Source organism: Raphanus sativus, unplaced genomic scaffold (genome assembly GCF_000801105.2).
Source record: "Raphanus sativus cultivar WK10039 unplaced genomic scaffold, ASM80110v3 Scaffold0008, whole genome shotgun sequence".
Taxonomy (NCBI): Eukaryota; Viridiplantae; Streptophyta; class Magnoliopsida; order Brassicales; family Brassicaceae; genus Raphanus; species Raphanus sativus.
The window spans coordinates 7103-79191 of record NW_026615334.1 but is presented as its reverse complement, the minus strand read 5'-3'; the positions used below and the strand labels follow the sequence as shown (position 1 = coordinate 79191).

The following is a 72089-nucleotide window of genomic DNA, read 5'->3' as shown; positions in this document are numbered from 1 at the left end:
CAGGCTTTACCTTGGGAGTATCGATCAAAGGACACATGGATTCAACTCAAACAAGTATCTGAACACACAGGTAGTCTTCTCTGATCCCATTCTTTTTTTTTTTTTGAATGAATGTAAAATTTTATTCAATCAAAACTTTTTTACAACTAGTGCAACATATTTGAAAACTACTAGAAAAAAACAAACTCAATAGAAAGAAACCTAACTCTTCCATAGACAAAACTTTTAAACTTCAAATTCCCCCTCAAACTTGACCATGTGACACAAGTCAAGTTTGGAAATGCTATAAAATCCTCCTCATTATAACCCTCATTAGAGAAAACCCAATTGGGACAAAACTCTAATGGGGGAAAAAGAGTAAGAATTTTATAGCTAGGGTACTAATATATCTGTCTACAAGAAACAGATTCTTCAAGCTCTTGTTCAAAGCCATGACAACCCTACTTCGAAATCGCCTCCCTTACTTTTAACTGACTGAAGCTTCTGTCGAAACCAAGCTATATAGCCATCTGTGCAGAAGATTTCCTTCTTAAAAAGCATAAACCAACAAGTACTACAAACTTTATATTAGTTTCTTGTTTCAAACCAAACTCTCATTCCTCCATCCATCTTATGGTCTCCTTGTCTCCTAATTGTGGAGAGTCTATTTCTGACAGTCTTGTCAATAATCTTTAACAAGAGAGTGTGGGGAAGTTGCTTTTCACCATGCCTGCGTCTATTTCTTTCTCTCCAAATCACATGCGCAGCTGCTTGGAAAGTGTATCTGAGTAAGAACAACTTAACTCTTTCCATTCTGTTATCCAGAAGTAAGCTAACAATATCCTCCCACACTTCAGTATAGTTAGCTTGGAGCAAGCCTCTCATGAGTTTCTGCCATATCTGACTTGAGTATGAGCAAGAATAGAACCAGATGGTTTCTAGTCTCCACTTGTTGCTGGCAGAGAACGCAATTAGGGTTGATGTTTGTGCTCCATTTCAGTATTCTATCATACGTTGTTAGTCTGTCTTTCATTGCTGCCCATATATGAAAGGAATATTTAGGTGTAGCATGTTTAAACCATATACCTGTACTCCAAACATGGACTGTATACTCCTTCCTTATCTCAAGCCAAGTGTTTCTGGATGAGAATGTTGGTTTGTAGACCCCTGAACTATTCTTCCACAGCGCAATGTCATTTTGGTGATGGTTCTCAAGCTTCTTTTTCTCAATCTCATCTTCTATCTTGTTTATTATCTCAACACGATGACGTCTTCATATATGGTTCTGCATAGCTTCAGCCACTGTTGCAGTTACTGGAATACCCAAATCAATCACTCTTCTAGTACCCAACAGCTCCAGTACAGTACCCAAAGGATTCCAATGATCATACCAGAAGGAAGTAGCTTCACCATTCTTGACGTCAACTCTATGAAATCTTTTTGCAACATCTCTAATTTTGAGAATTTTTCTCCTTATCCAGGAACCAAGTGTTGAGTTTTCTCTTACAGCCCAGAAGGATCCTTGGCGAATCAGATAAGCTTGTATCCATTTTACCCAAAGTGTGTCTTGCCCAGAAAGAATTCGCCAGGCTAGCTTCAGAGTAGAAACTTCATTAACTTCTGAGAGAGGCCTTAAATCCAACCCTCCCTCTGCTTTCATCTTACAAACTTCTTCCCAACTAACTTTCGATTTCTTTGTACTCATCTCTGGTCCAGACCACAGGAAGGCTGCACTCATTTTTTCAATCTCCCGTAAGCATTTTCTTGGCATTCTGAAGGCTGCAAGCCAGAAATTTGTCAAACTCATTATCACTGATTTTATGAATTGCAGTCTACCTGCATAAGAAAGAAATCTCCCATTCCAATTACACATCTTTGTTCTGACTTTCTCCATCAAAGGTAAATAGTCTGAAACTGTCATCTTCCTTGTGAGAAGAGGTAAACCAAGGTATCTTACAGGGAGCTGCCCTGCTGCAAAAGGGAAGTTCGTGAGAATGGCCTCTTGATTTTCCCGAGTAACTCCAGCCATGTACAAAGTAGATTTTTCCAAGCTTATATTCAATCCTGACATTTTTGCAAATTCCTCAAACACAGACAATATTCCTTCTACAGATCTCTTCTGACCATCAGCAAACACCATTATATCATCTGCGAAGCATAAATGTGTCAGAGAGACATTTTTACACTTCGGATGATAACCAATTCTTCTTTCTGATGCTGCTTTATCTAAAAGTTTAGAAAGCACATTCATACAGATCACGAAGAGAGAAGGGGATAGAGCGCACCCTTGCCTTAGTCCTCTGTTGCTATAGAAATAACCAGCTAATTCTCCATTCACTTGGATGGAGAAAGATGCAGTTGAAACACACAATCTTATCCAATGAATATATTTTGCAGGAAACCCTAAAGCTTCTAGTGTCGCTAACAAAAAAGGCCATTGTACTGAATCAAATGCCTTTGAGATATCTATTTTCATAACCCTCCTCGAAGATATCTCAGTTTTGTGATAATCCTTAACTAATTCAGTTGCTAAAAGGAGGTTCTCCATCAACAACCTATCCTTAACAAAAGCAGACTGATTATCAGCTATGAATTTTGGCATAATTCCTTTCAGGCGATTTGCAAGCAACTTAGAGATCACCTTATAGAGCACATTACAGCAAGATATTGGCCTATAATCCTTCATTTCCTTAGCAGTGTCCTTCTTAGGAATCAGAGCTAGAATTGTAGAATTAATACCTTTTGGAAGAAATCCTTTGATGAAGAAAGACTGAACTGCAACCACTACATCTTCACCAATTATTGACCATGCTGACTTAAAGAACTCTGTTGTGTAACCATCTGGACCAGGAGACTTATTTGATGGCATCTTAAATACCACTGCTTTTATTTCTTCCGGTGTAACCACTCTAGTCAGAGCCTCACAGTCTGCTTCTCTGATCCTATTCTCCCCTCATCTCTCTTCTCTGGATCTCTTATTAGTTTCAATTTCAATAGGTTTTGATGCCAACAAAGGTCATCTAGTCTATCTCATTGACATTGCAATTGTAACTCATACACTTTGACAAAGTGTAGCGAATAATGAGGTCACAGGTAATTTACCTATCCCCCGTTTCTACAATGTGTGATCATCTCTGAGATTTAGAATAATGGGGCCGCAGGTAGTTTACCTATCCCTCTGCCTCTCAAGAAATCATTTAAATATTTATAACATAAACTTAGATCTTTGAGATGCCGAAGAGAGAGAAGGAAGGGAACCAGAAATACACAGACTTTTTACCTTCCAGACTTGTAAGAGGATTCTGATCCAGTGATTACCAAACCCAAGACATGCAAATAAAGTCAGTATTAGTGTTAGAGGTCAGCTTCGGTTCCTTCAAACAATCTCAGCAAGTGTATATAGGTAACATGTTGATCCACTTTAACATCTTTAGTACTATCTGCAATCAGTAAATCTAGAATGGTGCTAAAGAGTGGTTAGATAATCAAATATAAATCAATATCAATGTCTCCATTTTAGTACTTATGCGAAAAATAATTTTGAAAACATTTTTAAATAAAAACCAAAATAAAAACACATATTAGTAAACCTCCGCCCAGACTTAATTACACTGTCCCAGTGTAACACAGCCGGAGTGAAGTGAAAAAATAAATCATAAGTACTTAATGTAACAAGATAGAACGACTAAACCTGACCGCGATGGCATCGATCGATACATATAGAGATACGTCGATCTTTATTAATGGTCATGTGGTGTCGAGCGATGCGACTTGATTGTGTTGGTCGACGGAATTATCATTCTACTTTGGTCTTAAAAATCTGCGAAAACCAATGCGAAAATAAAAGTAAAAATGTAACAAGCTCAGACACTAGCGACCGAGCCACGATGGTGGTGGTTATCGGAAGACTTTGGACGTTTCGGAAAATGGTTAGTGTATGTATGTGATATTCCATGGATTTTACCTATTTTTAGACCTTTAGTGTTTTATCTATGTTAGGTTACAGGAGAAGATTCATGGAAGAAGCATTGATATACTGATACACTAAAAATGAATCCTTGCTACTGCCAAGTTAACAGTTGCAATTGTAGTACTTGAGATTCAAATCCAGAGGACCAGTCTACACTCTAGTTCTATAAGTTTCAGAATCAAGCTAAGAAGAAGATATGATTTGGTTGAAATAGGCGATAGTAAACAAGCAAAATAAACACGAGATTGATTCAATTAAACAAGAGCTAGCCTAGGGTATTTCATTGGGTGTTGAATTGGAGCCAAACAATTATTCAAGCGCGATGAAGTGCTTTCTAGAACTCGGATCACTAAGCTGGAACACTCCACTGTCGTGGCAGTGATCGCTTTGCAGGTCGATCTCACCACCTAACTGTCGTTGGGATGAGGATCGATTGCAAGCTTTAGAGAACAGGTCCGATCAGTTCACTTACCACCCTAATATCTACTTTCGCTGATTAGGGATACTAAGCTCATTCAATACATGTCAAGTTATCATCCTAAGCGGTTAACTAGGTGATGAACTAGTGATCTAACATCAAGTGATCAGTTTAATGAAAGCAGTAAGAACAGTATGAATGAAGAACAGTTATGGATCGCTTATCTATGTTTAGCTCATGTCTCAACACCCTAAAAACCCTAGGCGAGCAAGGTCACTACTCGATCATGATGCACATAGACAAAGACATAAATACTGAATAAAATTGCATAAGGACAGAGTATGAAACAATAGGGTTCAGATGATCTTCTCTATGAGAGGATTGGTTCTTCTCCCTTACAAGTTGCAGATCGCAAATACTCAGTGTTCTCTTGTAAAAACTAGCGTAAAAAAAAATAGAAAATAGATAGGTGGCGTTTTATATGGAGGCGCCAATCAGAAGGAAAGAGATTAGGGCAACAGGGCTTCAATTCCCGAAATAGGAGTTTCCATATTTGTCTGGAACAATCACCGGATCACTCCGTCTGCTTGTTCCGCTTGAGAGAGATCAGTCTCGGGACTGTTCTCTTGAGTGTTCTCCGCAGGAATGCTCCAAAAGGACTTCTTTTCATCAGGCACCTTCTCTTCTTTCTTCTGCTAACTCCAGACCTGTAAAAGGTCAAAAAGGACTAGACTGACACGAATTAGTGACTTGAAACAAATGAAAACGTATGTACAATGATGTGAAAAACACCATATATCAATTCCCCCAGACTTAGATCCTTGTTTGTCCTCGAACAAGGCAAGTACCAAGAACAGGGAGAAAGGTTTGAAAGCGTGGGAACTCGCTTATTCTCAGCAACCATACTCTTACCACAAATCTCTGAACCATACAAGCTGTAGATTAGGACCACACACACTTACTGAGAACCCCCTGATCGCTGTTCAAAGATCAGCTCCTTACTCTACATCTTAACCTGAAAAGGCAACACTTTCGAGACAAAACTCCTTATGTTCAATTAAGATCAGCGTGAGCTTCTTGTCACAGGCTCTACTCAGAGAGAACGGGCTAGGTATAGAACAGGCTAACTTTTATGGTGGAGTTCAAGAGTGTTTAGGGTTTACCAAGAGCTGGTGCAGGATATCGCACAAAATGGTCGTGAGAGGACGGCTCCATTGAGGTCCACAGTCCTTACTCATCTCTGCTGATCGGACTGCTCTCCGATAGATCGATCATAAGACTGCTCTGCGCGATTCAACTTCCCCTTCAGATCACTTCACTGAAACCACCGTTACTTTCTCAACTTCCCCAGTGGCATGCATCATAAATTCTTCCCCTTCTCGTCACCAATAAATCAAAGCAAGAAATTTTTTTTTTTTTTTTTTTTTTTTTTTTTTTTTTTTTTTTTTTAATCCTGAATTACAAAATGCTGGGGTGACGAACAAGGAGGTAACAAGTGATGTACATGATGCCACTGGTGATTCATTCTGATCTGTTCTAGCCACTTACTTCTCGTTGTTCTCCATGGTATCGGAATAGGCACCTCGGTTGTTCCCTTACGTATCGGAACAAGCACTCCGGTTGTTCTGCCTGGTTCCACTGTGTGAGCATTGATGAGTAAGAACTGCGTCGATCCTTTCCTCTCCGACCTTTTTGCACATATCTGCACATAAAGTACTAAAAAGCAATTGCATGAGGGTGGAATTAAAGGTCAGGGTTCAAGGTGGGAACTAGCTAAAGATGAGCTAGCCACTCAGGAACAGCAAGATGGATATAAAAATTGGATAAGAAGTCCTGAGTGTAGTTCTCATTCTACCCTGATCTAGTGCCCATGTCAAGAAGAATTAGAGTCCAGATTAGGTTCAGATAAAGTGGAGTTAAGTCTGTCCAATGTAACCTGATCGGTATAGAACTTCTGGAGTGTCAAATGAGATAAGTCAGGGTGTTCCAGGTCCATGTGTGGGTCTTTCATCACTGCTAAGGTCACTGAATAAGAAGGTTAAAGCACGAGGTGGTTAAAGAGCATCACAAATAAGGTCCTGATTCCCACAATAGTTTTTGACTGACTCGATCCTAAAAAGAAAACTGACTCGATAAAAACATAAAAATGACACAAGGACTGACTCGAAAAAGCACACAAGCGAATATAGTACATCGCTCCCCCAGACTTAGTTCACACCATCCCTGGTTGTGAAAATAAATCAGAAGAAGCTGAAACAAACCAAACAGAAGCAAATAACAAGGAAAAAAAATAAATAGTTCAGATGGATAAGACAAGGGATAGAAATAGTCCTTTCGGACTCAGTCTGAATCGCCGCTACCGGAGTGACCAGCTGTCCTCCTGTTCCTTGGCAGTCTCACTCCCCCAGTCGATGTGCCTGCTGGTTCCTTGCCTGGGCGCCTTGTTCTCTGCGGTGTACGCTCCTCCTGCGCTCCAATGCAGCCGCCTGTGATTGCCCTGAGTATCCTCTTCATGAGGCTGTTGTTCTTCTTCTGGGACTCAACCATCCAGCGTCTGTAGGCGTGATCATCAGTCACATCGGTGAAGTCCTCCAGGTCATACTCACCATCAGCCGGTGGAGTCACATGCTCCACATCATCCATGTCTTCATCATCGTGCTGAGCCGGTGCCTTTGGATCATCGCAGAGGTGCTCTTCATCGAGTGAGAACACAATGTTCTCCAAGGATAAGAAGTCTGTGAACCCAGGCATAGGGAGCTTGCAGTACAGAGGGTTCCCTTCTTTATCCTGGAACTTGTAGGTGGTCTCGTCGCGCAGGATGTGGCATGCGATCAGGTAAGGAGTATCGATGTACTCCATCTCAGAGACGACCGTGTACGAGCTGAGGTTAATGTTGAAGTGCTGGAACAATGGTGTGAGCAGACTGCCGCAACGATCCTTCTTATCATCAGTCCGAACAAGTGTGTCCTTGCGGTCAGCGATCATGGAGATGAGATGAAACCCCGGGTTGGTCTTGACTTCCTGGATCGGGGTGATGTTCTCTCTGCGCATCTCGTCCTCAAGTCCAGTGTAGAGGACCTGGAGCTCTCCATTTGTGATCTTGGACGTGTACTCCTTCGCGAACAGCACATTGGACACAATTTTGGCGATGATCCGGATAGCAGGATTCCGGATCTGTGACTGATAGGCCTTGCGAGAAGTGAACTTGCCGGCTGCAATGAGATCCCAAAAGGTGTCTGCCGGTTTGAACTTCCTTTCCACTGAAACCCCCTTTGGCGTGTCTGCAATCTCGAATAGCGAGTTCAGGTCGTCGAGAGAGATGGTGCAGAACTTGCCATCAGCCATGAAGGAGAAGAAGCAGTTCTCGTACGTAGGCGCATTGGGGTTCTGGTAAGTGATCTTGCATGTCGCGAGCACTTGCCTGACCAAGTCGGGGTAGAGAACCTGAGCTTGGTAGCAGAGAGGCATGATTCCCATAGCCTGCATTGTGTCGAACACCTCAGTGTCAAGGCCTAGATCGCCTAGTGTTTGCTGGTTCACGAACCGCGTGGGCAAGATCTCTGCTAGGAGGAGCTTGTTGTATATCGCTGCCGACTCCTTGTCCCATCCCTCGACGTTGAAGTCAAGGAGCATCGGATCATTAAGGTCTATGGGCGCTCCCTCAGTCTTGTTCGGCCACGGGTACCCAGGTGGAGCACTCGCGGCTGGAGAAGACGTGCTCTTGGTGGCTCTTGCGTTCCGCATCTTTGGAGGCATCTGCAAGACAAAAACGAAATCCCAATATCAGCACAGTTCGTTGGTTGTTCTAGAAACGATGGAACAATCCAATCTTCTTTTTCTACTCAAGTCCATCGATTACTAGACAACCTACACAAGCCTCAATCTCAACAACAGGAATCGCAAAGGCCAATAAGTACAAGCAACAATCGGTTCTCATTCCATTCAAAATCAACCATGAATTCAATCCTAGTAGCAAATATGCTATCAAGAGCTACAATCTAGGAAGAAATCGCAAGCATAAGGGAAAAAGAGGATTCAAGAAATCACTCCCAATTCGCGATTTGCATGCGCAAAGAGGGGGAGAGTTCTTGTCCGATTACCTTGAGTGGAGAGGTGAATCCTGCAGAACAACCCAATCTCAAGAAAATTCCAAGAGGTTAGAACCAAAATCGAAGAGAAAGAGAGATAGATGAGTTCGCGATTTTAGGGTTCTAAGGGGGGGTTGTGCGGCGAGAGAGATGAAGTGGGGAAGTGGAATGTTTGGGCTTTAAAAACCAATTAAAACCGCTTCCCCTTCTTTTTTTTTTATTTTTTTTTTTTATTATTATTTTTTTGTTCGAGAACTTACCTGGAGCAATCGGCGGAACAACCGCTGGAGTGCTCTCCTGGAGTGCTCTCGAATTTTCTTGATTTTTCAACCTGCAAGTTAGTTCCTAGAAAGAAAAAGACAAAGAGAAAACAATATTTACACTCACCAGTGGGTTGCCTCCCACCAAGCGCTTGTTTTCTGTCACTAGCTTGACTTCAATGAGCCGATTAGGCTCGAGGGGGATCGCTCAAGGGTATCTCTACACCTTCAGCGATTGTTGTGTCAGCAAGATATGGCTTGAGACGCTGACCATTGACAACAAATTCTCCTCCTCTTGTGTCCAGCAACACAACAGCTCCATAGGGACGAACCTCCTTAATGGTGAAAGGTCCCGACCATCTAGATTTAAGCTTTCCAGGGAACAGCTTAACCCGTGAATTGAAGAGTAAGACCTGGTCGTTCGGAGCAAAGCTTCTGCTGATGATCCGCTTGTCGTGGAACGCCTTGGTCTTTTCCTTGTAGATCTTGGAACTCTCATAGGCCAGATGCCTGATCTCCTCCAGCTCGTGGATCTGAATGGTTCGCCTCTCCTTGGCAGGTTTGATGTCGAAGTTGAGTAGTTTGACAGCCCAAGCTGCCTTGTACTCTAGCTCAACAGGTAGGTGGCACGCCTTGCCATAGACCAGATGATAGGGAGTAGTCCCTAAAGGGGTCTTGTAGGCTGTTCTGTATGCCCAGAGAGCATCGTCAAGCTTAAGGGACCAATCCTTGCGGGTGGTGTTGACAGTTTTCTGGAGGATGTTCTTGATCTCTCTGTTGGAAACTTCCACTTGACCACTTGTTTGAGGATGATAGGCGGTTGCAACCTTGTGTTTCACACCATTCTTGCTCAACAATCCTTGGAACAACTTGTTGATAAAGTGAGTTCCACCATCGCTTATAACAACTCTAGGCACTCCAAATCTTGGAAAGATGATGGAGGTGAACATCTTGGTCACAACTCGTGCATCATTGGTTGGACTAGCAATTGCTTCCACCCACTTGGAGACATAGTCCACAGCAACTAGGATGTACTCATTCTTGTGAGAGACTGGGAAAGGTCCCATGAAATCGATCCCCCAACAATCGAACACTTCAACCTCCAAGATATAGTTCTGAGGCATCTCGTTTCTCTTGCTTATACTCCCCATCCTTTGGCATGAATTGCATCGAGATATGAAGGCGTGAGCATCTCTGAACATGGTGGGCCACCAGAAACCGGCTTGGAGGATCTTGGAAACAGTCTTGAAGGTGGCAAAGTGACCAGCATAAGAGGAACCATGGCAGTGGTGAAGGATCCCTGGAATATCAGCCTCTGGAACACATCTCCTGAAGATTCCATCCTTGCCTTGCCGATAGAGATACGGCTCATCCCAGAAGTAGTGCCTTGCCTCCCTCAGAAATTTCTTCTTCTCATTCCCAGTGAACCTCAAGGGCTCTTTATCAGCTGCCAAGAAGTTGGCAATCTCAGCAAACCATGGGAGGGTCGGGTACTCCTTCTGGATTACTGCTACGAATGCTCCTTCTACGCGGGAGCAGTCCTTAATGGCAGGGAACGACTGCTCCATGTTGCGCAGACCAATCGCATTGACGTACTCCATCGGTTGTTCCACATCAAGAACTGTCTCATCCGACACTTTCATCCTGGAGAGATGATCTGCCACTCCGTTATCAACCCCCTTCTTGTCTCTTATCTCTAGATCGAACTCTTGGAGCAATAGAATCCATCTTAAGAGCCGTGGTTTAGCATCCTTCTTCGTGAGCAGGTACTTGAGAGCCGCGTGGTCTGTGTGCACAATCACCTTTGATCCAACAAGATAGGATCTGAACTTCTCAAAAGCGAACACGATGGCAAGGAGCTCCTTCTCTGTGGTTGCGTATCGGCATTGAGCTTCATCCAAAGTTCTGCTTGCATAGTAGATCACGTGAAGCTTCTTGTCTTTACGCTGTCCAAGGACTGCTCCCACTGCAAAATCACTTGCATCTGTCATGATCTCAAAAGGGAGATCCCAGTCTGGAGGTTGGACAACTGGTGCACTGACTAGAGCTCCCTTGATTGTGTGGAATGCGGCTAAGCAGTCACTGTCAAAGGCAAACTGAGCTTCCTTGCAGAGCAACCGAGTGAGTGGTCTCGCGATCTTAGAGAAGTCTTGGATGAACCTCCTGTAGAAACCAGCGTGTCCCAAGAAACTCCTGATTCCCTTCACTGAAGTTGGTGGTTGCAGACTCATCATGACCTCGATCTTTGCCTTGTCCACCTCAATGCCTTTCTCGGATATCTTGTGTCCCAGAACAATCCCATCTCTCACCATGAAGTGGCATTTCTCCCAGTTCAGCACCAAATGCTTCTCCTCGCATCGCTTCAGTACCCTGCACAAATTTGACAAACAGACATGAAAGGAGCTTCCATAGACGCTGAAATCGTCCATGAAAACCTCCATTATGTCTTCGATCAGATCAGTAAAAATTGACATCATGCATCGCTGGAAGGTCGCTGGAGCATTGCACAAGCCGAATGGCATCCTCCTGTATGCATATGTTCCATAAGGGCATGTGAACGTCGTCTTCTCCTGATCATCTGGGTGGATGGGAATCTGAAAGAAACCTGAATAACCATCTAAAAAGCAATAGTAAGGGTGGTTAGCCAATCTCTCAAGCATTTGATCAATAAAAGGAAGCGGGAAGTGATCCTTACGAGTCGCAGCATTCAATTTACGAAAATCAATGCACATGCGATGACCAGTAACTGTTCTAGTGGGGATCAATTCATTCTTTTCATTGGTTACAACAGTGATCCCACCTTTCTTAGGTACTACATGCACGGGACTAACCCACTTACTGTCAGAGATCGCATAGATCACACCTGCTTCTAGAAGTTTCATTATCTCTTTCTTTACAACATCTTTTAGATTCGGGTTTAACCTCCTCTGATGTTCTACAGAAGTCATCGATTCATCTTCCAGGTGTATTCTATGCATGCACAGATCAGGTGAAATGCCAGGTATGTCAGCTAGAGAGTAACCTAAAGCCTTACGATATTTCCTCAGCTCACACAAAAGCAGAGCAGTCTCTGCATTGTTCAGGTCAGCATTCACAATGACAGGATATGTGGAGTTGGGTCCAAGAAATGCATACCTGAGTCCCTTGGGAAGGGATTTGAGCTCTACCTTTGGAGCTTTCAGCTCGCTCCATGAGTCATCGGGCTGAGCTGCCGGAACAGTCGGGTTCTGAGGCGTGGTTGTTCCAGTTGATGTGCTGGAGTCACTGTTCTCCCCTAGACTTAGATTCGCCACCATCCTCTCCATACTCCTGGCTGAATCCAGGATCTTGGCATAGGCATCAGCATCAACACTCTCCAAGCTTTGCTCGGCTTCAGCTCTGACTAAGGCGAGTTCAAGTGGATCCTCGGTGAGAATCTCCTCGATCATACCTTCATGCGGCTCTAGGGGATCACCATCTTCTTGGACAGTGAAGGTTTGTCCATCCAGCATCGGCTTCTTGAGCATCTGATCCATCTCAAACTTCATCACAATATCTCCAAGGTGGAGATCGATCTTCCCTTGTCGGACATCAATGATAGCTCCAACGGTGCAGAGGAATGGTCTGCCTAGGATCAGGGGATCATTGGAATCTTCCTCAACTTCCAGAACAACGAAATCGGCAGGAACAAGGGTGTTTCCGACCAGAACTTGAAGATCCTCTAGGATCCCAACTGGAGACTTGACAGATCGATCAGCAAACACTAGGGACATCTTGGTAGGCTTGAAGTCCGAGTATCCAAGGCGCTTAGCCACAGTGTATGGCATGAGGTTTATGCTCGACCCTAGATCGACCAATGAGCATGAGAAAAGTGTTCTCCCAATCTGAACCGAGAGAACAAACTTTCCCGGATCACCCATCTTCTTGATCCTTCTGTTCTGGAGCACCGCGCTGCACTCCTTAGAGACAATCATGAACTCATTGTCATCAGATATCTTCCCAGAGATCAGTCCTTTGACAAAGCTGCGCATGGATGGTATCATCTGGATCGCACTCATCAGAGGGAGCTTGACAGTTAGGTCTTCTAACATCTTCCTGCACTTCATCTCTTCCTTATCCTTGCGTGTAGCCTTAGCTGGAACAGGGTAAGGAACTTTTGGCACATACTGACGAGCAGGAGAAGGCGCTGCAGTCGGTGGAACAACCCCAGCGGGTCGCTCTGCTTCCGTCGGAACAGTCTCAGTAGGTTGTTCTGCATCATCCTCACCTGTGGGTACAGCTTTAGATGGCTGATCCGACTCCTTCTGCTTTCCTTTCTCAGCCGATGTGAATCTCCTGGGGTCTAGATCAGGCAGTTGCTTTCCACTCCTCAACCCTACTGCATTGCACTCCTTGGGGTTCTTGTCTGTTTTCCCAGGGAGAGTTCCTTGCTGTCTCTTCACGTTCTCAGCAGTCTGAGCAATCTGAATATCCATCTGTCTCATATGGCTTGAGACATTGTCATACTTCACACTCAGGTCATTGAACATATGATTCATCCTGGTGTTGATGTCGTTTGTGACCTGGTTCAGTGCTTTCCCTTGGATCTGCTGTCCTTGGAGCAGCTGGCTCATCATATTGGCGAGACTCTTCATGTCATCATGCGGAGCAGTCTGAGTCGGTTGTGCAGCTTGCTGATTAACCGGCTGTTTCTGGCTGTGGAACTGAGCATTCTGAGCTGGGTTAAGGACAAAGGTTCTTCCCTGATTGCCATAAGGCCTTTGATATCCACTGTTCTGACCTTGGTTCCCTTGAGCTTTATCGTCTGGTTTAGGGGCATTGAACAGGTGGGGATTGTTCCTCACGTTAGGGTTCGGGTGATAGTTCTTGAACTGCCATCCTTGCCCATTCACATAACTCACTTCATGCTGATCCTCAGCCGACTGATCTGCCTCTGATGTGCCTTCTGCGGTAGCTTTATCCTGTGGGGATTCTTCCATGATGAAGACTTGGTTCTGGTTACTCTTAATCAGCTGGTCGACTTTGGCAGAGAGCTCATCAATCTTGCTGTTGTCGATGCTCTTCACCTTCTGAGTGCGATCAGTCTCGCGGTTATTGTCAGCTGAGCTTGAGGCCATGTTCTCAATCAACTCGAATGCACCTTGAGTGGACTGAGTCATGAAATCTCCTTTACTGGCTGAGTTCAAAGCGTTCCTGTACTCCCAGCCTACTCCATCGTAGAACACTCCCAGCAGATAGTCTTCCTCAAAACCGTGATGTGGGCATTCTCTGCGGTAGACATTGAATCGCTCCCAAGCATCACAGAACGGCTCGTCTACCAGCTGTTTGAAGGTCACGATCTTCTGTCTCAGAGCTGCTGTCTTCGATTTCGTGTAGAAGTGGCTTAAGAAAGCTTCTCGGACTTGTTCCCAAGTGGTGAGTGATCCGGTGGGTAGTGAATCAAGCCAGCGAGCAGCTTTCCCATCAAGAGAGAAAGGGAACAGAGTACACTTGATGTAATCGGGTGGTACTCCATTCGCTTTAGTGAAACCACACATCTTCTCAAAGTGCTCGATGTGGTCCATCGGTATCTCAGCAGGAAGCCCATTGAAGATCTTCCTTTGCACTAGACTTATCAAGGCTGGCTTGATCTCGAAGTCTTGCCTTGTGCACGGTGGAGGGGTTATGGCAGATCGCGTAGCGGGCAGATTACGCAGTAAGTTTCTCTGGCCGATCTGGACCACTCCCTCCTGTTGGTTCGCAGCATTCAGAGCAGCTTGCTCGGCAGCAGCTTGCTGCGCTTGGATCGTCTGCTGCATCTGCTGCATCTGCTGTTGCATGAGTGCAAACGCAGCAGTGAGATCATCTGGATGATCACCCATGTTGGTGTTCGTTGATCTCGGCTGTTGACGGTTCTGTCGTTCCAATCTCGCTAGTTCCTCGTTAGAAAGCTGATGTAATGGTCCTTGTGCGTTGCTCCGAGTATGTCTACTGGTCATGCACCTGGATCATCAGCTGAAACAAAGAAAATAACACGAGTTAGATATCTTAGACTAGATATGAAACCGAAAATTAGAGGTAAAAAATCTGGTCCCCGTCGCAACGGCGCCAAAACTTGATACACTAAAAATGAATCCTTGCTACTGCCAAGTTAACAGTTGCAATTGTAGTACTTGAGATTCAAATCCAGAGGACCAGTCTACACTCTAGTTCTATAAGTTTCAGAATCAAGCTAAGAAGAAGATATGATTTGGTTGAAATAGGCGATAGTAAACAAGCAAAATAAACACGAGATTGATTCAATTAAACAAGAGCTAGCCTAGGGTATTTCATTGGGTGTTGAATTGGAGCCAAACAATTATTCAAGCGCGATGAAGTGCTTTCTAGAACTCGGATCACTAAGCTGGAACACTCCACTGTCGTGGCAGTGATCGCTTTGCAGATCGATCTCACCACCTAACTGTCGTTGGGATGAGGATCGATTGCAAGCTTTAGAGAACAGGTCCGATCAGTTCACTTACCACCCTAATATCTACTTTCGCTGATTAGGGATACTAAGCTCATTCAATACATGTCAAGTTATCATCCTAAGCGGTTAACTAGGTGATGAACTAGTGATCTAACATCAAGTGATCAGTTTAATGAAAGCAGTAAGAACAGTATGAATGAAGAACAGTTATGGATCGCTTATCTATGTTTAGCTCATGTCTCAACACCCTAAAAACCCTAGGCGAGCAAGGTCACTACTCGATCATGATGCACATAGACAAAGACATAAATCCTGAATAAAATTGCATAAGAACAGAGTATGAAACAATAGGGTTCAGATGATCTTCTCTATGAGAGGATTGGTTCTTCTCCCTTACAAGTTGCAGATCGCAAATACTCAGTGTTCTCTTGTAAAAACTAGCGTAAAAAAAAATAGAAAATAGATAGGTGGCGTTTTATATGGAGGCGCCAATCAGAAGGAAAGAGATTAGGGCAACAGGGCTTCAATTCCCGAAATAGGAGTTTCCATATTTGTCTGGAACAATCACCGGATCACTCCGTCTGCTTGTTCCGCTTGAGAGAGATCAGTCTCGGGACTGTTCTCTTGAGTGTTCTCCGCAGGAATGCTCCAAAAGGACTTCTTTTCATCAGGCACCTTCTCTTCTTTCTTCTGCTAACTCCAGACCTGTAAAAGGTCAAAAAGGACTAGACTGACACGAATTAGTGACTTGAAACAAATGAAAACGTATGTACAATGATGTGAAAAACACCATATATCATATACCAATATCGACCGATGGTTGCAAACATTGGTCGACAGAGCATTAATAGCATCGATCGATCTCCACTTAATTGTGTTGATCGATAGAGCATCAAGAGTATTGATCGCCACTTAACTGTGTTGGTCAATATTCACATCAAAGTTAGGTATATTGTTTTTCCTTGTTAATTATTGTCCTTATGATTTATTCTTCCACCAAACTTAGATTGTATAACACTGGTAACAGTGTTGTTTAAGTCTAGGGGAGGTCGTACTAATATTATAATTTAGATTAGCTATTTAGAATAGGGACCCGAGTAAACGATTGTCATAATATTGACCGACGAGAAGAAATCGATATCGATCGACATAACCAAATTTGCCACGACCGATGACAACACATTTAAATTGATCAACATCTATTCCGGCCAGATCCAAGTGTTGACGATTGCTCACCACATCAACTAATGAGACCAGCTCGATATCGATCGACAACACTTCATCAACAATGATCGACGATCAATTCATTGTATCGATCGACACTGAGCAGGTTATCGTTCTTACTTGTTTACATTTCGTACTTATGCTTTATTATTTTCACCTTACCACCGACTGTGTTTACACTGGGGACAGTGTAGTTTAAATCTGGGGGGATTACTAACGATTATCTACTTTATGAGTCTTATTTAAAACGCTTTCAAAAAAGTTTTTACTGATTCAAGAAGGGGATGATGATCTATTTCGATTTACTACTTGTCATCTAACCACTCTTTAGACCAGTCTTAGATTTACTAACTGCAGAAGTACTAGAGATACTAAAGTGGATCAACATGTCAACTGTTGGGGTCAAAAACCGTCGCGACGAAGTTAATATCGAAACATTCGATAAAATAAGATTTCAATTATTTTTACGAGAAGAAATCGTAAAAATCGTATCCTTGCAAAAGTTTCTCGCGATTAAACAAAGTTCTCGTTAAAACATGATCATCAGAGATAACAAAAGATCGTTAAACCACGAGGATGCGGCTTGGTAATCGCGGAACAACTAAGGGATCATACAAAGCTCGGTCGCAAGCTCGGAGCGACCGAGCTCAGACACAAGCTTGGTCGCTATAGTGACCGAGCTCCATACGAAGCTCGGTCACTATAGCAACCGAGCTCCATACAAAGCTCGGTCACTATAGCGACCGAGCACTCGTACATCGATCATTTTCCGAAACGTCCAAAGTCTTCTATAATGACTATATGATGTAAGACTATGCACTCTCGACTATCCATATAACAGTCCTCCGCAAGCCACGGCTAACCATTTCTTGATCTCTCGATCAAATGGGATCATCCGTTCGGTTTACAATGAAACCGCAGACACTTAACCTTATCTGAGAAATCGTAATAAACGTCTCAAATCAAAAAGACGGCCCAAAGGGTCCTAAACTTGATTCGAGGCCCACTTACGATTTCTTAAAATCCCATGACGGTTTATGCTTGGAGGATAAGCATCAGTTTCCGCGGAAAAATAGTAAATTTCCGCAGATAATCATGAAGATCGGAAAAATGGAATATTTCCATTTTTCGGACTATGACGGCTTAAGGGAAAAAGGGGGAAGCGTAAACCGACCTAGGAGGGAGTATATAAGGAGCTCAAGGCAAGAGGCATAGAGAGGGACGTTTTTCAGAGTAAACTTAGACTTTAGAGCGATTTAGAAATTTTTCCGTTTTTGTTATTCGAGCTGCGACTCAATTAGGTTTAGCCACCTTCGGGTATTAGACTAGGGATCTCGCCGACAGCTCTCGTAGCCGAAGCACGTTACCTTGTTGTTACGCTCATACGCAGATTCAGAATAAAATCCCTTCATGCTCTCTTTTTACGATTTCTTATTTTATTTCTCATTTATTTTTGTGTTCTGATTGCTTGGCGTTTGGTTTCTCAGAAATCCGGGACCTCTGGTAAATTAGGGTTTTACTACTTTCCTAAAATATATGAAACATTGACGGTGTGAATTTCGGTTCCCACATCAACTATGTTTGCACTTGCTGAAATTGTTTGAAGGAACCAAAGCTGACCTCCAACCTAATACTGACTTTATTTGCTTTTTTTGGAGGCTTGGTATACATTGGATCGGAATCCTCCTGCAAATCTGGAAGGTAAAAAGTCTGTGTGTTTCTGTATCCCTTCCTTCTCTCTCTTCGGCATCTCAAGATATAAGTTTATAAAGAAAAGATTGATATGATTTCTTGAGAGGCAGATGGATAGGTAAATTACCTGCGACCCCATTATTCTAAATCTCAAGGAAGATCACACATTGTGGAAACGAGGGATAGGTAAATTACCTGTGACCCTATTATTCGCTACACTTTGTCAAAATGTATGATTTACAAATGCAATGTCAATGAGATAGACTAGATGACATGTGTTGGCATCGAAACCTGTTGAAATTAAAACTAATTAGAGATTCAAAGAAGAGAGATGAGGGGAGAAAGGGATCAGAGAAGACTACCTGTGTGTTCAGAAACTTGCTGGAGTTGAGTCCATGTGTTCTTTGATTGACACTCCGAAGGTAAAGCTACACTTTTATTTTTATGCAAGAAATGAGGTTAGTAGAGGGGATTGTCAGACATGATCTGTTAGGTTGTGGAACTAGTGGAATTTGGTTGCTATACTAGGATATGGTACAATGTGTTTCTATGGTTAGGATGTTTATGATTTGGCTTGCACTACTAGAGAGATGGTGACTAAGTTTTTAAAATCATGTGAGTCCCTGCTGTTTTCAAACCTCTTTCAGAGAGACTGCATGTTTGTTTTGCTTGAGGACAAGCAAAATGATAAGTCTGGGGAGTTGATATACCATGGATTTTACCTATTTTTACATATGGTATATAAGTGTTATATATATACTATTTATTATGTATTGGAGTCTATTTAGAGTATTTACAGGTTCAGGAACGATTTGGAGATATAAGGTGATTTTGGTACCTTTTGGAGTCTATCGCAGTGCAGAACTGCACAGACGCTTCAGATGTTTCGCTCTCAATGGAGACCTTCCCACCGTTGGATTTAGCTCATCATTTGATACAGGATATAGATTTTAGTTAGATTTCCAATGTCACCGGTCTGAGGTCAATCTGCATCCTGTAGTAGAAGTTATGCCCGTTTTACTGAAGAATGGTCTGTCTGCCTCGCGAGAGGAAGTTGTCGAGAAGAGGATTGTATGTCGATCGATGCAACACACTACATGTAGATCGACAGTGAGATCAGAATATGGGCCAAGTATATCTCATGACCGACTGAAGCCCAGGAGTCACCACAAAGTTACCAAAATACTCTTGACGACCATAAACCCTATTTATGTTATTTCTAAGCCATTGTTGGCGGGTACGCTTTAGACGCTCTTTACGCTTTCTTTTTTTCAATTGCTATTAGTTAGGAGAGAAGGGAGGGAACTCCTTCAGAGTCCTCCTGGAACTCCTTTGCTTTTGGTTTATTTATCTATTGCATTTTCATCTATTCATCTATGATTTATGTGACAACTATCATGTCTGAATAGATCCACCTGTTAGATCTATGGTTCAGATAGGTTTGTGGGATTAGTCCCAAACTATATTTGCTAAGTTGTGATATTAATCAAACGGATTGTACCATATGCTTGTTCTAGATTAGCTAACTAGAATATAGATCACTAGGATCCTTATATCTTTAATTATCTATTTGAACTAGCTTGTCTCCTGTTGAGAAGAGCGAGAGCCCTCCTTGAGACCTAGGGTTCATTATCGGCTCGCGCCTAGGCATATCTAGAAGCCGTTGATCGATATCCCGACAGGTGAATCGATCGGCGCTGCGAAAGCTGTATCGCTCGATATCTCTAAAGGATATCGATCGACTCTTTTTCTAGTCAACAGACGACAGTTGAGATCAGAGATCTAGTTATTTAACCAGTGAGACATCACTAATTGTTAAGCGGCTGAGTTCTATAATATCATGCAAGCAACTTGTTAGGCATCTATAGATATTATAATCCCCAATACATGAATAGAAGCCCTAGATCTAGCTACCATCCTTCCATCAAACAACTCCTTGCCAAGTTGAACAATTATATTGTTCATCTTGTTTACTATTCTATTTTATTTACTGCTTTACTATATTTATTTACTGCTTTATAAACTATTAGCCTAGCTTAATTTCATAACTATTAGATCTAGTGTGTGCCTTAACTCCTTGTTGATTCGATCCCTAAGTACTATAACTTGACCTCTTTTGATGAGAGTAATTCACTCTTTAGAGTAATTTGAGTGATATTAGTATGCTCGGTCGCTATAGCGACCGAGCTTTGTCCGCAGCCCGGTCGCTATAGCGACCAAGCTTTACACTAGTGACCGAGCTGCAATCGAGGCTCGGTCGCTATAGCGACCGAGCGTGATTCCGTGATTCGATCGCTATAGCAATCGAGCTCTTGTTCGTGACTCGGTCGCCATTGCGACCGAGTTTGTGCCGTGGACTGAAATCCATCGTCCAAGCGTCCAAAACCATTTCGATGCTACGACGCTTTTAGGATGTTTGTTTGCGGATGTTTGGACCTTCGATAATATCGTATTGTTGATTTAAGAAATCGTTGATTTAAGAAGTCGTTATTTTAGGAAATCGTTGTTTTAAGAAATCGTTGTTTTAAGAAATCGTTGTTTTAAAACAAGATTTTCCCACAAGTTTTCTTCGTATAAGTTTTTCGTATAGGTTTTCCTTTCCTGAAAACGTAGAAATTCTTAAGATAATAATTTTTACGGATATTTGGATGCCAACTTTGCCGTGTCCGATTTCGACCCCAACAATCAACATTTTCCTTTCCATTTCTTTCACATTCTAAACATTGAACCAACTATTACAGAGACAGATTCACTAACGGTTGCGCTAAGCCAGACCAAGGATAACCTCGTCGTCCTACTCTAAACGGAATAAACTCTTAATCTGCACCATTTTTCTCAAACTTTTTTTGGTTTGAATTTTGTGGCTATTCTCATATATGTGGATCTCTGTTTGTGGCCCATATGTTCACCAAAATTATTATGGCATATGAAACATTGTATCATTCGACAATGCAAGCCTCTCAATTACTTTTATCTTTCACAAATAAAGTTATTGTGCAATCTATACATTAAAATTAACATACTAAGAGCATCATTATTGCAAGGTTCTTACTCAAAAGTTCTTAAAAAACATATATATGTATGTATATATTATATATGCGTATATAATAAAGGGTTCTTAGCTTTACGGAGAACCCAACCGAAAAGTTCTTAAATAAGAAACTTTCGGTTGTGTTTTTCCATAAAGCTAAGAACCATACATTATATACGCATATATAATATATACATACACATATATGTTTTTCAGTTTTCTGATTATTAACCACAACTTTTAATAGATACTGATAACTCAATGTCTTTGTATCGTGCTTCACACTTCATTGCAGCTTCTAAGAAACTGGCCTTCCCCAAAAGCAACATGAACCAACGGGTCAGTCTTCATTTCCACAGGCTTATCAAGAAACCCATTCTTTTTCCAGTTCATAAAAACTACAGTACCCTCGAACGCAGCTACGCTCAAGTCGACGACAATTGTTACAGTCACAAGATCAATTTTCACATGTCTCTTCCCTATCTCAAAGAGTAACAGTTCAATGCTCTTAAAATCCCCCATCTTCAAGTAAGCTAAAAGAACAATATTAGCAAAAGTTGTACTCCAAGGAATTATTGCTTCCTCGAACTTACCATTGTCAGCGTAACCGTGGATGATAGACTTGTAGATTCTTAAAGACGGGTTAAATCTCATAATCATTAATCATTGATGGTAAAGCTAAAACCTCTTCGTTCATCGATCTTTCCGCACATAGAAGCCTTAAGATCTTCTCGTAGTTAGTCTCGTTGATTCGTGAAGGGTCTAGCCTTTCCACGCATCGATCACCTTAGATTGCATTAGAAAAGAGAGGTTCTTGATTTTCTTGAATATATATAGGAAGATAAAGTTTTTAAAAATTTTACAGGAAGAATCTCGTGGAGTCTTAAGGAGCGACGGAGGAACCGAATCATGGCGAAGAATTTCTCTTTTCTCCAGTATCCATCCTCTTGAAGCAGCTCTAGAATACAAGAACAAGGATGGCTGAGTCTTCGCGGTAGTGAATTGAGAACCGGTGGTGGTGGTTGTCGGAGAGAAGAAAGGTGGGTTGTGTCGTGTCTTCTTCGGTGGAATAGTCGAGATACAGTGGCGACATGCAGCGGAGGGAAATGATATTAGGTTTAGAGGTAAAGGATGTGAGAAACCTTGCGTTCGAGTTCCCTAGCGGAGGAGGTAGCTTGTGGAGAAACTGCATTAATAAACATATGTTGAGATATATTAAAACTACTAGTTCTACTTGTTGGAATTACGATATTGTCCATTTTAAATTTAAAAGGAAAATTCCGCATAGATTTAACTTTTGTTTTCTTTTCAGAAAGCTTTATCCTAATTAGAATTAGACTTCTTTTTATATATTAGACTTTCTTTTGTTTAGTTTTTGATGTGTGACTTAAATTGATCTTTCACTAGTGATAAAACTTTAAGGATGGAGATATCATATGAGTTTCAGCAGCTGCGGGTAGATGATTGTTTTTAGGAAGTAGTGTCCAATCACATACAAGATTTTATCTCTTGGTTAGCCTTTTCTCGTCTATTTTACCCACTTGAAGTTTAAGAATGCCTCTAATTACCTAAATAATAGATATGTGTTTCATTTTTTGTGGTTAAACTTCATTGCAAGATGAAAAGTAAAAGACTAAACTAGCCATCATGTCAGTATAAATAGAAAATCATCTTAGACTCAGTTCCTCATACAATACGCATAACATACCTTCAAATTTAAAAAAAAAATGTAAAAAGTAAAACATAGCATGGCTAAGTTTGCTTCCATCATCACCTTCCTCTTCGTTGTTCTAATTATCTTTTCTGCTTTTGGTAAGTATTGACATTATTACAAAATAAAAAAGTATTGACATTATTATATACATGGCAAATTATATTATTTTTTAAATTTCAGATTATTTGATAATCAACCCTGACATATTTATGCATATATATATAAAGAAGAACAAACGATGGTGGAAGGGCAGAAGACATGCAAGAGGACGCCTAGCTCAGAGGCAAGAGCTTGTATGAAGGATGTGCGTCATAGTCGAGAAAGCAATACGTGGTACTTGCGATTATAAATTCCCTAGGCGTCAGTGTTTCTGCCACTTTCCATGTTAATCAACAGAGCCGTGAAAAGACATTTTTATGCCCTATGCCAAATAAGTATTATATAACAATATTTTATTAAATTGTTTTTGATAAATAATATTAAATAATTTTAAAAAAAACTTGTATAGAATTAAAATAAATGTTGACTATTTATGTTTTAAGCATAAATATAAAGCTATACATACAAAATAGTTTTTTTAATATAAACTATTTTATATATAGCTGTAAAGTAGGCTTTAATGAATAAATAAAGAGAAAGAGATAGTTAAAAAGAAAAAATAAGGGTAAAAAAGAAAATGACACTGTATAAAATTACATATACAGTCAAACAAGGCAGAAAAAAAATCAATGTGAATATGCTTATAATTAATTTACTTTTAAAATTTTTTTAGTTATAACTATGCCCAATTGATATAGCTAGGCTGTGGGAACCGAAATTCGCACTGTCGATTTTGATTAAGTAAAACGGAGGAAAGCTAAGTAAACCTAACTTTCCCTGAAGGTCCGGATTCTCTGCGACAACCAACGACAAGTGATCAAATAAATGCGGAAAGGTTTTATTGAGATTTGGGACTGGACCTTAAGGAAGGCTGCCTACGTACCCCTTTCGAGGATCAAGTCGGACGTAGTTCAGTTGGAAGGGTTTGAACAAGAGATCGAACTGCCTGGCGGAGTTCGTCTAGTACAAGCGTTAGTCATAGAAACGGGCATGTCGAGAATAATGCCTAGGGTTTCTATGTGCGGAACTCTAAGTAAAAGGATTGTTAGATCCTTCCGAGAGAGACAGGAGCCTGCGGACAAGATGAAAATATAACGAGAGGCGGCCGGACGTTCTAGGTCCTACCTTGCTAGTCTACCGCCTGAATTCTAAGTTCTTAACCTAACAGGAGCTCTCTAGGTCTCCAATCTCGGATTTCTCTCTCTCTTAATGATTTTTGCTCTGCCTTTCCTCCTCTCCCAAAGCTCCTTTATATACTCCTTCTTATGACGGTCTATTCTCCTTTTGGGCCGCGAAGCGGGATTTTTCCATTTTCGTCGGCCTTCATGTTTATCGGGAAACTTGACATTTATCTTCGGGAAACTTGACATTTATCCTTCTGGAAATTTAACATTTATCTTGTTATGTGAAGATAAACGTAAATCGTCGTATCTATCTCAGACAATCGTAAGCGGACTGTCCGATCGCGTTTGGTCCCTTTCGGGCCGTTTCTAGGACTTCCGTTGTTTTCTACGATTTCTTCGGAAGATCTTCAATCCTTCGTAGAGTTGAGATGAGTGGTGTCTTAAGATAACCATCACTGTATCGCACGAAGAATTTAAGATCTTCCTTCCCGTTGATATCTTACGAGTTTCCGAAGTGTTTCCGACGATCTTAGTTTGGAGTAAGAGCGGGAGTTTTGTACGCGGAATCTCAACGATTCGTTTCGCGAAAACTTGGGAAAGACGCAAAGTACAGACTTCTGACGGCCGGGGCCTAGAACTTATGCACGAAAGCTTGTCATCCGACGACCCGAGCCAGCACGGAGCTAGCCGCCTGGCGGCCATGGCCAGCACGGGCGCTAGCCGCCGGTGGCCACGGCCAGCACGGGGCTAGCCGCCCGGCGGCCACGGCCAGCACGGGCGTTAGCCGCCGGCGGCCACGGCCAGCACGGGGCTAGCCGCCCGGCGGCCACGGCCAGCACGGGGCTAGCCGCCCGGCGGCCACGGCCAGCACGGGCGTTAGCCGCCGGCGGCCACGGCCAGCACGGGGCTAGCTGCCCGGCGGCCACGGCCAGCACGGGGCTAGCCGCCCGGCGGCCACGGCCAGCACGGGCGCTAGCCACGGCCAGCACGGGCGCTAGCCACGGCCAGCACGGGGCTAGCCGCCCGGCGGCCACGACCAGCACGGGCGCTAGCCGCCGCCGGCCACGGTCAGCACGGGGCTAGCCGCCCGGCGGCAATGGCCAGCACGGGCGCTAGCCACCGGCGGCCACGGCCAGCGCGGGGCTAGCTGCCCGGCGGCCACTGCCAGCACGGGCGCTAGCCGCCGGCGGCCACGGCCAGCACGGGGGCTAGCCGCCGGCGGCTACGGACCAGCATGTGCGTCTCGACGAGGGCTTCGATTTGATATGTTGATCGTTTTCTGGGTCCTCACGGTTTGAGAGAACGGGCTCTTTGAAGTTTCCCGGCGGCCAGGACCAACACGGGGGCTAGCCGCCCGGCGGCCAGGAGCAGCACGGGGGCTAGCCGGCGGCGGCCAGGACCGGCACGTGCGTCTTGACGAGGGCTTCGATTTGATATCTTGATCGTTCTCTGGGTCCTCACGGTTTGAGAGAACGGGCTCTTTGAAGTTTCAAGGCGGATTCCTTGTCGTTCGGCCTATCCAAACTTAGATCACTTCCCCTTTCTTCCGTATACTTTCGTATGGTCGTGTCATCTCAGCTATGGACCTAATGTCTCTCGGTTCTTCTTGATTGTATCATCGAAGTTTTACGACTAAATCTGAGTTGGTTTTCTCGTAAAGTTTATCGTGTAAAACAAGAACGATCGACTTTAACATAGGTTTTTTAAGCTGTACGACTTGTTTTGCTTTCGACGCTTGTTTTATGGAAAGTCCGCGCATGATAAATATTTTTAGCCGTTGATTTCGAGATAACCGTTTTTGACACCAACATAGGCTCAAATAAAAATGCTTATCAAAGAAGTTTATCTTCAGATAAACCAAACTTGCAAAATGTGTGTAATTATTGCCTGCAAATTTTCTAATATTTTTTATTTTGACATAAACGAATGTTCATATCTGCCTTACTATCCACGGCAATGTTAATCAACCCAAAATTTTTGATTTGGTGTTAATGCATTTATGTTAACTTTTATGTACGATATAAAATTATTTCATCATGACAATGGGACGAGCACTACACGTGGCATCTGATGCATCAATATTACTGGGTGCATCATGCTTCTTTCTTTCATATCAACATTTTTCTTTCCATTTCTTTCCCATTCTAAACTTTGAACCAACTATTACAGAGACAGATTCACTAACGGTTGTGCTAAGCCAGACCAAGGACAACATCGTCGTCCTACTCTAAACAGAATAAACTCTTAATCCGCACCATTTTTCTCGAACTCTTTTTGGTTTGAATTTTGTGGCGCTTCTCATATATGTGGATCTCTGTTTATGGCCAATATGTTCACCAACATTATTGAGGCATATGAAACATTGTATCATGCGACAATGCAAGCCTCTCAATTACTTTTATCTTTCACAAATAAAGTTATTGTGCAATCTATACATTGAAATTAACATACTAAGAGCATCATTATTCCAAGGTTCTTACTCAAAAGTTCTTAAAAGCATATATATGTATGTATATATTATATATGCGTATATAATGCAGGGTTCTTAGCTTTACCAAAATTCCAACCGAAAAGTTCTTAAATAAGAAACTTTCGGTTGGATTTTTCCATAAAGCTAAGAACCGTACATTATATACGCATATATAATATATACATACACATATATGTTTTTTAAGTTTCAGTTTTCTGATTCTTAACCACAACTTCTAATAGATACTGATAACTCCATGTCTTTGTATCATGCTTCATCACTTCATTGCAGTTTCTAAGAAACTGGCCTTCCCCAAAAGCAGCATGAACCAAAGGGTCAGTCTTCATTTCCACAGGCTTATCAAGAAACCCATTCTTTTTCCAGTTCATAAAAACTGCAGTACCCTCGAACCCAGCTACGCTCAAGTCGACGACAATTGTTACAGTCACAAGATCAATTTTCACACGTCTCTTCCCTATCTCAAAGAGTAACAGTTCAATGCTCTTAAAATCCCCCATCTTCAAGTAAGCTAAAAGAACAATATTAGCAAAAGTTGTACTCCAAGGAATTCTCGCTTCGTTCATCTCTTTTTCAAGGTAATCCAAAACATTCCGACTCACAAGATATACTTGACATAGACCCCTCAGACACCAAGCCAGATCGCTCCTCCGAATGCCACATCACAAATCATCGAACCTCGAGAACATGAGTTTATCAATGTAATCACACGTTAACCAACTAACTCCTCATCCAAACAAATCCCAAACATCAGAATCTTGTCATACGTCTCCTCCATCTTCTCCAACACCCCAAACTCTGCATAAGCTCCAAGCATCGACACCAAAGTAACAAGGTCCAGAGTCATCTTCCTCGACATCAAGCTCTGATACATCCTCTCCAACCTCTTAAGCAACCCTCCTCGAGCGAACTCGCACACGAGTAGATTATAAGTAACGTGGTCACGAGCACAACCCTCGGCTTCCATTCTCTTGACGCACGAAACAATCTCACCGTACAGTTGCCACTTACTGTACCCTTCAATCAGCCTGTCGTATGTCTCGGTTTCCGGTAACACACCGTTCTCTTTCATCTGATTCAAGTATAACATTGCTTCCTCGAACTTGCCATTGTCAGCGTAACCGTGGATGATAGACTTGTAGATTCTTAAAGACGGGTTTATCTCATAAACATTAATCATTGATGGTAAAGCTAAAACCTCTTCGTTCATCGATCTTTCCGCACATAGAAGCCTTAAGATCTTCTCGTAGTTAGTCTCGTTGATTCGTGAAGGGTCTAGCCTTTCCACGCATCGATCACCTTAGATTACATTAGAAAATAGAGGTTCTTGATTTTCTTGAATATATATAGGAAGATAAAGTTTTCAAAAATTTTACAGGAAGAATCTCGTGGAGTCTTGAGGAGCGACGGAGGAACCGAATCATGGCGAAGAATTGGTCTTTTCTCCAGTATCCATCCTCTTGAAGCAGCTCTAGAAGCCAAGAAAAAGGATGGCTGAGTCTTCGCGGTAGTGAATTGAGAACCGGTGGTGGTGGTTGTCGGAGAGAAGAAAGGTGGGTTGTGTCGAGTCTTCTTCGGTGGAACAATCGAGAGACAGCAGCGACAAGCAGCGGAGGGAAATGATATTAGGTTTAGAGGTAAAGGAAGTGAGAAACCTTGCGTTCGAGTTCCCTAGCGGAGGAGGTAGCTTGTGGAGAAACTGCATTAATAAACATATGTTGAGATATATTAGAACTATTAGTTCTACTTGTTGGAATTATGATATTGTCCATTTTAAGTTTAAAAGGAAAATTCCGCATAGATTTACTTTTTGTTTTCTTTTCAGAAAGTTTTATCCTAATTAGAGTTAGACTTCTTTTTATATATTAGACTTTATTTTGTTTAATTTTCGATGTGTGACTTAAATTGATCTTCCACTAGTGATAAAACTTTTTATCTTAAGGATGGAGATACCATGTGAGTTTCAGCAGCTGCGGGTAGATGATTGTTTTTAGGAAGTAGTGTCCAATCACAAACAAGATTTTATCTTTTGGTTAGCATTTTCTCGTCTATTTTACCCACTTGAAGTTTAAGAATGCCTCTAATTACCTAAATCATAGATATGTGTTTCAATTCTTGTGGTTAAACTTTATTGTAGGATGAAAAGTAAAAGACTAAACTAGCCATCATGTTGTTATAAATAGAAAATCATCTTAGGCTCAGTTCCTCATACAATACGCATAACATACCTTCAAATTAAAAAAAAAAAGTAAAAAGTAAAAAGTAAAACATAGCATGGCTAAGTTTGTTTCCATCATCACCTTCCTCTTCGTTGTTCTAATTATCTTTTCTGTTTTTGGTAAGTATTGACATTATTAAAAAAAAAAGTATTGACATTATTATATACATAGCAAATTATATTATTTATTAAATTTCAGATTATTTGATAATCAACCCTGACATATTTATGCATCTATCTATTTATATATAATTGGGTTTGCTTCTCTCCTATGGTGTCCACCTAGGACGCCATGTCACAAACAGGAGCTCTGCGACGTCGACACGTGTCCCCCTGCGCTAAACGCACCGTATCATTTATTCATCGCCATTGTGGGCTTCGTTCGCTGTCTGAGTCTGGGCCGTCCTCTAACCCTAATCCTCTCTTTCACCGGCATTCTCGAAATCCCCTCCGCCTCCACTTCCCTTCCTCATCCCGATTCCTCCTCCTCCGACGCCGTATCATCGGATCCGTTCGGAGACGCCCTGGTGGCGTTTATAAAATGGGACTTGGAAGTGGTTGTCCTCGGTTCAGGGAGAATCATCACAAGGGTTCGATCCGAGGCAATGTTAGTTCGGGTTCTCTGCAAGAATCCAGCGGCTCGGGTTTGCGGTGAGATGAAGATGGATGACGATAGGGTTTTGGTGAAAGGTTGGACTTGGGTTCCATAATTTGGAGAATTTTCTTACATGTTGACTTTTGAGTTATGCAAACATCTAAAGGATTCTTCTACTTCTCCTGTCTCTCAGTGTGCTGCTTCCATGAACGTTGGTGTTGGTTCGTTCTCAGACCCGGAAGGCATGGACGGGCTAGCTCAATTCCTTGGTACTTCTTCCATTAATTATTTTTTCTCAAAAGATATCTCCATCAATGATACATCATTGAGGTGCCTATGAACCCTTTGCTTGATTGTGCAGAGCATATGTAGAGCCCATCAGCCTCTCTTCTTTTTTAAAAAATGAAGAAATTACCGCTTAAGCTAGATTCTGTTTTATTGTTCAGTAATGCAAGTGATTCAAATCTATATAAAACACAATTGATATAAGTTTTCGATTAAGTCACTAAGACTCCGTTACAGGTTGCTTCTGGTCTTTTTGTTTGGCGAAAGTTACTTGCTTGATGGTTCTTTTTGTTACTTATATGCTGTTTCGGATGTCTTAAAAATAAATGTTTTCTTTTCTATGCAGATGCAAAAAACCATCAGATTCTCATATATTACAAAGCCTCAGAGGTAATAAACATACATCAACTCCTTATTGCCTTTCATATTCTATTTTTACAAGTTATTAAAGGACAGTTTTTGGTGGTTTTTATATGATTAGTTATTTGAAAGACATGGTTTGATGCTTTGATGATTATGGTGAACTCAATATGACTGCAGCATAGGACAAGACCTTGGTGGGGTGTTTAAGAAAAGTTCAGAGCTCATTAGTCCGTATCACAACTTGCTTAAATGTATGTTCTTTTCTCGAAAGCAAACTTCTCTGTTCATCATCATTAAAGTGTATTAACATTTGAAAATTTCTCTTTAAGGTGGGATTGTTATAGAGATGGTTGTTGGAGGTGAGTAACCGTATGTTGGATGGGAGAAGAAGCGAATAAGCAAGTTAGAGTTGGATGGGAGAAGAATCTTTCTGCTACATATGTTGGTTTTGTCTTTAATTTACTTTTTATTGATGGATATGTGAACAACTTAGGAAACTCACAAAAAGTCATGAGGCTGTCATTCAATTGGCTGCAAAAGGAAAAGTAAGAATACTTTTGTACTAAGCTTAGCCATACCTAATATCTTTAGACCGATTTGTCTTATATTTATCTGATATCGTTACTGTCCTACAGGTTCAAGTACATGAGACGATGTGGGAGTATCTGTAACTTTTTTACTAAATACGTTGGTTAAACACTTAAACCTGAGAGGTGACTGTAATATAAAGTTATTTTTCTTTGATAGCCGTGTGATCGTGTACTATTACCGCAAACCATGGAATTGGTTTAACCAAATTGGGTTCTACATGAGTTATAATGAGAATATTATAATGTAAATAGATACAATCATACAAATCCGAATTATTGTAACTAACCAGCAAGAGCATATGAACATACATATACAAACTATAGATATTATATTTAGATAAATGAATTAAAACAAAAAATGCTATGACCGAAATGATGTGTCCTAAAACTAACGTTGGCAAATTAATTGGAATGGAACAACTTTCGTGGAGAAACTGAATATTAAAATATTTTCCTAATTAAGAGTATCAAATTTAAAAACCTGCCGGTCGACTACGTCAAAAGCATGCAAGAGTAAAACAACAACATAAACTTAAGGTTCCAAAATCTGCAAGCAACAATGGTTGGTTCATACGACAATAACATTTACCTATATGTCATAAAAATATTATGCAAATGCAAGCCCAAGATCAGTAAAGCATGCTCTGGTATGCTTGGATGGAAACTAATTAAAACGAAAGTTGACCAATAGTGGAGAGACGCATCAAAGAATCGTTTCACAGAGTTGAAGTAAACAAACTACCATGCTATTTGAAACTTTTAGGAATACAAAAACAATGATTATATACCACCCCAACAATATTAAAAAGCATATGCGACACCTACTAATATGATATATACATATAAAAAATGTTTACCTAATTTAAGGAGTAGATGTCAAGTATTATGACCAGATATGTGTCGAAATTAAAGAAAAAATGAATTCAAAGTAAAAGAAAAAAGTCTAGCATAATCCCATAATCTAAATAAATATAGATTAAATATTTGTATAGTGTTTTCAGAAAAAAATTTTATAGTGCAAAAGAACACCACACTATACAACAATCATACAAGGAACACATAAAGATCTGACATGATAATAGATGACTTAACATAAGACAAACAAACTAAAATAATCACTCCGCTAAAATAAAAAATGAACAATGCTCCATTCAAACAATCATAACTATTGTATATGAAATTTATTCAACAACGACTTTTATGCTCAATCTTCTAATAATTAGCAAAAACTCACGGATGTAGGATAATAACAAAGAACATACAATGAACCTTCTATAAATTAATAATGTTGCGACCAAAACTATATTTTTTATTAATTTATAGAGATTATTAATTTTTCGATATATTAATTGAATTAAAAACTCAATTTAGAACTACAAAATTATATTAATTTGTAGAGATTTTAGTGTATATTAATTTATCGAGTATTAATTTAAAGAGGTTATACTGTATATATAACCAAACTACCGAACCTGAAAATAAATATAAAACAATATCATTTAACAAATATAAAAGACGCTCAGTGAAAATATACAGTAATATAATTATATACATCACATAGCCCCATAAAATATAATCAATATAGTATTAATTATTCTAACATAATTAGATATACATAAATATAATAGTGATAGTTAAAAAAAAATAACAAAATTTTACATCCAAAATATTGTTAGGTTAAAATGTATTCTTCACATATTGTGATGTAAAGAAATGTATATTAATTTATACTCATTATTAAGATTTAATACATGGTATATACAGAAAAAATATAAAAATGAGTAAGAAACTCCTAAGATTTTTTTCCTGCGATCTACTCATTGATTCAAATTAATACATGACTCTACGCAAACAGTAATAATATATATGTATAACATGGTTTATTTAGTCACCGCATACAATGTATGTAAAGTTTCATATATAAGAATATATATTAAACCTATAATATAATTATTTAAAATTTACATCCCGCCCGTAGGGCGGGTCGGCCCTAGTATATATATATAAAGAAGAACAAACGATGGTGGAAGGGCAGAAGACATGCAAGAGGACGCCTAGCTCAGGGGCAAGAGCTTGTATGAAGGATGATAATTGCCGGTTTTGCGTCGTAGTCTAGAAAGCAATACGTGGTACTTGCGATTATAAATTCCCTAGGCGCCAGTGTTTCTGCCACTTTCCATGTTAATCAACAGCGCCGTGCAAAGACATTTTTATGCCCTATGCCAAATAAGTATTATATAACAATATTTTATTAAATTGTTTTTGATAAATAATATTAAATAATTTTTAAAAAAACTTGTATAGAATTAAAATAAATGTTGACTATTTATGTTTTAAGCATAAATATAAAGCTATACATACAAAATAGTTTTTTAATATAAACTATTTTATATATAGCTGTAAAGTAGGCTTTAATGAACAAATAAAGAGAAAGAGATAGTTAAAAAGAAAAAATAAGGGTAAAAAAGAAAATGACACTGTATAAAATTACATATACATTCAAACAAGGCAGAAAAAAAATCAATGTGAATATGCTTATAATTAATTTACTTTTAAAATTATTTTTAGTTATAACTATGCCCAATTGATATAGCTAGGCTCAAATAAAAATGCTTATCAAAGAAGTTTATTTTCAGATAAACCAAACTTGTAAAATAATTTATGTGTAATTATTGCCTGTAAATTTTCTAATATTTTTTATTTTGACATAAACGAATGTTCATATCTGCCTTACTATCCACGGCAATGTTAATCAACCCAAAATTTTTGATTTGGTGTTAATGCATTTATGTTAACTTTTATGTACGATATAAAATTATTTCATCATGACAATGGGACGAGCACTACACGTGGCATCTGATGCATCAATATTACTGGGTGCATCATGCTTCTTTCTTTCATATCAACATTTTTCTTTCCATTTCTTTCCCATTCTAAACTTTGAACCAACTATTACAGAGACAGATTCACTAACGGTTGTGCTAAGCCAGACAATGGACAGCCTCGTCGTCCTACTCTAAACAGAATAAACTCTTAATCTGCACCATTTTTCTCGAACTCTTTTTGGTTTGAATTTTGTGGCTCTTCTCATATATGTGGATCTCTGTTTATGGCCAATATGTTCACCAACATTATTGAGGCATATGAAACATTGTATCATGCGACAATGCAAGCCTCTCAATTACTTTTATCTTTCACAAATAAATTTATTGTGCAATCTATACATTGAAATTAACATACTAAGAGCATCATTATTCCAAGGTTCTTACTCAAAAGTTCTTAAAAACATATATATGTATGTATATATTATATATGCGTATATAATGCAGGGTTCTTAGCTTTTCCAAAATTCCAACCGAAAGGTTCTTAAATAAGAAACTTTCGGTTGGGTTTTTCCATAAAGCTAAGAACCGTACATTATATACGCATATATAATATATACATACACATATATGTTTTTTAAGTTTCAGTTTTCTGATTCTTAACCACAACTTCTAATAGATACTGATAACTCCATGTCTTTGTATCGTGCTACATCACTTCATTGCAGTTTCTAAGAAACTGGCCTTCCCCAAAAGCAGCATGAACCAAAGGGTCAGTCTTCATTTCTACAGGCTTATCAAGAAACCCATTCTTTTTCCAGTTCATAAAAACTGCAGTACCCTCGAACCCAGCTACGCTCAAGTCGACGACAATTGTTACAGTCACAAGATCAATTTTCACACGTCTCTTCCCTATCTCAAATAGTAACAGTTCAATGCTCTTAAAATCCCCCATCTTCAAGTAAGCTAAAAGAACAATATTAGCAAAAGTTGTACTCCAAGGAACTCTCGCTTCGTTCATCTCTTTTTCAAGGTAATCCAAAACATTCCGACTCACAAGATATGCTTGACATAGACCCCTCAGACACCAAGCCAGATCGCTCCTTCGAATGCCACATCACAAATCATCGAACCTCGAGAACATGAGTTTATCAATGTAATCACACATTAACCTCCTAACTAACTCCTCATCCAAACAAATCCCAAACATCAGAATCTTGTCATACATTTCCTCCATCTTCTCCAACACCCCAAACTCTGCATAAGCTCCAAGCATCGACACCAAAGTAACAAGGTCCAGAGTCATCTTCCTCGACATCAAGCTCTGATACATCCTCTACAACCTCTTAAGAACCCTCCTCGAGCGAACTCGCACACGAGTAGATTATAAGTAATGTGGTCACGAGCACAACCCTCGGCTTCCATTCTCTTGACGCACGAAACAATCTCACCTTACCGTTGCCACTTACCGTACCCTTCAATCAGCCTGTCGTATGTCTCGGTTTCCGGTAACACACCGTTCTCTTTCATCTGATTCAAGTATAACATTGCTTCCTCGAACTTGCCATTGTCAGCGTAACCGTGGATGATAGACTTGTAGATTCTTAAAGACGGGTTTATCTCATTATCATTAATCATTGATGGTAAAGCTAAAACCTCTTCGTTCATCGATCTTTCCGCACATAGAAGCCTTAAGATCTTCTCGTAGTTAGTCTCGTTGATTCGTGAAGGGTCTAGCCTTTCCACGCATCGATCACCTTAGATTACATTAGAAAATAGAGGTTCTTGATTTTCTTGAATATATATAGGAAGATAAAGTTTTCAAAAATTTTACAGGAAGAATCTCGTGGAGTCTTGAGGAGCGACGGAGGAACCGAATCATGGCGAAGAATTGGTCTTTTCTCCAGTATCCATCCTCTTGAAGCAGCTCTAGAAGCCAAGAACAAGGATGGCTGAGTCTTCGCGGTAGTGAATTGAGAACCGGTGGTGGTGGTTGTCGGAGAGAAGAAAGGTGGGTTGTGTCGAGTCTTCTTCGGTGGAACAATCGAGAGACAGCAGCGACAAGCAGCGGAGGGAAATGATATAAGGTTTAGAGGTAAAGGAAGTGAGAAACCTTGCGTTCGAGTTCCCTAGCGGAGGAGGTAGCTTGTGGAGAAACTGCATTAATAAACATATGTTGAGATATATTAGAACTACTAGTTCTACTTGTTGGAATTACGATATTGTCCATTTTAAGTTTAAAAGGAAAATTCCGCATAGATTTACTTTTTCTCCCTTTTCAGAAAGTTTTATCCTAATTAGAGTTAGACTTCCTTTTATATATTAGACTTTATTTTGTTTAATTTTCGATGTGTGACTTAAATTGATCTTTCACTAGTGATAAAACTTTCTTTCTTAAGGATGGAGATACCATGTGAGTTTCAGCAGCTGCGGGTAGATGATTGTTTTTAGGAAGTAGTGTCCAATCAAAAACAAGATTTTATCTCTTGGTTTGCCTTTTCTAGTCTATTTTACCCACTTGAAGTTTAAGAATGCCTCTAATTACCTAAATCATAGATATGTGTTTCAATTCTTGTGGTTAAACTTTATTGTAGGATGAAAAATAAAAGACTAAACTAGCCATCATGTTATTATAAATAGAAAATAATCTTAGGCTCAGTTCCTCATACAATACGCATAACATACTTTCAAATTAAAAAAAAAAGTAAAAAGTAAAAAGTAAAACATAGCATGGCTAAGTTTGCTTCCATCATCACCCTCCTCTTCGTTGTTCTAATTATCTTTTCTGCTTTTGGTAAGTATTGACATTATTAAAAAAAAAGTATTGACATTATTATATACATAGCAAATTATATTATTTATTAAATTTCAGATTTTTTGATAATCAACCCTGACATATTTATGCATATATATATATAAAGAAGAACAAACGATGGTGGAAGGGCAGAAGACATGCAAGAGGACGCCTAGATCAGGGGCAAGAGCTTGTATGAGGGATTTTAATTGCCGGTTTTGCATCGAAGTCGAGAAAGCAATACGTGGTACTTGCGATTATAAATTCCCTAGGCGCCAGTGTTTCTGCCACTTTCCATGTTAATCAACAGCGCCGTGCAAAGACATTTTTATGCCCTATGACAAATAAGTATTATATAACAATACTTTATTAAATTGTTTTTGATAAAGAATATTAAATAATTTTTTCAAAAACTTGTATAGAATTAAAATAAATGTTGACTATTTATGTTTTAAGCATAAATATAAAGCTATACATACAAAATAGTTTTTTTTAATATAAACTATTTTATATATAGCTGTAAAGTAGGATTTAATGAATAAATAAGGAGAAAGAGATAGTTAAAAAGAAAAAAATAAGGGTAAAAAAGAAAATGACACTGTATAAAATTACATATACATTCAAACAAGGCAGAAAAAAAATCAATGTGAATATGCTTATAATTAATTTACTTTTAAAATTATTTTTAGTTATAACTATGCCCAATTGATATAGCTAGGCTCAAATAAAAATGCTTATCAAAGAAGTTTATTTTCAGATAAACCAAACTTGTAAAATAATTTATGTGTAATTATTGCCTGCAAATTTTCTAATATTTTTTATTTTGACATAAACGAATGTTCATATCTGCCTTACTATCCACGGCAATGTTAATCAACCCAAAATTTTTGATTTGGTGTTAATGCATTTATGTTAACTTTTATGTACGATATAAAATTATTTCATCATGACAATGGGACGAGCACTACACGTGGCATCTGATGCATCAATATTACTGGGTGCATCATGCTTCTTTCTTTCATATCAACATTTTTCTTTCCATTTCTTTCCCATTCTAAACTTTGAACCAACTATTACAGAGACAGATTCACTAACGGTTGTGCTAAGCCAGACCAAGGACAACATCGTCGTCCTACTCTAAACAGAATAAACTCTTAATCCGCACCATTTTTCTCGAACTCTTTTTGGTTTGAATTTTGTGGCGCTTCTCATATATGTGGATCTCTGTTTATGGCCAATATGTTCACCAACATTATTGAGGCATATGAAACATTGTATCATGCGACAATGCAAGCCTCTCAATTACTTTTATCTTTCACAAATAAAGTTATTGTGCAATCTATACATTGAAATTAACATACTAAGAGCATCATTATTCCAAGGTTCTTACTCAAAAGTTCTTAAAAACATATATATGTATGTATATATTATATATGCGTATATAATGCAGGGTTCTTAGCTTTTCCAAAATTCCAACCGAAAAGTTCTTAAATAAGAAACTTTCAGTTGGGTTTTTCCATAAAGCTAAGAACCGTACATTATATACGCATATATAATATATACATACACATATATGTTTTTTAAGTTTCAGTTTTCTGATTCTTAACCACAACTTCTAATAGATACTGATAACTCCATGTCTTTGTATCGTGCTACATCACTTCATTGCAGTTTCTAAGAAACTGGCCTTCCCCAAAAGCAGCATGAACCAAAGGGTCAGTCTTCATTTCTACAGGCTTATCAAGAAACCCATTCTTTTTCCAGTTCATAAAAACTGCAGTACCCTCGAACCCAGCTACGCTCAAGTCGACGACAATTGTTACAGTCACAAGATCATTTTTCACACGTCTCTTCCCTATCTAAAATAGTAACAGTTCAATGCTCTTAAAATCCCCCATCTTCAAGTAAGCTAAAAGAACAATATTAGCAAAAGTTGTACTCAAGGAATTCTCGCTTCGTTCATCTCTTTTTCAAGGTAATCCAAAACATTCCGACTCACAAGATATACTTGACATAGACCCCTCAGACACCAAGCCAAATCGCTCCTCCGAATGCCACATCACAAATCATCGAACCTCGAGAACATGAGTTTATCAATGTAATCACACGTTAACCTCCTAACTAACTCCTCATCCAAACAAATCCCAAACATCAGAATCTTGTCATACGTCTAGGAATGGCAAAAGAACCTGCGGCCCGCGGGCCGAGCCCAAAACAACTTGTGGCGGGGCGGGTTTGGGCCGTGATTTTCTCAACCCGCATTGTGGCGGGCCTCGCGGTACAAGACTTTTGCGGTATGGGCTCTTCGCGGTTTGGGCCCAAGAAGACCGCGGGTTAACCTAATGGTCCCGCAGCTTCTTCTCTCCTCATTTCGCTGCCGCCTGAAAAAGAAAAGAGAGAGATAGCGTGAGAGACTGAGAGAGACGAGTCGGCACCGAGTGAAAGGGAGCTCCGGCGACGGCGAGAAGCTCCGATACTCTTATCTCGGGTTGTCAACTTCACAGATCAAGCTTGCATGTTCCGGAGAGAAGTTCTTGTTTCAAACTGTCAAAGAACTCCGTTTCCACCGTAAATCAAGATCCATCTCCGGCGAAGGCTTTTTCTGCGACGGTGACGACATGCATCTCACTGGTAAGTTTCTTGTTCTTGGCGTTGAGATCATATTTTTTTCTCGGATTGTACTCTAACAGTTTTATTTGTTTGCACTTTTCAGGTGGTGAAACGCGGATGGTGTGGTTGTCTATGATGCTCCGGTGACCGTGTATGGTTGTCTATGATGCTTCCGGCGATCCATTCGCCTTCTATCTCCTCCGGTTTAAGCTTCTTCGAGTCAACCATCCGTCGTTGCGATTCTTGCGACATGGTTCCACCGAAGACGAAGTTGCAACTCCGGCCATGGTTTCTTCATCGACGGTGTTCCTGGGCTCTCCTGCGGTCCATGCATGTCAAAGGTAAGGGAAGATTCTTGTTGTTTACTTAATATAGCTCTGTACCTAAAAAAAAAAACATATGAAAATTTGGTGTTTGATATATGAAAATTTGGTGTTTGATTAATATAGCTCTGTACTTAATATAGCTCTGTAGCTCAAAAAAAAACATATGAAAATTTGGTGTTTGATTAATCTCCATGGCTGATGAAATAGGGTCCTGTTTGTGCGAGCTTGGTGGAGAAAGTGCAAAGCTTAAACAAGTAGGCGGATGGTGGTGGAGGATCTAGCTGCTGTAGGCTCAAATGGCATCGTAGGTGTTCACTTCATGTATGTTTTGGTCGTACACCAGCTAGATCCTCCACCGCCACCTGCTTCCTTGTTTAGTGAAGGAGTCAACACGGAGCTTCCAAGATTGTAAGGTGTTACTACAAAAGAGATTTGAAAGCTGTGTAAGTTGTCTATAATTCTTAGCTTGATGTAAACTCTCCTTGATTCACTCTCTCTCGAGATGATGAGTGATTTGTCAACGAAGGAGACTTATGTTGTGAGTAGGAGCTCCATCGGTTATAGCTGCCTTGAAGATGATGGAGTTATGGTGAGCAAGGAGATGATGAGTGATGGTGAACAAGGAAGGAGAAGACAAGTACATACAGCAGCTGCTCCCAAAAGGTTATTCAAATAGCTATAGGCTAATAGTCCCACTAAGTTAACCCTAATAGGCTAATAGTCCCACGTTCACACGACTTCACCTCAAAAAAAAAACCTAACGTAAAACTTCAGAGAGACAGAGACCATGGGATCAAGGAGCGATTCAGAAGAGCAGTTCACGATGGATACTAACTACACTCCACCATCAACATTGGACTTCGCGAGTCAAGCTACTCTAGATGTTCTTGCTGCGCTTGAAGAGAACTCTGATCCAAGGGGAGAAGGTGGTGTAACTTCTGATGCTTTTGGTGCAAAGACGCAAGCAAGCAAGAGAAAGGTGATGAGCCTTGACGATGAGACAGATGATTCTGATGTTGAAATCACTCCACCACCCCAAACAAACATGCCTCGCAGAAAGAGCAGATTTGGAACAGCCACGGGGAAACCCATGTTGCAGTCCACAATAGATGGTGGAATAGGCTCGTCCTCACAGGCGTGCAGAAAGAAGAAGCATGTACCTGTGAAATCAGTGATTCGGGGAGGGAGAAGGAAGCCATTGACTCAGTCGCAAAAGGGCAAGGCCAAGGCTACCACTCCGCAAAAGAAGAAGAAGGTCGAGGAGATACCAGACTTTGATGACTCATTGGAGGAAGAGGAGGTGGATGAAGAAGAGGAGTTGAATGAAGAAGAAATCGAAATGGACAATAGGCAAAGATCAGATGTGTGGCCTGATTTCACGGTGGTCCACAAACCGAATGGGACGATGAAAGCTCAATGCAATCATTGCAGGAATCAGTATGCTTGGCATTCCCACTCGCATGGAACCAGTGGGCTGAGAAGGCATCGTTTTAGATGTAAGGTGTATCAAAGGAAAAATAGAAATCAGCAGAAGATCAATTTCGAGGGGAAGTTACATTCTGGCAAGTATGATCATACCGTCTTTCGGCAGATGGTAGCTAAGACGATAGTCCAGCATGATCTACCATACTCGTACGTAGAGTATGAGAAAGTGCGAGAAACTTGGACGTATTTGAATCCTGATGTGCAGACCATTTGTCGAAACACGGCTAGATCAGATGTATATCGACTATATGAAAGCGAGAGAGACGCATTGAGGAGAGACTTAGCTACACTTCCTGGTCGAGTATCATTGACATCTGACTTGTGGACATCAATAAAACGTGAAGGGTACATGTGTGTGACTGCACATTACATTGATCGGAACTGGAAGTTGAACAGCAAGATCATCACGTTTTGTGCTCTAGCGCCACCACACACTGGTATGAATGTTGCTATGCAGCTTCTTGAGTCGATGAAAGAGTGGGGAATTGAAAAAAAAGTTTTCTCTGTCACATTGGATAATGCTACAAGTAATGACTCGATGCAAGATATTGTGAAGTCCCAGTTAATGTTGACTGATGACTTGGTGTGTGGAGGAGAATTTTTCCATGTAAGATGTGCAGCTCACATACTTAACCTTATAGTGCAAGATGGGTTAAAGGTTATTAAAGGCGCTTTGCACAAAGTAAGAGAGAGTGTGAAGTATGTGTTATCATCTACATCGCGGGAGGTGTTGTTCGGAAAAGCAGTGGTTGCTGCGAATGTAAAAGAAACTCGAGGGCTGATATTGGATGTCTCGACCAGATGGAACTCCACTTACTATATGCTGCAAATTGCAGTAAATTACCGTAAGGCATTTGAGAAGTTGGAGTCATTTGACAAGCGAGGTTTTACAATGGCGCCCACAGCTGAAGAATGGACAAGAGCAAGTAATATCTGCAATTTTCTGGGGCCGTTTGCTGTGATCACAAAGATGATGTCTGGCACTAATTACCCGACATCTAATTTGTATTTCTATCAAGTTTGGATGATCCATAATTGGCTCCGGAATAATGAGGAAAGCGATGATGAGGTTGTCAGATTCATGGTGCCACCAATGAAGGAGAAGTTTGACAAATATTGGGATGATGTCAGTGGTCTTTTTGCAATGGCAGCAGTCTTTGATCCGCGATTTAAGCTATCAATTGTTGACCATTGTTTAGGGAAGCTTGACATGACAACAAAAGATGTTAAGGTGAAGAACTTGCGTGAGAGGCTCAGCATTCTCTTTGAGTCTTATGACAAAAAATCGAAGGTAAACTCCCCTTCTACAGAGCCACGTGAGATGGTTCCACCCAAAACATGTGAGCCAGTGTCCACTGAAATGTTTGAGAACTACACTGTGAGTGTTCTTTTTACAAGTAACTAGTATGTTTATTATTTTTCATAACTGCAGGTCTTAGATATTTTTCTAAAAACTTTTATAGGATTTTTTTGCATTTCGCAAAGTCAGTGGTGTTGGGAGTGGGAAGACACCTCTAGAAACATATCTTGATGAACCACCATTGGAAGTTTCCAGTTTTAAGAGCTTGAATATTCTTGACTTCTGGAAAGATAATGCTCATCGCTATGGTGATTTGGCTGGTATGGCTTGTGATCTATTAAGTATTCCAATCACAACAGTTGCTTCCGAGTCTTCTTTCAGTATTGGATCAAGAGTTCTCAACAAATACAGGAGCCGTCTACTCCCAAAAAATGTGCAGGCTCTGATATGCACTAGGAATTGGATCAGGGGATATGAATCATATCAAAATGGTAATTAATCTAGATTATCAAGCATATATTTTTTTTTATGAATCAAAATGGCTTTTACTAACTTCAATATTAATACTTGCAGAAGAAGAAGTATTTGGTGAAGAAGATAAACCCCCATCAGTTGAATCAGCTGTTGGTGATAAAATGGAAGTTGCAAAAGTGTGATTTGAGTTGTTGTTTATTTGACTTACTGTTTCTTTTCATTTGGTGTTTTCAGTTGCTGTTTTTTTAATGACATTGTTTTAGTACTTCCAGCTTTGAATTGGTGTTTGGTTTTAATTTTATAAACTCAGAAAACAATAGCATTTGGTTTTTTATGAAATAATGAATTATGTTTTCATTGCTTTAAAAATAATTGTGTCGAGACTACATTTGTTACTAGGGAAAATATTTGATACGGTGCATTATGTTTTATATTCATGGGAGTCAAGAAAATATGAAATTTAGTTCATATTAGATATGAAATTTACAAAGTTTTGTTTGATAATTTACAGGCTATGAACTTATGCAGATTGAAGATTGAAGATTGAAGATAGCCCGCGGGACAGCCCGTTTGGTTCAAGACTTTAGGCGGGACGGGATTGGGCCGGGGTTTAGGAGTACCGCAGCCCGCGCGGGACTGGACCGCAATGTACCGCAACTCGATGAGCCCGCTGCGGTTCGGGACGGGACGGGACGGGACGACCTGTTTGACATTCCTACATACGTCTCCTCCATCTTCTCCAACACCCCAAACTCTGCATAAGCTCCAAGCATCGACACCAAAGTAACAAGGTCCAGAGTCATCTTCCTCGACATCAAGATCTGATACATCCTCTCCAACCTCTTAAGAACCCTCCTCGAGCGAACTCGCACACGAGTAGATTATAAGTAACGTGGTCACGAGCACAACCCTCCGCTTCCATTCTCTTGACGCACGAAACAATCTCACCGTACAGTTGCCACTTACCGTACCCTTCAATCAGCCTGTCGTATGTCTCGGTTTCCGGTAACACACCGTTCTCTTTCATCTGATTCAAGTATAACATTGCTTCCTCGAACTTGCCATTGTCAGCGTAACCGTGGATGATAGACTTGTAGATTCTTAAAGACAGGTTTATCTCATAATCATTAATCATTGATGGTAAAGCTAAAACCTCTTCGTTCATCGATCTTTCCGCACATAGAAGCCTTAAGATCTTCTCGTAGTTAGTCTCGTTGATTCGTGAAGGGTCTAGCCTTTCCACGCATCGATCACCTTGGATTACATTAGAAAATAGAGGTTCTTGATTTTCTTGAATATATATAGGAAGATAAAGTTTTCAAAAATTTTACAGGAAGAATCTCGTGGAGTCTTGAGGAGCGACGGAGGAACCGAATCATGGCGAAGAATTGGTCTTTTCTCCAGTATCCACCCTCTTGAAGCAGCTCTAGAAGCCAAGAACAAGGATGGCTGAGTCTTCGCGGTAGTGAATTGAGAACCGGTGGTGGTGGTTGTCGGAGAGAAGAAAGGTGGGTTGTGTCGAGTCTTCTTCGGTGGAACAATCGAGAGACAGCAGCGACAAGCAGCGGAGGGAAATGATATTAGGTTTAGAGGTAAAGGAAGTGAGAAACCTTGCGTTCGAGTTCCCTAGCGGAGGAGGTAGCTTGTGGAGAAACTGCATTAATAAACATATGTTGAGATATATTAGAACTACTAGTTCTACTTGTTGGAATTACGATATTGTCCATTTTAAGTTTAAAAGGAAAATTCCGCATAGATTTAGTTTTTTTTTCTTTTCAGAAAGTTTTATCCTAATTAGAGTTAGACTTCCTTTTATATATTAGACTTTATTTTGTTTAGTTTTCGATGTGTGACTTAAATTGATCTTTCACTAGTGATAAAACTTTCTATCTTAAGGATGGAGATACCATGTGAGTTTCAGCAGCTGCGGGTAGATGATTGTTTTTAGGAAGTAGTGTCCAATCAAAAACAAGATTTTATCTCTTGGTTAGCCTTTTCTCGTCTATTTTACCCACTTGAAGTTTAAGAATGCCTCTAATTACCTAAATCATAGATATGTGTTTCAATTCTTGTGGTTAAACTTTATTGTAGGATGAAAGTAAAAGACTAAACTAGCCATCATGTTATTATAAATAGAAAATAATCTTAGGCTCAGTTCCTCATACAATACGCATAACATACCTTCAAATTAAAAAAAAGTAAAAAGTAAAAAGTAAAACATAGCATGGCTAAGTTTGCTTCCATCATCACCTTCCTCTTCGTTGTTCTAATTATCTTTTCTGCTTTTGGTAAGTATTGACATTATTAAAAAAAAAGTATTGACATTATTATATACATAGCAAATTATATTATTTATTAAATTTCAGATTTTTTGATAATCAACCCTGACATATTTATGCATATATATATATAAAGAAGAACAAACGATGGTGGAAGGGCAGAAGACATGCAAGAGGACGCCTAGGTCAGGGGCAAGAGCTTGTATGAGGGATTTTAATTGCCGGTTTTGCATCGAAGTCGAGAAAGCAATACGTGGTACTTGCGATTATAAATTCCCTAGGCGCCAGTGTTTCTGCCACTTTCCATGTTAATCAACAGCGCCGTGCAAAGACATTTTATGCCCTATGCCAAATAAGTATTATATAACAATATTTTATTAAATTGTTTTTGATAAATAATATTAAATAATTTTTTAAAAAACTTGTATAGAATTAAAATAAATGTTGACTATTTATGTTTTAAGCATAAATATAAAGCTATACATACAAAATAGTTTTTTTAATATAAACTATTTTATATATAGCTGTAAAGTAGGCTTTAATGAATAAATAAAGAGAAAGAGATAGTTAAAAAGAAAAAATAAGGGTAAAAAAGAAAACGACACTGTATAAAATTACATATACATTCAAACAAGGCAGAAAAAAAATTAATGTGAATATGCTTATAATTAATTTACTTTTAAAATTATTTTTAGTTATAACTATGCCCAATTGATATAGCTAGGCTCAAATAAAAATGCTTATCAAAGAAGTTTATTTTCAGATAAACCAAACTTGTAAAATAATTTATGTGTAATTATTGCCTGTAAATTTTCTAATATTTTTTTATTTTGACATAAACGAATGTTCATATCTGCCTTACTATCCACGGCAATGTTAACCAACCCAAAATTTTTGATTTGGTGTTAATGCATTTATGTTAACTTTTATGTACGATATAAAATTATTTCATCATGACAATGGGACGAGCACTACACGTGGCATCTGATGCATCAATATTACTTGATGCACCATGCTTCTTTCTTTCATATCAACATTTTTCTTTCCATTTCTTTCCCATTCTAAACTTTGAACCAACTATTACAGAGACAGATTCACTAACGGTTGTGCTAAGCCAGACCAAGGACAACCTCGTCGTCCTACTCTAAACAGAATAAACTCTTAATCCGCACCATTTTTCTCGAACTCTTTTTGGTTTGAATTTTGTGGCTCTTCTCATATATGTGGATCTCTGTTTATGGCCAATATGTTCACCAACATTATTGAGGCATATGAAACATTGTATCATGCGATAATGCAAGCCTCTCAATTACTTTTATCTTTCACAAATAAAGTTATTGTGCAATCTATACATTGAAATTAACATACTAAGAGCATCATTATTCCAAGGTTCTTACTCAAAAGTTCTTAAAAACATATATATGTATGTATATATTATATATGCGTATATAATGCAGGGTTCTTAGCTTTTCCAAAATTTCAACCGAAAAGTTCTTAAATAAGAAACTTTCGGTTGGGTTTTTCCATAAAGCTAAGAACCGTACATTATATACACATATATAATATATACATACACATATATGTTTTTTAAGTTTCAGTTTTCTGATTCTTAACCACAACTTCTAATAGATACTGATAACTCCATGTCTTTGTATCGTGCTACATCACTTCATTGCAGTTTCTAAGAAACTGGCCTTCCCCAAAAGCAGCATGAACCAAAGGGTCAGTCTTCATTTCTACAGGCTTATCAAGAAACCCATTCTTTTTCCAGTTCATAAAAACTGCAGTACCCTCGAACCCAGCTACGCTCATGTCGACGACAATTGTTACAGTCACAAGATCAATTTTCACACGTCTCTTCCCTATCTCAAATAGTAACAGTTCAATGCTTGTAAAATCCCCCATCTTCAAGTAAGCTAAAAGAACAATATTAGCAAAAGTTGTACTCCAAGGAATTCTCGCTTCGTTCATCTCTTTTTCAAGGTAATCCAAAACATTCCGACTCACAAGATATACTTGACATAGACCCCTCAAACACCAATCCAGATCGCTCCTCCGAATGCCACATCACAAATCATCGAACCTCGAGAACATGAGTTTATCAATGTAATCAGACGTTAACCTCCTAACTAACTCCTCATCCAAACAAATCCCAAACATCAGAATCTTGTCATACGTCTCCTCCATCTTCTCCAACACCCCAAACTCTGCATAAGCTCCAAGCATCGACACCAAAGTAACAAGGTCCAGAGTCATCTTCCTCGACATCAAGCTCTGATACATCCTCTCCAACCTCTTAAGAACCCTCCTCGAGCGAACTCGCACACGAGTAGATTATAAGTAAAGTGGTCACGAGCACAACCCTCGGCTTCCATTCTCTTGACGCACGAAACAATCTCACCGTACCGTTGCCACTTACCGTACCCTTCAATCAGCCTGTCGTATGTCTCGGTTTCCGGTAACACACCGTTCTCTTTCATCTGCTTCAAGTAAAACATTGCTTCCTCGAACTTGCCATTGTCAGCGTAACCGTGGATGATAGAGTTGTAGATTCTTAAAGGGTTTATCTCATAATCATTAATCATTGATGGTAAAGCTAAAACCTCTTCGTTCATCGATCTTTCCGCACATAGAAGCCTTAAGATCTTCTCGTAGTTAGTCTCGTTGATTCGTGAAGGGTCTAGCCTTTCCACGCATCGATCACCTTAGATTACATTAGAAAATAGAGGTTCTTGATTTTCTTGAATATATATAGGAAGATAAAGTTTTCAAAAATTTTACAAGAAGAATCTCGTGGAGTCTTGAGGAGCGACGGAGGAACCGAATCATGGCGAAGAATTGGTCTTTTCTCCACTATCCATCCTCTTGAAGCAGCTCTAGAAGCCAAGAACAAGGATGGCTGAGTCTTTGCGGTAGTGAATTGAGAACCGGTGGTGGTGGTTGTCGGAGAGAAGAAAGGTGGGTTGTGTCGAGTCTTCTTCGGTGGAACAATCGAGAGACAGCGGCGACAAGCAGCGGAGGGAAATGATATTAGGTTTAGAGGTAAAGGAAGTGAGAAACCTTGCGTTCGAGTTCCCTAGCGGAGGAGGTAGCTTGTGGAGAAACTGCATTAATAAACATATGTTGAGATATATTAGAACTACTAATTCTACTTGTTGGAATTACGATATTGTCCATTTTAAGTTTAAAAGGAAAATTCCGCATAGATTTACTTTTTTTTTCTTTTCAGAAAGTTTTATCCTAATTAGAGTTAGACTTCCTTTTATATATTAGACTTTATTTTGTTTAATTTTCGATGTGTGACTTAAATTGATCTTTCACTAGTGATAAAACTTTCTATCTTAAGGATGGAGATACCATGTGAGTTTCAGCAGCTGCGGGTAGATGGTTGTTTTTAGGAAGTAGTGTCCAATCAAAAATAAGATTTTATCTCTTGGTTAGCCTTTTCTCGTCTATTTTACCCACTTGAAGTTTAAGAATGCCTCTAATTACCTAAATCATAGATATGTGTTTCAATTCTTGTGGTTAAACTTTATTGTAGGATGAAAAGTAAAAGACTAAACTAGCCATCATGTTATTATAAATAGAAAATAATCTTAGGCTCAGTTCCTCATACAATACGCATAACATACCTTCAAATTAAAAAAAAAAGTAAAAAGTAAAAAGTAAAACATAGCATGGCTAAGTTTGCTTCCATCATCACCTTCCTCTTCGTTGTTCTAATTATCTTTTCTGCTTTTGGTAAGTATTGACATTATTAGAAAAAAAAGTATTGACATTATTATATACATAGCAAATTATATTATTTATTAAATTTCAGATTTTTTGATAATCAACCCTGACATATTTATGCATATATATATATAAAGAAGAACAAACGATGGTGGAAGGGCAGAAGACATGCAAGAGGACGCCTAGCTCAGGGCAAGAGCTTGTATGAGGGATAATAATTGCCGGTTTTGCATCGTAGTCGAGAAAGCAATACGTGGTACTTGCGATTATAAATTCCCTAGGCGCTAGTGTTTCTGCCACTTTCCATGTTAATCAACAGAGCCTTGCAAAGACATTTTTATGCCCTATGCCAAATAAGTATTATATAACAATATTTTATTAAATTGTTTTGATAAATAATATTAAATAATTTTTAAAAAAACTTGTATAGAATTAAAATAAATGTTGACTATTTATGTTTTAAGCATAAATATAAAGCTATACATACAAAATAGTTTTTTTAATATAAACTATTTTATATATAGCTGTAAAGTAGGCTTTAATGAATAAATAAAGAGAAAGAGATAGTTAAAAAGAAAAAAATAAGGGTAAAAAAGAAAATGACACTGTATAAAATTACATATACAGTCAAACAAGGCAGAAAAAAAATCAATGTGAATATGCTTATAATTAATTTACTTTTAAAATTATTTTAAGTTATAACTATGCCCAATTGATATAGCTAGGCTCAAATAAAAATGCTTATCAAAGAAGTTTATTTTCAGATAAACCAAACTTGTAAAATAATTTATGTGTAATTATTGCCTGTAAATTTTCTAATATTTTTTTATTTTGACATAAACGAATGTTCATATCTGCCTTACTATCCACGGCAATGTTAATCAACCCAAAATTTTTGATTTGGTGTTAATGCATTTATGTTAACTTTTATGTACGATATAAAATTATTTCATCATGACAATGGGACGAGCACTACACGTGGCATCTGATGCATCAATATTACTGGGTGCATCATGCTTCTTTCTTTCATATCAACATTTTTCTTTCCATTTCTTTTCCATTCTAAACTTTGAACCAACTATTACAGAGACAGATTCACTAACGGTTGTGCTAAGCCATACCAAGAACAACCTCGTCGTCCTACTCTAAACAGAATAAACTCTTTATCCGCACCATTTTTCTCGAACTCTTTTTGGTTTGAATTTTGTGGCTCTTCTCATATATGTAGATCTCTGTTTATGGCCAATATGTTCACCAACATTATTGAGGCATATGAAACATTGTATCATGCGACAATGCAAGCCTCTCAATTACTTTTATCTTTCACAAATAAAGTTATTGTGCAATCTATACATTGAAATTAACATACTAAGAGCATCATTATTCCAAGGTTCTTACTCAAAAGTTCTTAAAAACATATATATGTATGTATATATTATATATGCGTATATAATGCAGGGTTCTTAGCTTTACCAAAATTCCAACCGAAAAGTTCTTAAATAAGAAACTTTCGGTTGGGTTTTTCCATAAAGCTAAGAACCGTACATTATATACACATATATAATATATACATACACATATATGTTTTTTAAGTTTCGGTTTTCTGATTCTTAAGCACAACTTCTAATAGATACTGATAACTCCATGTCTTTGTATCGTGCTTCATCACTTCATTGCAGCTTCTAAGAAACTGGCCTTCCCCAAAAGCAGCATGAACCAAAGGGTCAGTCTTCATTTCCACAGGCTTATCAAGAAACCCATTCTTTTTCCAGTTCATAAAAACTGCAGTACCCTCAAACCCAGCTACGCTCAAGTCGACGACAATTGTTACAGTCACAAGATCAATTTTCACACGTCTCTTCCCTATCTCAAAGAGTAACAGTTCAATGCTCTTAAAATCCCCCATCTTCAAGTAAGCTAAAAGAACAATATTAGCAAAAGTTGTACTCCAAGGAATTCTCGCTTCGTTCATCTCTTTTTCAAGGTAATCCAAAACATTCCGACTCACAAGATATGCTTGACATAGACCCCTCAGACACCAAGCCAGATCGCTCCTCCGAATGCCACATCACAAATCATCGAACCTCGAGAACATGAGTTTATCAATGTAATCACACGTTATCCTCTTAACTAACTCCTCATCCAAACAAATCCCAAATATCAGAATCTTGTCATACGTCTCCTCCATCTTCTCCAACACCCCAAACTCTGCATAAGCTCCAAGCATCGACTCCAAAGTAACAAGGTCCAGAGTCATCTTCCTCGACATCAAGCTCTGATACATCCTCTCCAACCTCTTAAGCAACCCTTCTCGAGCGAACTCGCACACGAGTAGATTATAAGTAACGTGGTCACGAGCACAACCCTCGGCCTCCATTTTTCTTGACGCACAAAACAATCTCACCGTACAGTTGCCACTTACCGTACCCTTCAATCAGCCTGTCGTATGTCTCGGTTTCCGGTAACACACCGTTCTCTTTCATCTGATTCAAGTATAACATTGCTTCCTCGAACTTGCCATTGTCAGTTTAACCGTGGATGATAGACTTGCAGATTCTTAAAGACGGGTTTATCTCATAATCATTAATCATTGATGGTAAAGCTAAAACCTCTTCGTTCATCGATCTTTCCGCACATAGAAGCCTTAAGATCTTCTCGTAGTTAGTCTCGTTGATTCGTGAAGGGTCTAGCCTTTCCACGGATCGATCACCTTAGATTACATTAGAAAATAGAGGTTCTTGATTTTCTTGAATATATATAGGAAGATAAAGTTTTCAAAAATTTTACAGGAAGAATCTCGTGGAGTCTTGAGGAGCGACGGAGGAACCGAATCATGGCGAACAATTGGTCTTTTCTCCAGTATCCATCCTCTTGAAGCAGCTCTAGAAGCTAAGAACAAGGATGGCTGAGTCTTCGCGGTAGTGAATTGAGAACCGGTGGTGGTGGTTGTCGGAGAGAAGAAAGGTGGGTTGTGTCGAGTCTTCTTCGGTGGAACAATCGAGAGACAGCGGCGACAAGCAGCGGAGGGAAATGATATTAGGTTTAGAGGTAAAGGAAGTGAGAAACCTTGCGTTCGAGTTCCCTAGCGGAGGAGGTAGCTTGTGGAGAAACTGCATTAATAAACATATGTTGAGATATATTAGAACTACTAGTTCTACTTGTTGGAATTACGATATTGTCCATTTTAAGTTTAAAAGGAAAATTCCGCATAGATTTACTTTTTGTTTTCTTTTCAGAAAGTTTTATCCTAATTAGAGTTAGACTTCTTTTTATATGTTAGACTTTATTTTGTTTAATTTCCGATGTGTGACTTAAATTGATCTTTCACCAGTGATAAAACTTTCTATCTTAGGGATGGAGATACCATGTGAGTTTCAGCAGCTGCGGGTAGATGATTGTTTTTAGGAAGTAGTGTCCAATCACAAACAAGATTTTATCTCTTGGTTAGCCTTTTCTCGTCTATTTTACCCACTTGAAGTTTAAGAATGCCTCTAATTACCTAAATAATAGATATGTGTTTCAATTCTTGTGGTTAAACTTTATTGTATGATGAAAAGTAAAAGACTAAACTAGCCATCATGTTATTATAAATAGAAAATCATCTTAGGCTCAGTTCCTCATACAATACGCATAACATACCTTCAAATTAAAAAAAAGTAAAAAGTAAAAAGTAAAACATAGCATGGCTAAGTTTGCTTCCATCATCACCTTGAGGAGCGACGGAGGAACCGAATCATAACGAAGAATTGGTCTTTTCTCCAGTATCCATCCTCTTGAAGCAGCTCTAGAAGCCAAGAACAAGGATGGCTGAGTCTTCGCGGTAGTGAATTGAGAACCGGTGGTGGTGGTTGTCGGAGAGAAGAAAGGTGGGTTGTGTCGAGTCTTCTTCGGTGGAACAATCGAGAGACAGCGGCGACAAGCAGCGGAGGGAAATGATATTAGGTTTAGAGGTAAAGGAAGTGAGAAACCTTGCGTTCGAGTTCCCTAACGGAGGAGGTAGCTTGTGGAGAAACTGCATTAATAAACATATATTGAGATATATTAAAACTACTAGTTCTACTTGTTGGAATTACGATATTGTTCATTTTAAATTTAAAAGGAAAATTCCGCATAGATTTACTTTTTGTTTTCTTTTCAGAAAGCTTTATCCTAATTAGAGTTAGACTTCTTTTTATATATTAGACTTTCTTTTGTTTAATTTTCGATGTGTGACTTAAATTGATCTTTCACTAGTGATAAAACTTTCTATCTTAAGGATGGAGATACCATATGAGTTTCAGCAGCAGCGGGTAGATGATTGTTTTTAGGAAGTAGTGTCCAATCACAAACAAGATTTTATCTCTTGGTTAGCCTTTTCTCGTCTAAACTAGCCATCATGTCATTATAAATACAAAATCATCTTAGGCTCAGTTCCTCATACAATACACATAACATACCTTCAAATTAAAAAAAAAAGAGTAAAAAGTAGAACATAGCATGGCTAAGTTTGCTTCCATCATCACCTTCCTCTTCGTTGTTCTAGTTATCTTTTCTGCTTTTGGTAAGTATTGACATTATTAAAAAAAAAGTATTGACATTATTATATACATAGCAAGTTATATTATTTATTAAATTTCAGATTATTTGATAATCAACCCTGACTTATTTATGCATGTATATATATAAAGAAGAACAAACGATGGTGGAAGGGCAGAAGACATGCAAGAGGACGCCTAGCTCAGGGACAAGATCTTGTATGAAGGATAATAATTGCCGGTTTTGCGTCACAGTCGAGAAAGCAATACGTGGTACTTGCGATTATAAATTCCCTAGGCGCCAGTGTTTCTGCCACTTTCCATGTTAATCAACAGAGCCGTGCCAAGACATTTTTATGCCCTATGCCAAATAAGTATTATATAACAATATTTTATTAAATTGTTTTTGATAAATAATATTAAATAATTTTTAAAAAAACATGTATAGAATTTAAATAAATGTTGACTATTTATGTTTTAAGCATAAATATAAAGCTATACTGTTGGGGTCAAAAGCCGTCATTACGAAGTTAGTATCAAAACATTCGATAAAATAAATTTTATTTTATTTTTACGAAAGAAAATCGTAAAAATAAAATATCTTGCGAAAAGTTCCGCAAATTAAATAAAGTTCTCGTCAAAACACGATCATCAAAGATAACAAAGAATCGTCGAAACACGAGAATATGAACTTTATAATCGCAGGATCATACGAATTTCGGTCGCTATAGCGACCGAGTTCGGGAATAGCGACCGAGCTGCGGACAAAGTTCGGTCGCTATAGCGATCGAACGTTCGTGCATCGATCATTCTCCGAAATGTGCAAAGTCTTCCAAAACAACGATACGACGTAAAACTATGCATTCTCGACTATCCGTAAAACCGTTCTTCGCAATCCACGACTATCCGTTTCTTGATCTCTCGATCAAATTGAATCGTACGTTTGGTTTACGATAAAACCGCGGAAACTTAACCTTATCGGAGAAATCGTAAAAAGTCTTAATCAAAAATACGGCCCAAAGAGGTCCTTAAACTTGATTCGAGGCCCACTTGCGATTTCTTAAAAATCCATAAACCTTATGACAGTTTATGCTTGGAGGATAAGCATCAGTTTCCGCGGAAAAATGGAAACTTTCCGCAGATAATCGTGGAGATCGGAAAAAATGGAATATTCCGCAGAAAAAAATTCCGTTTTTTTTTCCGAGCTGCGACTCAATTAGGTTTAGCCACCTTCGGATATTAAAACTAGGGATCTTGCCGACAGCTCTCATAGCCGAAGCACGTTACCTTGTCGTTGTTACGCTCATACGCAGATTCGGAATAAAATCCTTCTTGCTCTCTTTTTATGATTTTTATTTTTATTTTCCGTTATTGTCGTGTTCTGAATGCTTGACGTGTGGTTTCTCAGAAATCCGGGACCTCTGGGAAATTAGGGTTTTCCTACTTTCCTAAAATATACGAAATATTGACGGTGCGAATTTCGGTTCCCACAGTTTGGCGCTAGAAGGAGGGGGTACGGATCAATCTTACCCGCAAAAACCGCTCAACAATCAGACGCGAGATGGAAATCTCATCCTATCCAGACGAGATCTCATTCAGGGAGGAAGCAACGGCCGAACAGGCTAAACCACGTGATGACCTCCTGGTAATTGAGCTAACAATCCAACCTCTCTCTAATCTCTTTGGACTTATAAACACCAAAATTTATACCAATTTATTGTTTTTGTCTAATGTCTTTCTCACTAATTTATCTTGTTTCAGATCTGGAAGACTTCTGGACGACTTACATGTTAGTCGTCTGGACTTCCTGGAAGCGGACTTCCTGGAAGTCGTCTGACGGAGTCTTCTCCCATGTTTCTCCCTTTCATAAAATATCTAAGCGTTTTGGCAAGTTTTTATGTATGATTTTTCTTCATTTGATAACTTCCTGTTGTATACATTTTTTACATTTTCCCAAACTAAAACTCTTCAAACCCACTCTAATCTCTTTGACTTGAAAACACCAAACTTTATATGAATTTTTTAGTTTTGTCTCATTTCTTTCTCACTAATCTATCTTTTTTTGCAAGGTTTTTAATCAGATGGTTCTCATCTTCCACTTGGACATGTACGTTGTGTGTTCTATAAAATTATATCTTCCACTCATTTTCTCTGTTTTAAGCCATTTGAACGTTTTTAGATGTGCATGCTTTTTAGATTTGGATTTGGATATGCAGAATTTTCAGATCTTAAAGACTTCTGGGACGACTTACCTGTTAGTCGTCTAAAATATAATGCGCCAGATGACTTCCAGGAAGTAAATCGTCTGGACTTCTTGTAAGTCGTCTGGACTTCCAGGAAGTCAAGTCATCTGGACTTCTGGACTTCCTAGAAGTCTTTTGACGAAGTCTTCTTCCATATCAAGCGGAGTCCAAGCTTGTCTTTGTAGATGACTGGTCTAAAATAGTTTTGTTTGTGGTATGTTTTGTGATTTGCATGTGTACTCCTTTAGTTGTGAATTTTTTGTAAAATCAGTAATAATGTTTCCCAAGATGTAATTTATGTGCTAACAATGTGTTTACACATTAACAAATCAATGAAATAATTGACTTCAATAGATTTTTCTAATATTTGGATATCTCGTATGCAATAATAAATTCCAATGGCCTTCTTCTCATCTTAATAAACAAGAATGTTCGTAGCCTCATATTAGTACAAAATTTTAAGAAGCATTTTAACCCTTCTTCCAACTCATAACAATAATCATCATTGGTGTCTATACCAATAATACTTAAGAGAGGGAAACAAACAATAGTAACTAGTCAAACTATATCACATTTTTACAAGTTTGTGTTGAAAAACTTAGTCAAATTTAGTAAAAATAAGAGAGAAAACATATTTCAAAAATATTAGGTTTACATATCTTAAAGCTACTTATCACTCTTAAAAATACAAGTTATTCAAAAACTAGTGTAGAAGACTTAAAAACTAGCGTAGAAGAATTAAAAACTAGCGTAGAAGACTTCCACGGAAGTCTTCTTGGATCAGTTAAAAACTTTAAATAACATGAATGTTGGCAACCTCGTAAATATCACCAATTAAGTTATAAATTTCATTCAGTAGCCCTAAAATTGACTAATATACATGAATTAACAAAACATATTAAAAAGTCTTTATAGGTTTAGAGAAAATGAAATTTTATTAAACATTGACACAAACGACTTCCACGGAGGTCGTCTGGACGACTTCTAGGAAGTTGTCCATTTAGGTTAGTTTTGCAATTGATTTTTAACCTAGACGGTTTACAGGTTAGTGGTCCAACTTTGTTTGATAAAAAAAATCGAGACGACTTACAGGTTAGTTGTCTACAGAAAACAGGTTAGTTTTGCATTTGACCAGAATGTGTCAGAAATTTGACTTTTCCTGAGAAAATTAAGAAAAGTATATTTTGTTTTGCCTAGACGACTAACGTGTAAGTCGTCTCAGGTTAATTTTGTAATTGAACTATTAAACAAAAAAAAATTCTAGATGACTTACATGTTAGTCGTCTCGAGTTTTTTTTACCTAGACGATTAACCTGTAAGTCGTCCAAGATTAGCAATATTTGACCATAATCTCGAAATAAAATTATGGTCGACTTACAAGTTAGTCTACTAGGTAAAAAAACTCGAGACGACTAACATGTAAGTCGTCTAGAATTTTTTTGATTTAATATTTCAATTGCAAAACTTAACCTGAGACGACTTACAAGTTAGTTGTCTAGAAAAAACAATTTTTTTTTTAATTTTCTACTGGACGACTAACTTTTAAGTCGTCGAGGAAAAATTAAATTTCTGACAAATTCCGGTAAAATGCCAAACTAACCCGTTTTCCCTAGGCGACTAACATGTAAGTCGTTTCGATTTTCTTTTTATCAAAAAAATTGGACGACTAACATGTAAGTCGTCTAGAAAAAAAATTAAAAGTCAAATGCAAAATGAACCCCTGAATTGACCTGACCCTGACGACTTCTAGGCAAGTCGCCTGGACGAACAGATCTTGAATATATATTAAGCTATATGCACTTTTCTTTTTTTCGTTGCAGTTATATTATTATACAGTATATATATTGTATGCAGTTAGTTACATTTAGATACTTTTTTTTTGGTTGGGCTTAGGAATGTCAAACAGGTCGTCCCGTCCTGTCCCGTCCCGAACCGCAGCGGGCTCATCGAGTTGCGGTACATTGCGGTCCAGTCCCGCGCGGGCTGCGGTACTCCTAAACCCCGGCCCAATCCCGTCCCGCCTAAAGTCTTGAACCAAACGGGCTGTCCCGCGGGCTATCTTCAATCTTCAATCTTCAATCTGCATAAGTTCATAGCCTGTAAATTATCAAACAAAACTTTGTAAATTTCATATCTAATATGAACTAAATTTCATATTTTCTTGACTCCCATGAATATAAAACATAATGCACCGTATCAAATATTTTCCCTAGTAACAAATGTAGTCTCGACACAATTATTTTTAAAGCAATGAAAACATAATTCATTATTTCATAAAAAACCAAATGCTATTGTTTTCTGAGTTTATAAAATTAAAACCAAACACCAATTCAAAGCTGGAAGTACTAAAACAATGTCATTAAAAAAACAGCAACTGAAAACACCAAATGAAAAGAAACAGTAAGTCAAATAAACAACAACTCAAATCACACTTTTGCAACTTCCATTTTATCACCAACAGCTGATTCAACTGATGGGGGTTTATCTTCTTCACCAAATACTTCTTCTTCTGCAAGTATTAATATTGAAGTTAGTAAAAGCCATTTTGATTCATAAAAAAAAATATATGCTTGATAATCTAGATTAATTACCATTTTGATATGATTCATATCCCCTGATCCAATTCCTAGTGCATATCAGAGCCTGCACATTTTTTGGGAGTAGACGGCTCCTGTATTTGTTGAGAACTCTTGATCCAATACTGAAAGAAGACTCGGAAGCAACTGTTGTGATTGGAATACTTAATAGATCACAAGCCATACCAGCCAAATCACCATAGCGATGAGCATTATCTTTCCAGAAGTCAAGAATATTCAAGCTCTTAAAACTGGAAACTTCCAATGGTGGTTCATCAAGATATGTTTCTAGAGGTGTCTTCCCACTCCCAACACCACTGACTTTGCGAAATGCAAAAAAATCCTATAAAAGTTTTTAGAAAAATATCTAAGACCTGCAGTTATGAAAAATAATAAACATACTAGTTACTTGTAAAAAGAACACTCACAGTGTAGTTCTCAAACATTTCAGTGGACACTGGCTCACATGTTTTGGGTGGAACCATCTCACGTGGCTCTGTAGAAGGGGAGTTTACCTTCGATTTTTTGTCATAAGACTCAAAGAGAATGCTGAGCCTCTCACGCAAGTTCTTCACCTTAACATCTTTTGTTGTCATGTCAAGCTTCCCTAAACAATGGTCAACAATTGATAGCTTAAATCGCGGATCAAAGACTGCTGCCATTGCAAAAAGACCACTGACATCATCCCAATATTTGTCAAACTTCTCCTTCATTGGTGGCACCATGAATCTGACAACCTCATCATCGCTTTCCTCATTATTCCGGAGCCAATTATGGATCATCCAAACTTGATAGAAATACAAATTAGATGTCGGGTAATTAGTGCCAGACATCATCTTTGTGATCACAGCAAACGGCCCCAGAAAATTGCAGATATTACTTGCTCTTGTCCATTCTTCAGCTGTGGGCGCCATTGTAAAACCTCGCTTGTCAAATGACTCCAACTTCTCAAATGCCTTACGGTAATTTACTGCAATTTGCAGCATATAGTAAGTGGAGTTCCATCTGGTCGAGACATCCAATATCAGCCCTCGAGTTTCTTTTACATTCGCAGCAACCACTGCTTTTCCGAACAACACCTCCCGCGATGTAGATGATAACACATACTTCACACTCTCTCTTACTTTGTGCAAAGCGCCTTTAATAACCTTTAACCCATCTTGCACTATAAGGTTAAGTATGTGAGCTGCACATCTTACATGGAAAAATTCTCCTCCACACACCAAGTCATCAGTCAACATTAACTGGGACTTCACAATATCTTGCATCGAGTCATTACTTGTAGCATTATCCAATGTGACAGAGAAAACTTTTTTTTCAATTCCCCACTCTTTCATCGACTCAAGAAGCTGCATAGCAACATTCATACCAGTGTGTGGTGGCGCTAGAGCACAAAACGTGATGATCTTGCTGTTCAACTTCCAGTTCCGATCAATGTAATGTGCAGTCACACACATGTACCCTTCACGTTTTATTGATGTCCACAAGTCAGATGTCAATGATACTCGACCAGGAAGTGTAGCTAAGTCTCTCCTCAATGCGTCTCTCTCGCTTTCATATAGTCGATATACATCTGATCTAGCCGTGTTTCGACAAATGGTCTGCACATCAGGATTCAAATACGTCCAAGTTTCTCGCACTTTCTCATACTCTACGTACGAGTATGGTAGATCATGCTGGACTATCGTCTTAGCTACCATCTGCCGAAAGACGGTATGATCATACTTGCCAGAATGTAACTTCCCCTCGAAATTGATCTTCTGCTGATTTCTATTTTTCCTTTGATACACCTTACATCTAAAACGATGCCTTCTCAGCCCACTGGTTCCATGCGAGTGGGAATGCCAAGCATACTGATTCCTGCAATGATTGCATTGAGCTTTCATCGTCCCATTCGGTTTGTGGACCACCGTGAAATCAGGCCACACATCTGATCTTTGCCTATTGTCCATTTCGATTTCTTCTTCATTCAACTCCTCTTCTTCATCCACCTCCTCTTCCTCCAATGAGTCATCAAAGTCTGGTATCTCCTCGACCTTCTTCTTCTTTTGCGGAGTGGTAGCCTTGGCCTTGCCCTTTTGCGACTGAGTCAATGGCTTCCTTCTCCCTCCCCGAATCACTGATTTCACAGGTACATGCTTCTTCTTTCTGCACGCCTGTGAGGACGAGCCTATTCCACCATCTATTGTGGACTGCAACATGGGTTTCCCCGTGGCTGTTCCAAATCTGCTCTTTCTGCGAGGCATGTTTGTTTGGGGTGGTGGAGTGATTTCAACATCAGAATCATCTGTCTCATCGTCAAGGCTCATCACCTTTCTCTTGCTTGCTTGCGTCTTTGCACCAAAAGCATCAGAAGTTACACCACCTTCTCCCCTTGGATCAGAGTTCTCTTCAAGCGCAGCAAGAACATCTAGAGTAGCTTGACTCGCGAAGTCCAATGTTGATGGTGGAGTGTAGTTAGTATCCATCGTGAACTGCTCTTCTGAATCGCTCCTTGATCCCATGGTCTCTGTCTCTCTGAAGTTTTGCGTTAGGTTTTTTTTTTGAGGTGAAGTCGTGTGAACGTGGGACTATTAGCCTATTAGGGTTTTTAATATTTTGGAAATTTTTAAATTAATTATAATATAATTAAAACTTAGCCTATTAGGGTTTTTTAAATTTTGATAATATTTAATTTAAACTTGTTTGAGGACAAGCACCAAAACAAAACACATTCCTAACGATAACCTAAGCAAACCTAGCTAAACAAGATTGTCTATCTATCTATCTATGTTCAACAAGACAGTGATCCGATAACCTAAGCAAACCTAGCTAAACAAGATTGTTTTATCACACATAACCTGGAGCAGCTGCTGTATGTACTTGTCTTCTCCTTCCTTGTTCACCATCACTCATCATCTCCTTGCTCACCATAACTCCATCATCTTCAAGGCAGCTATAACCGATGGAGCTCCTACTCACAACATAAGTCTCCTTCGTTGACAAATCACTCATCATCTCGAGATATACAAAACAAAAACACAAATCAGAGAGTGAATCAAGGAGAGTTTACATCAAGCTAAGAATTATAGACAACTTACACAGCTTTCAAATCTCTTTTGTAGTAACACCTTACAATCTTGGAAGCTCCGTGTTGACTCCTTCACTAAACAAGGAAGCAGGTGGCGGTGGAGGATCTAGCTGGTGTACGACCAAAACATACATGAAGTGAACACCTACGATGCCATTTGAGCCTACAGCAGCTAGATCCTCCACCACCATCCGCCTACTTGTTTAAGCTTTGCACTTTCTCCACCAAGCTCGCACGAACAGGACCCTATTTCATCAGCCATGGAGATTAATCAAACACCAAATTTTCATATGTTTTTTTTTGAGCTACAGAGCTATATTAAGTACAGAGCTATATTAATCAAACACCAAATTTTCATATATCAAACACCAAATTTTCATATGTTTTTTTTTTTAGGTACAGAGCTATATTAAGTAAACAACAAGAATCTTCCCTTACCTTTGACATGCATGGACCGCAGGAGAGCCCAGGAACACCGTCGATGAAGAAACCATGGCCGGAGTTGCAACTTCGTCTTCGGTGGAACCATGTCGCAAGAATCGCAACGACGGATGGTTGACTCGAAGAAGCTTAAACCGGAGGAGATAGAAGGCGAATGGATCGCCGGAAGCATCATAGACAACCATACACGGTCACCGGAGCATCATAGACAACCACACCATCCGCGTTTCACCACCTGAAAAGTGCAAACAAATAAAACTGTTAGAGTACAATCCGAGAAAAAAATATGATCTCAACGCCAAGAACAAGAAACTTACCAGTGAGATGCATGTCGTCACCGTCGCAGAAAAAGCCTTCGCCGGAGATGGATCTTGATTTACGGTGGAAACGGAGTTCTTTGACAGTTTGAAACAAGAACTTCTCTCCGGAACATGCAAGCTTGATCTGTGAAGTTGACAACCCGAGATAAGAGTATCGGAGCTTCTCGCCGTCGCCGGAGCTCCCTTTCACTCGGTGCCGACTCGTCTCTCTCAGTCTCTCACGCTATCTCTCTCTTTTCTTTTTCAGGCGGCAGCGAAATGAGGAGAGAAGAAGCTGCGGGACCATTAGGTTAACCCGCGGTCTTCTTGGGCCCAAACCGCGAAGAGCCCATACCGCAAAAGTCTTGTACCGCGAGGCCCGCCACAATGCGGGTTGAGAAAATCACGGCCCAAACCCGCCCCGCCACAAGTTGTTTTGGGCTCGGCCCGCGGGCCGCAGGTTCTTTTGCCATTCCTAGTTGGGCTCAACTAATAAATTTAATAGTATTGGTTGTAATATGTGATGTTAGTTCTGTTTTGACGTATCTCACCTAATATTATGGGTTTGTAAAACTTTTTTTTTCCTTTTTAATCTTAACCAAACATGATCTTTTTTTTTTCTTTTTTAAATCCTGACCAGCAAATTTAATAGTAACTATAATGACCCGTGTAACCATGCCGGGTTTTCATTTCATTTATATATATTTATAGATACTTGTTTTACATTATTAGTAGTATATATTGATGTTAAATATATATTTAAATGTTTATATAATTATTTTAAATCCAATAATTTTGTAGTTTACATGTCGTAATTATTTAATTGTTGCAAACCATCACATATATTTATCATTTTTATTATATATTTATCCTATTAAATTTGCATTTTATTATTAAAGGATTCAAAATTACATGGAAATATTTTTTTAAATTAATTTATATTTAATTTAAGTTAAATTCTTACCTCCACTTCAAAGTCTCGATTACCTTTTAGCAATTTTTATGTTTATTCATTTTAGATAATATATTTTTATATTTGTAATTTAAGATATGTTAATTTGTACACATGTATTATATAATTTATTGTGTGAAACCCGTTTTACTAACATACTATATTATTTTAACATAAGTATTTTTATTTAAAAAAATAAAATATATTAATATATCAATTTAATACAATTTTTTCATATTTAATTCATTATAATAATTAGTTTAATTTAAAATATTATGATTATAAAATAAAAAAATAATGTGATAAATTAGTATTTTTCCTTTTATAAATGATAAATAAGTATATACTAATGTATAACAAGATTTTAGTATTAGTTACAAAGTTATTAAAAAACTTTACATCAAATTTAAGCATTGAGATCTTTTAAAAATATTTTGCAAAAATTTGTTGGATTTTTTAATATATATGTAAAACAAAAATATATCAAAATATATTATGATTAAAGTAGTTATCCAGATATAATGTTAAATTAAATGATATGTATATGTTAATTAATGAATTTCTAAAAGATGATCTACTTTAAACATCACACATAGAATAAGTCATGACTTCTCTTTTAATATATATATTTTTACTTAAAAGTTTTAATGATAAACATGTTACTAAAAGTTATCTAATTAACAAGTAAAATTCTAAAAAATATTAGTAATATTAAAAAAACGAATTTGAAAATGGAAACTCTTAAAAAATAGTTAATATTAACTGGAAATAATTATTTGATAGTACTTTTATTTTTCTAAATGCTAGACAAAATATAATTGTAAAGAATTATCGAATATTAATTTTTTTTTCTAAAACCCTAAAACTGTAGAAGAATTATTTGATGATTGTTTTCCTTTAAAAAATTATAAACAAAATATATTTGTATCATATTTTTAATTGCTGGAACTTCACACGACATAGACAATACACGGTCAAGTCTGGATATTGGGTTGCTCAAAACCTATTGAAGGATGCAGATGAAAAGCAAATGTTAGAGCCAAGTATTACAAAGCTCCAAGCCTTTGCTTGGAAGATAAAGACGCCGAAGAAAATTTGCCACCTTCTGTGGCAATTGTTAACTGGTCATGTGGCAGTAACGAGAAATCTAGCAAGGAGAAATATGGAATGTGACAATTACTGCTAGAGATGTGGTGAACCACAGAAGTCAGTAACACATGCTATTTTCGAATGTCCACCTGCTCTACAAGTTTGGTTACATTCATCGATTCCAACTAATCCTGGTGTTTTTCCAGCATCAAGTATCTATATGAATATGAACTACCTCTTCTGGGAAAAAGATGGTTCACTTGAACCAGAGCTTGACAGGGATCCTTATCCCTGGCTAATATGGTACATCTGGAAAGCTCGAAATGACAAACTTTTTAGGGGAATAGATAGAGATCCACTGGAACTAGTTCGATATGCTGAGAGTGAGTGACGATACCTCCAGTAGTACAAGAGAGTACTGTACAGGAACCCCAAGTCATAAGCTTGGGAAATATTTGTTTACTAGATGGATTATGGACAGCGCTTGCTCAATTTAGTGGATGTGGATGGGTCTGGTTGGACAGTGGGGGAAAGACGCAACTCATGGGTTCACACAACTTCGCCAGAAGAGAATCAGCTCTGCACTCAGAAGTGGAAGCACTCAGATGGGCGATGGAGAATATGCTTCAACATTCAACATGCCAGAACTTCGGAACAGACTACAAATAATTGATCGCAATGATCAAGGAACCTCAGGCTTGGCCAAGTTTTGCTACGGAATTGAAGAGAATAGAGACACTGCTCATATGCTTCCCGGCCTTCAAGATTTCTTATGTTCCGCTAGCGCGTAATCAGTTTTCAGACTTTTTAGCTAAGATAGCTAGATCCTTCCATAGAAAGTTACATTTTGTTGGTTATTCTATTCCGGTCTGGTTACCCAGACCACCTCAAGTTTGAGTAATAGAATAGTCGTTTGTCGTCAAAAAAAAAAAAACAAACAAATGTGGTTCCATGTTTAAAAACTCACGTCACATATATTTTGTGAATTACAAAACTTTATAATAAAATGCATACTATGGCTTTTTCAAAAAAGAAAAAAAAGTATGAAAAAACAAAATAAAAGGAGCAATGCTGATTGGTACTTGCCACCAACCTTAGCGCTAGAGTCGTCGTCTACTTTCGAAACCCCCTCCCGGATCGCAGCTTCTTTGCGATTTTTTTTTTGATAAAACTTCTTTGCGTTTTTTGAGATGGCTATATGCTCAATTGCACACTCAACGCTTCTTCTTCTTCTTCCATTGGTGGTTATCGCTTCTTCCGAGTACGAGTTGCTGAAAGAAGCTGAGGGGGATAAAGACTGGCTAATCTCCGTGAGAAGTTATCTAATTAACAAGTAAAATTGTAAAAACTATTAGTAATATTGAAAAAACGAATTTGAAAATGGAAACTCTTTAAAAAATAGTTAATATTAACTGGAAATAATTATTTGATAGTAATTTTATTTTTCTAAATGCTAGACAAAATATAATTGTAAAAAATTATCAAATATTAATTTTTTTTTCTAAAACCATAAAACTGTAGAAGAATTATTTGATAATTGTTTTCCTTTAAAAAAATCATAAACAAAACAGATTTGTATCATATTTTTAAAGTTCTAACTAAAATAGAATTGTAAAAACTTATTTGATTATATTTTTAAGAGAGAATCTGATGATGAACATGATACTAAAGTTACTGAAGTAACATAAATAATTGTTTGATAGCAATTTACCTTTTTGGAAATTCTGAAGAGAAGGTTATATGACGTTAATTTTTATTTTTCAAAAATCCTAAACAAAAATGTAAAAGAGTGTTCAATAGTATATTCTTTTTTTTAATTGTGAATAAAAAAAAGATTTATAAAATAGAATATTTTCTTTTAAAAAAAATCCAAGCAAAAAGAAAATTTCAAAAGCTTATTTAATAAAACATTCACTTGGTACATAAGAAAGTGTATAATGTTGTCATTGACTCGATTAGTGTTATTTAACTTTCAACCTTTTTATTTTATTGTAATTTCTATTTCGGGTTATATTCAATTTAAACTTTTAGGTATAATGTTTTCTCTACCCCTAAGTACAAAATTGATAATAATTCATTTATTATTAAATTTAAATTATGTGTGAAAATGAGTTTTTAACTATTAAATAAATCTCACACACATATACAAAAAAATCACAAAACTATAATAAAATGGTTTATTATTTTATGTTTTTTATTAAATAAAAATATCAAACAAAACCCATTGTAACGCACGGACTCATATTTAGTGATCCAATAAAACATAAAATATCTGATAATATTTTTTTATTAAATTAATCTTATACTTTTTAAATATTACATAAACTCGTGGTCTTTAAACTTTGATGATGTTTTTATTATGTCATCCAAATAAAAGATAATATAAAAACTTATTAATATGACAGTATTAGTTTATTTTTGTTATTAATAATCTATTATAAGTTTGTGTTTTTTTAGATTTAAAATTAATTTTATGATACATAGATTTAAGAAAATAACATTATGATGTTATTATATTTTTTGATTAATTTAGTTTCAGAATATATATGTCTACTATTTGAACTTAAAATATTTATATTAAATAATATTTTATAAATATGTGTAAATCCATTATTTATTAATCCATTTAAATATATATAAGCAAGCCCAAAACCAAAAGACTCAAATACTATTGATGAATTTTATTAATTTTTTTGTAAAAATAAGGATATTTTTGGAAGCAATGAAAATTTTATTAAGGACATAAAATGATAATGCTCCCCTTTTAATGGTATAGATAAATACAATAAAACAAATGTGGTTCCATGTTTAAAAACTCACGTCACATATATTTTGTGAATTACAAAACTTTGTAATAAAATGCATACTATGGCTTTTTCAAAAAAGAATGAAAAAACAAAAATAAAAGGAGCAATGCCGATTGGTACTTGCCACCAACCTTAGCGCTAAAGTCGTCGTCTACTTTCTAAACCCGCTCCTCGATAGCAGCAGCTTCTTTGCGTTTTTTTTGAGATGGCTATATGCTCAATTGCACACTCAACGCTTCTTCTTCTACCATTGCTGGTTATCGCTTCTTCCGAGTACGAGTACCCGCGTCTACTGCTGAAAGAAGCTGAGGGAGATAAAGACTGGCTAATCTCCGTGAGAAGGCAAATCCACGAAAACCCAGAACTCCTTTACGAGTTGCACCAAACCAGTGCCCTCATTCGCCGCGAGCTCGACCAATTAGGAATCTCGTACCTATACCCGGTCGCGAAAACAGGAATCGTCGCTCAGATCGGGTCCGGTTCTCCTCCGGTTGTTGCTCTCCGTGCCGACATGGACGCTCTCCCCTTGCAGGAACTGGTCGAGTGGGATCATAAGAGCAAAGTCAACGGCAAGATGCATGCTTGTGGCCATGATTCTCACACCACTATGCTCCTTGGTGCTGCCAAGTTGCTTACCAAACGCAAACATTTTCTCAATGTAAAAAAAAAAAAAAAAGGATGAGCCTTGCCTTGCTTTTGATTGATTATAGAATGTTTTTTTTTTTTAATTTTTTTGAAACTCTAAAAGGGAACACTGAGGCTTCTCTTCCAACCTGCGGAAGAAGGTGGGGCTGGTGCTTTTCAGATGATAAAAGAGGGTGCTTTGGGTGAATCTGAAGCCATTTTTGGGTTGCATGTCAATCATGATTTACCTACGGGACAGGTGTCAACCATCTCTGGTCCTGCTATGGCATCCACCACCATTTTCAGTGTAAGAATGAGTGGTTCTTGTGTTGATCCACTCTTGGCGGCTTCCTCTACCATCTTAGCATTGCAATATATAGTCTCTAGGGAAGCTGATCCTCTCTTAAGCTACGTACGTCTCTTGTTTACTTTCTCCTCTTGATAATACTTCTTCTGTTCTGTTGCTAAACAGAGTTTTACTTGTTTTTTTTGGTTTTAGGTGCTGTCTGTTACGTTTATCAAAACCCGCCCTTCTGATGTAGAATTTGGGGGAACTTTGAGGAGTCTTACAACGGATGGCATGACCTGGTTGAGGCGCAGGATGAAAGAGGTAGCTTCAAAACATATTAATTAAATGCTTAGCTAAACAAGCCAGGGCTTAACCGATCGTTGGTGTTACAGGTGGTTGAAGGAGAAGCTCTACTACATAGATGCCAAGCGGATATAGACATGCATGAGGATGATCATCCAATGTACCCAGCAACTGTGAACGATCACAAGTTACACGAGCACGCTGAAAAGGTTCTGAAGCTCTTGGTTGGACCCGAGAATGTCAAACCGGGTGACAAGATAATGGCGGGCGAAGATTTTTCCTTCTATCAACAGAAAATTCCAGGTTACTATCTAGGAATCGGTATCAGAAACCAACAAGTCGGTTCTGTGCATTCGGTTCATTCACCTTATTTCTTCCTTGATGAAAATGTTCTTCCCATTGGATCAGCAGTGTTTGCTGCCTTAGCCGAGATGTATATACAAGACCATCAAAATCAAACCAAGTATGGACAATGAAGAAGAAAAGACCAAAGCTCAGATCTAAAGTCTCTTAGTTACTTACTTTCACAACTCAAGTTATTGGTCTTCATAAACAAAATAATTTAAATTTGACAAATCATAAGTGTTCCGCTAAGTAATGCATCTTACATTTGCAGGTGCAGTTTATATAGAGTTCTAGTGTGTGTACAGGTTGGAATTAACATACTAAGTTTCAGTTTTTCTGATTCTTTACCACAACTTCAATTAGATACTGTTAAGTCCTTGGCTTTGAATCCTGCTTTATCACTTCATTGCATCTTCTAAGAAACCGACCTTCGCCAAAAGAATAATAAATCAAAGGGTCAGTCTTCATCTCCACATGCTTATCAAGAAACCCAATTCTAGGGTTTTAGCAGAAGGACCTTCTTCTACGGTTTGGTCTCTCCTTCTATAGGTTATCTATACTATTATTTGCGAAGTGATTTTTCGCAATCGAGCTCTCACGTTAAAAGTTAGAGTGGTTAATATCGGTTCTACCCTTAATGAATTATATATATAATTATATAATTAAAACCGAAATTTATTAATAATATTATTTATTAAAAAAATAAGACAATTCTTATATATTGTGTTGTTATCTTAAAATAGTTTTCTACTATAAATGTTAAAAATTAGATATAATTTAGTGGTTAAAATCAATATTAATTTTTTATTAATATTTTTTTAATAAGATAATTCTTATGTATTTTGTTGTTATCTTCAAATATTTTTTCAATTATAAAAGTTAAAATAAGATATAAAACAATTTGTAATAATTAAGTGGTTAAATTCAATATTACCTTTAATGAATTTTATATATAATTAATTAAATAATTAAAAAGATTTAAATAAGATAATTCTTATATATTGTGTTGTTATCTTAAATTTTATTTTTTCAATTATAAAAGATATAAAATAACATATAAACTATTAATAATTAAATAGTAACCAACTAAAACCATTATGTATAAATATATTTTCTAAAATATTTCTAATATGTGAATGTTTTCTTTTAAAATATTAACACAATTATAAACATATATATATATATATATAATTTGATTTTTGATTTTTTTAAACATAAATAATAAACTACCGTGCATTTTTTGAATTAATAAAATATAAATTAATAAAATATTTGTAAAGACGATGAAGTCCGCACTTGCGGGCAAAACATCTAGTTCCAAGTAAATTAAAATCCTTTGAAATATCGGAGAATCCCCGTTAGTAGAAGTTTCACATTTTATCCGGACGCAAGGATTGACCCTGTAACTGGAATCTTCCCAGGTAAGAATTGAAGACCGGTGCCTCATGAATTATTTATTCCCAACACTGACAATTATTAAAACTACTGGTTCTACTTGTTGGGATTCTACGATCCATGTCCGAACTCTACATTATCCGATTAGTATAATGTTTCTATTTTGAGTTTAAAGGCAAGTTTTCATGAATTTACTTTCGGTTTCCATTTCAAAAGAGCTCATACTAATTAGAATTAAATATTTTTTATGTATTATATTTTTGTTGTCTAACTTCCGAAGTGAAACTTATATTGACATCTCTCACCACTGATAAAAATATCTATATTATTAAAATTGAAATACAAATACAATTAACCTTATTTTCAACAGATTTGTTACATCTCTCATTTCTTTATTTTCACTCATTTTAATTACTTTATTAATTACCCTTTCCAAATAATTTGACAGATTACAAACATAACCCAACTATTTTAATTATTTTATTCTATCTTTTACATTTTCTTCACACTTTATATTTATATTGTGATTTCATCCATACTTTTAGAACACGACCCATTTATCTGCACAAATGTATTTTTATTTTTTGAAACAATGCAACCTTATGTGTATTTATTTTCACATTTTACAGCTAAATTATCGTTTTTATAATTATTAATATACATTTTCCATATATTATATAATTGTTTTAAATGGAATTTTAAAACATAAAATTTTATTTATTACAATAATTAATTATATTTTATTTTTCTACCATTAATTTATATCATCATATATATTATTGTATTTATAAATAATTAGATTTTTATTTATATTAAAGTTTACTACCAATAACATATTAAAATTTAATTTATATTTAATTTATATGTTCTAAAATTGATTATTTTGTGGTTTTTATTTTTTTATAAAATAATGAGAAATATAACTACAGATGTTTAAAACAATATTATACTATAAATTTTATAAATGAATAAAATAATTCCATATATTATTGAAATTGTGAAAAAATGATATTAAAGAAATTACAGATACTCTCTGATTTTATTCACATATTTTCGTATTTGTTTACTAGATTAGTTACAAAAAGTTTATAATCAAAGTCTGAAATTGAAATATATGTTTATATTTCCATTTATGAAAGAATGTAAAAGTGGAAGATTTTAAGGGGTAAGCTTAATTAAATTATATAATATCATTTATTGGTAAGCTAGATTATAGGAAGTAATTTGGACTCAAAAAAGAAATGAATTTGATTTTAAAACAATTGATCGTTTTTAGTTATAATTAAAATAAGTATCTGCACGTCTTTTTGGTATATAAATGCTCAAATTATTTTAAGAAATTATTGACTTGTTGGAAAAGAGACAAGCATTAATTAAATATAAGTTTTTAAATTTTCAGTAACATTGGATTGTAAATATTGTGCAAGTTTAAGAATTAGTCTTAATTTGTACCTCCTTTTAAATATATTAAATCATTTCAAATGCTTGAAACAAGAACTTTTTATTTATTTACATAATCAATTAGGTATGGGTATTCATGTATTTGTTCAGGTACGGATCAGTTATTTCGGGTATCAATTTTTTTTTGAATTTTAAAATTAGAATCCTTTCGGATATTATAGAATTTTTGATGGAGTTAGAGTCGATTTTTTACAGGTATGAGTGGGTTTGGTTCTGGTATGTAGGAACCTAAAAAATAAACAAAAACTTATATGTTTAAAGGTATCATTGAACAATTTATAAAAAGTATAATAAAAACTAACAGCGTATGAATGTGCGGGCCAAACTCTAGTCTATCTTAATAGACGTTCCATATGAGTCTCAACAGCTGCAGGGAGATCATTGTTTAGGAAGTAGTGTCCAATCATAAGCAAGATTTTATCTCTTGGTTAGCCTTTTCTCGTCTATTATTACCCATTTAAAATTAGAAGTGTCAAAATGAGTTATAGCTCATGAGCTGGCTCAACTCAGGTCGATCTTTCATGAGCATGATCTCTATTTTTAAGCTCATTTAATAAATGAGTTTAATGATCGAGTTTAAATAAGATCATGATTTATATGAACGATCTTTAATGAATATGAGTTAACTCATGAGCTTGGTAGTTTTTATATTTAATATATATATGGATGACTTCTATTTTTCTTTGCAAGAAAATATAGTTTCTATATTAATTATATTTATGTTCTAAAATCAAAATGTAAAACCAGAAATATATATATATATATATGTATATATAAAGGAATATTGATATCAATATTCAAATCATATATCTTTCGAATTAAAATATAAAAATTAAATATTCCTATGACTCATGCGGGATATATATCTTTACGATTTGAATAGATGAAAATTTTAAAGATGAATCGTCACAAGACTCTTATGTGGAATATATTTTTAGATCAATAATTTAGCTTTGATTTAATATATTATTAGGTATTGGTTTTATCCAGTATTTAATATTAACGTTCTGAATATTTAAATTATATTATAAAAAATATTCTATATTTTATTTTTAATTATTATTATTATTTTTTTATATGTGATCGCGAGTTAACTCATTTAACTCATAATCTAGATGACCTGAGTTCGAGTTTGCATATTGAAACTCATATAATAAATGAGTTAAGCTGAGTTATCTCATGAAAGATCCGAACTCACCATGAGCTGACTGAGTCTAGCGAGTTAGCTCATTTTGACACTCCTATTTAAAGTTTAAGAATTACATTTTATTATCTAAATCATAGAACTATGTTG

At 37.7% G+C, this 72089-nt stretch overlaps 3 protein-coding genes, 1 non-coding gene and 6 pseudogenes across 4 annotated transcripts; 3 read left to right on the top strand and 7 right to left on the bottom strand.

The window, feature by feature from the left end:
* The first annotated feature begins 13941 nt into the window (after window positions 1–13941).
* LOC130500662 (small nucleolar RNA R71) lies at window positions 13942–14048 on the top strand. Its single transcript, XR_008939250.1, has one exon. It is a non-coding gene; the product is annotated as a small nucleolar RNA R71 (small nucleolar RNA).
* A 7320-nt stretch (window positions 14049–21368) lies between these two features.
* On the bottom strand, window positions 21369–22281 carry LOC108850589 (pentatricopeptide repeat-containing protein At4g14190, chloroplastic-like; annotated as a pseudogene).
* A 4415-nt stretch (window positions 22282–26696) lies between these two features.
* On the bottom strand, window positions 26697–28219 carry LOC108850586 (pentatricopeptide repeat-containing protein At4g14190, chloroplastic-like; annotated as a pseudogene).
* Window positions 28220–34024: 5805 nt separating this feature from the next.
* On the bottom strand, window positions 34025–35617 carry LOC130500657 (pentatricopeptide repeat-containing protein At4g14190, chloroplastic-like; annotated as a pseudogene).
* A 2144-nt stretch (window positions 35618–37761) lies between these two features.
* On the bottom strand, window positions 37762–44103 carry LOC130500656 (pentatricopeptide repeat-containing protein At4g14190, chloroplastic-like; annotated as a pseudogene).
* LOC130500655 (zinc finger BED domain-containing protein RICESLEEPER 2-like) lies at window positions 39903–42565 on the top strand. Its single transcript, XM_056995592.1, has 3 exons — window positions 39903–41980; window positions 42066–42393; window positions 42476–42565. Exons 1-3 carry the CDS (start codon window positions 39905–39907, stop codon window positions 42556–42558), a joined length of 2487 nt encoding a protein of 828 aa, XP_056851572.1. The 5' UTR covers window positions 39903–39904; the 3' UTR covers window positions 42559–42565.
* Window positions 44104–46242: 2139 nt separating the features above from the next.
* Window positions 46243–47832, bottom strand: LOC108850585 (pentatricopeptide repeat-containing protein At4g14190, chloroplastic-like; annotated as a pseudogene).
* A 2143-nt stretch (window positions 47833–49975) lies between these two features.
* Window positions 49976–52405, bottom strand: LOC108850584 (pentatricopeptide repeat-containing protein At4g14190, chloroplastic-like; annotated as a pseudogene).
* Window positions 52406–57563: 5158 nt separating this feature from the next.
* LOC130500654 (zinc finger BED domain-containing protein RICESLEEPER 2-like) lies at window positions 57564–60566 on the bottom strand. The gene is made up of 3 exons (XM_056995591.1): window positions 58149–60566; window positions 57736–58063; window positions 57564–57653 (listed from the first exon to the last, which is right to left on the bottom strand). The coding sequence occupies exons 1-3, from the start codon at window positions 60222–60224 to the stop codon at window positions 57571–57573; spliced, it is 2487 nt and encodes an 828-aa protein (XP_056851571.1). The 5' UTR covers window positions 60225–60566; the 3' UTR covers window positions 57564–57570.
* Window positions 60567–66478: 5912 nt separating this feature from the next.
* On the top strand, window positions 66479–68281 carry LOC130500653 (IAA-amino acid hydrolase ILR1-like 3). Its single transcript, XM_056995590.1, has 4 exons — window positions 66479–67036; window positions 67127–67414; window positions 67502–67612; window positions 67684–68281. Exons 1-4 carry the CDS (start codon window positions 66584–66586, stop codon window positions 68068–68070), a joined length of 1239 nt encoding a protein of 412 aa, XP_056851570.1. The 5' UTR covers window positions 66479–66583; the 3' UTR covers window positions 68071–68281.
* The last annotated feature ends 3808 nt before the right edge of the window (window positions 68282–72089 follow it).

Coding starts and splice junctions, on each gene's coding strand:
- LOC130500654 (XM_056995591.1), bottom strand. CDS start 60,224: ATGGGATCAAGGAGCGATTCAGAAGAGCAGTTCACGATGGATACTAAC. Junction 58,064..58,148: donor AAATGTTTGAGAACTACACT/GTGAGTGTTCTT, acceptor AAACTTTTATAG/GATTTTTTTGCATTTCGCAA. Junction 57,654..57,735: donor ATATGAATCATATCAAAATG/GTAATTAATCTA, acceptor TAATACTTGCAG/AAGAAGAAGTATTTGGTGAA.
- LOC130500655 (XM_056995592.1), top strand. CDS start 39,905: ATGGGATCAAGGAGCGATTCAGAAGAGCAGTTCACGATGGATACTAAC. Junction 41,981..42,065: donor AAATGTTTGAGAACTACACT/GTGAGTGTTCTT, acceptor AAACTTTTATAG/GATTTTTTTGCATTTCGCAA. Junction 42,394..42,475: donor ATATGAATCATATCAAAATG/GTAATTAATCTA, acceptor TAATACTTGCAG/AAGAAGAAGTATTTGGTGAA.
- LOC130500653 (XM_056995590.1), top strand. CDS start 66,584: ATGGCTATATGCTCAATTGCACACTCAACGCTTCTTCTTCTACCATTG. Junction 67,415..67,501: donor CTGATCCTCTCTTAAGCTAC/GTACGTCTCTTG, acceptor TTTTGGTTTTAG/GTGCTGTCTGTTACGTTTAT. Junction 67,613..67,683: donor TGAGGCGCAGGATGAAAGAG/GTAGCTTCAAAA, acceptor TTGGTGTTACAG/GTGGTTGAAGGAGAAGCTCT.